The following is a 72,089-nucleotide window of genomic DNA, read 5'->3' as shown; positions in this document are numbered from 1 at the left end:
TTAGGGCTTAAATGGCTCGTTCTGCAAGGGTTAGCTTAGTAGTACTAACTATAAAACCATAAAACCTATAAACCTAAACTGGGAATGAGAGACAGAAAGACAGAGTCAGACAGAGATAGAGAAAGGGTTAGTGAAAGACTTTCATTAGCATTTATTATTGTATTTTTCTAGTTATATCATCAGATACCCTGTATTTGGCTCAAAGGAAATTTGTAAGAAGAAATAGTAAACATTGTTGCACTTTTCAGTTCAAAATTGTGATATACAGTGCTTATTATATGGCCACTCTTACTGGGTAGACTCACATTGTGCTTTTTATATGCCATCTTTTAGTTACTTTTATGTCAGTCTGACTCATGGTGAATTTGTTTCTTTTATAACCTTTTTGACCCCTCGATAATTATTGCTTTGCTTCTCACTGCTTTACTACTTTTCCAGATATTCTGGGTTACACTTCGAGCCATAAATATGTTTTTCCTGCTGTACTGTGTATTGCTCTTAAACGTATGAAACTACCTGACTAGCTAGTTTTTTTACTGTTTGTACTTTTTCCATTAACTCTTATTCTTCCCCACCCAGATCACATGAGTTGGCAAATATTAATAGACTTTAGCTGTAATTAAGATAAAAATACATTTCTCTGTCGGAATTTAAAAATTCATTCAATCAATACTGATAATCCTGTAATGTAATGTACTAAGGCGATGCCACGCACACATTTAGAAACATTGAAGCCATTGTAATAGAAGATAAGGACCGCTCCCTCTTGGGCTACAGTCTGCCAGTTTCCCTCCTATCAGATAAACCACCTAGATTAATTAACCAAAGATTTATTTTTTTCCACACTTCATATAATGCGCTATATGTGTCTCACATATTCCTGAATTTCATCACTGTTACTTATCAGGGAAGGATGCTCATGCAGCTAATACTTTTTCCTGGGAGATAATGAAACTCTGTGAATTTCTTCAGGGACCTTCAAGCTCACATCATGCGTCATCTTGGCCTCCTTTCTTCAGCAGTGTTTTGTGTTAAGCATTTGTTTCTTTTCTCCTTTGTATGTCTTCACCAGCTAATTAAAGAAGATTTGCTATGTGGTAGCAAATAAACAAAATAATTGCAAAACTTATTGTAATTATTTATGTAGTTATCATTTAGTAACAAGGTTGATCCATAGAACATTTTTAACCACCTCCTGGGCCAGAAGACAAGCAAAACCACAATATATATATATATATATATATATATATATATATATATATATATATGGATCTACTTTTCTTCATCGAATTTCCACTTATTCGAAAAAGAAATGTAGATGCCCACTTCAGTGAAATTGCATTTCAATGAAAGTGCACTTTCACTGAAGTGTCGTCGCCGGATCGGCTGACTACAACCATTTGCATTCTAATTGAATGTTCCTCTCCAGTGTCAGCAGTGAGGTGCAGGCTCCTTGATAACTGGCATAGAATGGGGACATCACACTGTTTCTCAGTTTCTTCATTTGATATATGAAGTAAAAACTAGAAGCCACAGAAAGCCAGGATAACCAGTAATCCACATACGTTTATTGATAAACCACAGGCTAAGCGCTTTCGTCTTGTAAAAAAGACATCTTCATTACCTGACTTTACAAAAGCAGTGTGAGTTCAAATACTGTTACAAATCAAAGTAAAAAAGACATACCCTCACTCACACATCTCACAGGATCAATCATATGACCCCCACAACTTAGAACCTTAAAGACACAGATTTGATATATGTTGATGGCTGTAGATCATATGTACAGAGAAAGATCTCCTCATCTTCTACTTGTATCGTCAGGGCATTTAATTTAGGTGCTGACAGTGCCTGGTCCTAGATCATACTTCACTTGGTATTTCCAGATGCAGGCCTCTCTGCACCAAGCCCAATTTCCCTTAGGAGCACAGAGGCCACACACTCAGCCTGGGGTCTGGGTGTCTCTGTCTCCTTCCAAATCCCCAATAAGACTCCCCATTGGCACAGCTGTAGGGTTAGGTCTTCAGCCGAGTGTCCAAGGCAAGTCCTCCAGCAGCTTCTCTGTGAAACCAGTGCTTCGTGTCACTGCTCCAAGTAGCTGAAACACACACTCTTTGAGATTTAATTTTCACATACACACACACACACACACACACACACACACACACACACACACACACACAGACACGCACGCACACGCACTCACTCACACACACACACACACACACACACACATACACACACGCACCTACACACATGCAAGCATGTACACACGCACATACACAAACACACACACACGCACATGCACGCATGCACGCATGCACACACACACACACACACACACACACACACACACACACACACACACACACACACACACACACACACACACGCACACACATCTGGGAAAGGCTGGCACAGATTTAGTAGCTATGCTATCTTCTGTCCAGATTATAAGGTAGTTTCAGTGCCACCAGTCAGTTATTATAAGGCACTTAAAAGGGTATCCAGTTATGCTGAGTGAAGTTAGTATTATCACAAATGGTAATGTTGACCAAACAGCAAGGCTTTCAGGAGTGGCCAGAGTTATCACCGAATAGATATAAACAAATACTCTCAAAACTTAAATATTTTTCTAAAAGGGCCATCCACAATGAGAAGTCTAAATATGTTTAATAATAAATAATAAAATAACATGAAAATACTAAATATCTATTTACAGTAAACACCAGAGTTACAGCCATAAGAAATATTAAAAGTAACACAGCTGGAAATATTTTCACAGTTACGGAAAAAAAATACTTAACTATCCTCACTATATTTTCCTAACTGATTTAGAGAATGACTATCCCTGGTCATTTACTAGTGAAAGGCAAGATGAAGTAGTTGAGTGGTCTTCCTCGTTTGTCAGATTCCAAGAACAGACTGCTAAGTCTGACTGAGAGACTTCTCAATATAATATCATTACACAATGACATCACATCTGGTCATCTGACTCTGTTTCCCACACTCACCAACACTAGAAGCTGCCAGGATTGTAGCACCTACATGTCAATAATACACATACAAGAGCATTGCTCAGATCTGGTGCAGCTGCTGGAAGTCATAAAACAATTACAAACATCTATTCCTTCTCCTACAGAGACTAGAAAACCATGTTTCTTACAGACATTGCTTCTCTGTCTTCATTCAAAACTGTGAGATATCATCTTTATGGCCTATGCCCAGTATTTTTCAAAGTCAGGTGGATTCATATTAACCTCTTCTCTTCCACTATCCTCTGTTGAAACATATACATTTAAACAGTTGCAATAATGCATGTGTAATAGTTTTCTTTACAGGATACCATACTGTTGATACATTTTAACACAAGCAACTTTACAAATACATTTTTAAACACAAGCATCTGTACAAATCAGTTTGATACACAAATGACATATAATTATTTGGTAAATTCCAGCTAGCTGTGCTGGCATATATTATACATCCACTGCCCCACTTCTCTTGGCATAGCTGGTAGTACCTCCTATTATCACAGACAGCAGAAATGGCTAACAGTGTTTTATAAGATAAACAAGTTAACATTTACAGTGAATTTGAATCTTGAAGGAGCAAACTGATAGATTACTAGCTACTGGGTAGAGTGTGTGAGATTTGACTGAAGTCTAGAACAGCATCATAATAGAGACATTTCTGGAACTGGTCTTAACCACATCAGAGGAGGTCATGGGTGTCTGATTTATGCAGAGTTTGCCAACATGGATTATACCACTGAGTTGTTTTGAGTGGAGGATGATAAAAACACAAAGACAAAGAGAACAGTGCAGGATTTCATGATATTGGATTACATATCTGTGAAGGTTGCCTGATATTCATGGATGTCCCTGATTTTCCCTCAACATTTCACTCTATGTCTCCTAAAATCTGTGACAACTGAGAAAATATAGTAGACTATAGTCAACAGATAATATCAATCATTACAATTAAAGACTTATTCACATTAGTTCACATTTTACTACTCTTTCTAAGTTAATAGTAGCATTATTTAAAAAGTGTCCCTGATTTAGGGCATTTATTCCTAATCATTTTGGTTCCACTCCTGATAAAGGACAGAACAGGTTGATAGCTATGGTGAATTATATTAAGTTGGGAAGAGGACTCAGGGTGAGTTGTTACCAGGAGCAAACCGTTGGCATAGGCAAACACTGGGTCAGAGATGGAGTATTCAAGGCTATTGATAGATGTTTGAGGAAGACGCAAAAATGCAAAAGGAATATATTGCTATTTGAACAACACTGAAATGTATGCTAACTAATGCTCAACAGATAGTGCCTATAAGAGGTAGAAAAGGCAAGGTGGAAGATAGAGTAGAGATAGTACACAGAGTCTAGCAGAAGAGCAATAAAGGTGGCAAGTGGAAGATGAGTTGACAAAGATGATCAGAAAAGGGAACACTTTTTTTAGATATAAGCAGAAAGAAGGAAGGAAGAAGCAAACCTGACCTGGCTGAGCAAAAGTGGGTGAAATCACAGAAGGCTGGGGAACAACAAAGGTACTGAATACACACCTTGAGTCAGTATTCACAAAGTAAAGCAGAAGGAGGATGCAGTTTTTGGTGGGAGGCAGGAGAGTGGGGGAGAAAGCAGTAGAATGATACCAAAATAGAAGTAAAAGAGGTAGAGATGGAACACAGTCCTTAGGGAGCATGAAACACAAGAATCTGATGGGCTACCTCCCAGAGTTCTCAGAAAACTGTCCAGTGTATTGTTAGATCCTTGGCAGAAATTATCAACAGATCCCTCACCAGTGCAGAAATGCCTGAGGAGTGAGGGACTACAGGTCTATTAACCTATCAGTAGTAGTAGGGAAGTCATAGAGAGAAACCCAAATGGAAAGCTGGTAACATTCCTTGAGGACAACAGTCTTGAAGCCAACAACCATCTCTCATTTGTGGCCAGAAGGAGTTGTCAATCAAAACTGACCTAGTTTAATGACTGAATTGTAGATGAACTTAACAGGCAAGTACATGCAGATATGGTTTATCTAGATTTTAGCAAAGTCTTTGGTTATGTCTCACACAGTTGGCTCGTAGGACAACTGGCAGGTTTTGGGGATAGGACCAATATTGAGCAACTGTGTGGTACATGCCTGGATGGTAGGACACTCAAGACTCTGGTGAAAGGGATAATGTTAGGAATAAAGAAAGTGACTGGTATGGTACCACAGGGGTCAACCCTTGGACCTGTAATTTTCAGTGTGTTTGGCCCACTCAGACATAGCTAAAAGAAGAGAACAACAACACATATGTATAGGTGCAGAAATAGAAGATGTGGAGTACAATACAACAAGAACATAGACAGTAATATAAAGTAAAAGAAAGAGCAAACATCAAGTACAAGCATAAGACAGCCTCTGATTATAACACCAGTAAAAGCACCGGAAGAAGCAATGTTGCAGCAGACAATAACTTTAACAGCTCAGTGACAAGAAGGAACTTACCACCTCAAACACAGACTCATCTGAAATTAAGGGAAGTCATAAGTATACGCAAACAACATACAAATATCATGCATATCATAGGTGCTGATTTCTGTAGGCATTAATAAAATACAAACCCTATACATAATTAATGTACAGGGGAAAGCCATATCCAGCCAGCAATTAGTAGTTTGCAGTTGTAATACTATTTAAGCATATGTAATTTTTGGTTGCAGTCTTTAAAGAAAGAAGCTAATGATGTCTCTGTGTGAATGTTTGTAGTCTAACCTGTATCTTTGTAGCAATCACACTTATTGTCAAGAAACAGATGATAGTCCTGAGCAGCCTCTTAGCATCACCCAGAATGATACCACAATACAAGCAGAAAATGATTGATTTCAACAATTGGCTAAGTTTCTGGTGACACTCTAAGGGGATCCGGTATCTGTCTGCCTGGGATGACATGACTGACAGACCTCAATGCTTTGCCAGAGATGGCCTGCATCTGTCACCTCTGGGCTTCCAGATACTGGCCAAGGCTCTTTCCACATTTATAGTGCCTTTTTAGGTGGTGTTCCAAATACCAAATTATCACTGCAATAGCTACAAATAAATGCAATCTGAGGGTCATGCTGCTCAACACTAAAAGTCTAAATCTCAAAATCCATTCACTCGAAGCACTCCTTAAAATGGGAACTACCACCCATTAGCCTGACATGTCTGATATGCAAAGCTATGGAACGCATCATCATGGACCTAATAAACAAAGATATAGGGAATCTTCAAACTCTGGATCCCACACAGTTTGGTTTTGTGAAGGGTAGATCATGCCTGCTCAACTTGGTTGACTTCTTTGAGTCAGTCACCAGAGCTGTGGATGAAGGCAAGGTGGTTCATGCAGCCTACTGGCTCACAGATAGAGCCCACAGTGTGAAAGTATCTGACTCCAAGTCAGACTGCCGACTAGTCACAAGTGTAGTCCACAGGGTTCGGTCCTGGGTCCTCTCCTGTTTGGTATCTACTTCTCTGAAGTCCAGGCCAACATGAAGGGACTCTGGCTGACAAAGTTTGCATACGATTGCAACTTGGGAGCTATTATTAATTGCCCAAGTGATGTTGACATCCTACAGAATGGCCTCACTGAGACCAACGACTGGTGTCAGAACCATGACCTTAAGCGCAATGCCAAAAAATGTGCCATCATCCCCTTTGTGAAAAACCCAGTTCGCATGAATTACCACATTGATGGTAGTCAACTGAACACAGAAGGCATTATAAGAGATCTGGGAACACAGGTTGACAGCAACCTCTCTTTTGATCACCACATTGCCACTGTGGTCAGAAAGTCCTTCTGTGTGGCACATCTCATTACTAAGGGTTTTGCATCCAGGAAGAATGAGGTCATTGTCTACCTCTACTCTTCCCTCATTAGGTCAATCATCAAGTACAATGCCCCATTTGGCATGTACCTCACTAGATACCTGCAACAACTGGAGAGGCCTCAAAAGTACCTCACAAAGAGGATCCTAGGCTTTAAACACTTGTCCTATATGGACAGACTCAAAAAACTCCAACTATTCTCTGTCTCATATCTCCTACTTAGAGGCGATTTCTGCTTGACTTACAAAGCCATGTCTGACCCAGCTCTGTTTGAAATGCTACATCTAAAGAAATCCTAATCCCTCCACACTACACACTCCAGAGACCTCAACCTCATTACCACAATTAACAGAACATGCTGGAGGGACAGGTTCATAACCCAGAGACTGCCCATGCTATGGAACAGATTTCCCATACGTGTCAAGCAGAGCACCTCGCTGACCCTCTTCAAGGGAAATCTTGATGAGTGGATGGGAAACAGAAATTTCACCCTGGGGATAACTCCAGTGGCTCTACTTGACAGATGCACTGGGAACTAAGGTCAGGTGGCTCTATGCCAGGGTAATCCTATGGCTAGGCTTGTACAGGCCCCGGGGTCATTAGCCTAGTACACACCTATGAACCTATGAACCTATCTCTTAAAGTGTTCATGAAGGGCAATGCTTTGTCTTTCATCCTAAGCTCCTAAGGTATAGCATTTCTTATAGCTGGTACTAATGCTCTTTCACAGATTGCAAGAGTGGAGGAGGGCCTATCTAGTAGGATTCCTTCAATCCTTCTAAGGAAATAAACCTGATCTCTGAATTGTAATCCTCCTAATAGTTGATGGCAGTAGCTTTCATTCAGCAGCTTATATGTTAAGGTATTAAGTGGTAGAAAAGCCCTAGCAGTAACTTTGAGCCATCCGTTAGAGTTTAGAGTAATGTAATGGTGTCCTAGACTACTGGGCACTTTGATAAACCTCAGAATCCTAGTGTCAGTTTTTTTGGAGTAGTGCTGTATTCTGAGTATTCTGAGCAGAAAAAAATGGGCGATAATGGGAAGACCATGTTCCAGTCTTGGTAGAAGAACATTAATGGCAACTGCATGCCTAGCATCAGCAGTTAGGAAACTGGAAATTTTGTAGGCGGCTTTGGACTACTGAAGCACTTTGGACACCTGAGCTTCCACAAGTGCATGAAAATAATAATTTTGGTCCAATGTGATGCCAAGATACTTCTGCAGCAATATGACTGGCAGAAGAAAGTCTGGGGAGCAGTAATGTGAAAGTTGTGACTGATGAACTTTTTTTTGTGCCAAAAAAGCATAACAGCAGTTTTGTTGGTATTAATTGCCAATTAGTTTTGTGTAGCCAGTTCCATTTATTTACCAAATCATGCTGTAATTCATTATTTAGTAGGGTAGAAATTGTATTTGTACCAAAGAGAACAATATAATTTGCATAAATCATGCAGGTTATATGAGAAAGGTGGCATGGTAGGGTCTGCTTTAGTTTAGCAAATGATCAGATGATCGAACGCTAATAGTTCAAATACTAAATGTCGAACCAGTAAAATAGCGAATGGCCGGAACAGCAAATTTTTTCCAAGGGAAAGAAATCGCTGGGCCGGCCATCCGGGTTGTGTCATTTCCTTCACTGTAGTGCGATCTTGGAGTTCGTATATTTAAGTAGGGGGTGTGGGGGGCTTTGCCCCCTACATGGGGTGTGGGGGGCAAAGCCCCCCACTTCATTTAGTGTTTAGTGTTTTTTTTTTTGGAACAGCGATTATTTTCTCTGGGAAAAAAATCTCTGTTCTGGTTGTTCGTTGTTTTGAGTTTTCACGCTTTAGGGGTCGATATAACAACGTTCGATCATCTGATCATTCGTTGTTATAATATAGACCTGCACGGTAGGTTGTTGATACCGAGGAAAGTAGTGATCCTATCACAGAGCCCTGTGGGACCCCTTGATGAGCAGTGCCTGTTTGGTAGCAATTATGAGTGTTAGATATATGGAAGGTTCTATTTCCCAGATAATTCTTAAATTACTGAACTACCTCCCTAAGCCAATGTCAGAAAGTTTATCTAGCAGCAAATCATGGTCCATTGTTTCAAAAGACATTTTCAGATCAAAAAAGATAGTTCCAGTAACTTTTCCCTCTCCTATTTTCTTAAAAATGTAGCTTCTGCTTGTGTTCTGGCAGTGATTCCTTGATTTAACAACAATGTTAAAAAATAAATAATTTGTGAGGGAACATTTTACAGTTTATTGCATATAACTCAAGTACAATAAAAATAGAAAATATGCAATAGTAAAAGTTTCAGAAGCAGTGAGTGCCAAAGGTACTGTATATAATATAATATAATATAATATAATATAATATAATATAATATAATATAATATAATATAATATAATATAACATGATATAGGATGGCCATGGTGGTGCAGCAGTTAGCGTTGCTGCTTTGTGTGTGGAGTCTGCACATCTTCTCTGTGGTCATGTGGTGACTTGTAATGGGAAAAGAAGAAGCATAAAATATAATATGCTATAATATATATATATATATATATATATATATTATATATATATATATATATATATATATATATATATATATTTATATATATATATATATATATGTGTGTGTGTGTGTGTGTGTGTGAGTGTGTGTGTGTGCCTGTGTGTGTGTGTGTGTGTGTGTGTGTGTGTGTGTGTGTGTGTGTGTGTGTGTGTGTGTGTGTGTGCTCGTACATAAGGCTATACAAATTATACACAGATAATAAGCATGCAGCTTAACTATCCTGCACAATGACTGTGTTGCACAAATTAAATTAATTCTTCAGAAGGGTAATAGATTTTAGATAGAAGTATGTAACAATTTCACTCTACAGAGCCCCGGTCAGTTCATACACTAAGTACGCTATGGAGCTATACAAGAAATAGATTTCAGACTTCTGGAGAAACTTCAGAGGAAAGCCACTAGAAATATGCAGTGGATGGAAGGGAAAGAATATGAACACAGACTAGAAAAGCTAGAACTCTTCTCATCAGTACCCATTCCAGGTGGAGAAATAAACATGAACTGCAGACTGTATGGTTAACTATTCCATACATCTCTATACTACTTCAAAGAGAGGGCTTTGGAGCCAACGAATGGACTACTACGATGGATGCTGGAGAGAAAATTCTCAATGATGAATGGCTGTCGAAGGTGTCTATCAAAAAAAAAATGAGCTTTATGACAGCACTAGAAGTGAACTTGGCAGGAGAATACCAGTAGTTGACATCTACTTGAATTCCACTAAAATCTTTGACTCGGTCCAAAGAGGCAGCTGTATGCTCAAAAGGGAGGGCACAAAGGGCTGTGGTAGGAGTGGCGACATCTAGAATAAGAAAAGTGACTAGTAGAATCTTGCAGGGATAAGTCTTGGCTCCAGTATTCTTCGGAGTGCTTGTCTCAGACATGTCTGAGGAAGAGAATAGGACTGACATATTCGATGGCAACACGTATGAATGTGCAGCAGTACAACATATGTGCTACAGTCTAAGAAAGTATTTGACAAATATAAAGTACTGCTTTCAGACCATAATTCTGGTTTAAAATATCAGCAGAGGGAATAGAAATGATGGAAAGAGAGATGGTAAAATACATGGTGCTGCTGATTACACCTTTTCTGGACCCCTCAAGAACAGAATGACAGGAAAGTGGCAACAATAAACAACATGCTGGGTATATCCTTATGGACTTAAGAGTCCAGAAACAAAGATGAGATCCTAATACTCTAGTGGGTCAAGGGCAGGTAGCTCCCTGAGAACTGTGCCTTGTCTGTGTAATTCTGCAGGTCATACAAAGAGGGATATCAGGTTGCCAGAATAAGTTCAGAGGAAAGCCACCAGAAAAGACTGTGGAGTCAAGGGGAAACTATATGATCAGATGAGTGTCATATATTTGATTAAATGCCAGCTTAATTAAATGATAAACTGATGCATTCAAGTGACTTAAAACCCATTCCCATTTAGTTGAATGACTATTTAGTTGAAAGACCATTTTGTTGAATGCAGGATAGCTACATGTAGTTCTATAATATATGCGTAGAATATGCAGAAGAAGTTTTATTTGATAACTAGTATTCATAGACACAATCACCGTTGATGTAGTTGCTTTTTTTTGGCTGACAGTGATTGTGTGTGTGTGTGTGTGTGTGTGTGTGTGTGTGTGTGTGTGTGTGTGTGTGTGTGTGTGTGTGTGTGTGTGTGTGCGCGCGTGTGTGTTTTTATTACTTTTCTCTACTTGTGCTGACGACTGTGGTATTAATATATCAGGAAAAGGGGTTATGGGGAGCTCTGCCTCATGTGGTATGAGCAGGGTGGCTCCCCCCAAAAAATATTCTTTAAGCATATCCCTTTTATGCTATTGTAAAAATATAATATTTCACTTATTTGGCATAAATTATGTTTTACTGAAGTGGCCTTTTGACAATTTTGACTAAATGAGTCATTTTTTAATGAAAAGGTCATTTAACCAATTTTCTAGAATCACTCAAATACTAGAGGAGCTATAGCCATTATCATCTGGAACAGACAGAAGAAACATTATGTCAGTGAACAAAATCATCTCAGGGAGATGAGAAGTGGTCATCCTGAACATTGGGGGGCGGGGTTGTATCCTCTCCACACATCTGCTAAACACACACACACACACACACACACACACACACACACACACACACACACACACACACACACACACATTTAGATACAGACAGATATAACCCAGACTTCAAGACTGAGCAGCCTCAGACTTGGCATATTTAAGTTCACATGTTCGCACATTCAGTCTCAGTATTCAGAGACTCACACATGAGCCCCTGAATTTAAAACTGTTATCATGGTTCTGGGCCCAGTGAAAGACCTTAAGTAATGGATGATGATAGTGAATCTTCAGAGACACGGAGGAATTTCAGAAAGGATGCGGAAGAAAGCTGAGAGGAAACAGAAGTAGAATGTTATGTTCTCTTAAGGACAGACTCAATGGGGCTATTTTCTCTTCTGCTGGCAAGCAAATGCAATCTATCATAATGTAATTTCCTTTGGAGTTAATTGTAGTTACAGTTTCATGCTGGTCGGCAGGTACCAGCAAATTTGCAGCAATCAAGGCAAGATGGCATCCTCTTAAACCATCAGAAGATGACAGAATGCAACAGCCGAGATAATTTTTTGAGTACCAGATTTGAAATATATGCCATTTTACAGAAGTTGATTTGTTATGTTTTACTTCAGCTGTCTGAAATGTTATTTTTTGAACCAGCAGCATAATGTTATGCATGCAGTTTTACTAACAATAGTATTAATATTGATATGTTAATAAAATAACATTTTGCAGTTTGCATGGAATGCATATTATGTTAATATGTAAAACTGTGATATGAAATATCAGTAATGTGCAGTAACACCTCCTTCATCTTTCTCTTCCTTTGTGTGTGTGTATGTGTGTGTGTGTGTGTTTGTGTGTGTGTGTGTGTGTGTGTGTGTGTGTATCTGTGTGTATGCACCTGCACATACACGTGTAAGTGTATGTGGTGTGTTTGTATGCATTTGATAAAATGCCTGTATGTGTGTATGCCTCATACATGTTGTTACTGCTACATAGCACTCACTGGCAAATATTGTGATTAGGATGGATATATGAACAATGCCCTTATGAAACACACGTAGCTTTGTTGTCATACAGCTGTAGGTGGCTGTATGTCCTCATTAGCCACAGGCATATAAGAAAAAAATTTCTTAGGTAGTTACTAAACATGTGATCCAGGAGGCCATTCAGGAGATTAGCTCAAATTCCAAAATGCCCAAAGCACTGTCTGGTTAAATGGCTTGCTTAAGGCCACAAAGCAGGCAAATGAAGGCCAGGGGAAACAAACCCTGTAGCACAAGAAGAATTTTGCTCATAGCCTTAATTCTCTGTGCTAACTGCTAGACACAAAGAAAAGAAAATCTCTGTTCTTGCCTCCTATCCTTCTTGCAGTTTGTCTGGTAGTACAGCCCTTATGTTGTACATTATGTACTACTGTGGGAGTGTGACCAGGTGCCTGGTATCTTGATCTACTCTTAGAGCCTAGTTTGTTCATGCTGCTCACTCTAGAATACAGCTATTCCTGCTAGGTAAATGGTACTTTTCAGAATATGTGTGCAGGCAGGCCCTTGTGCAGTCTGTGTGCACTACAATACTGTTATCTGCTATTATGTATATGGCGTCCTTCAGTATACGTATGTGTGGTCATATACTCCGCAATGCTGTGTCCCCTAAATTATTGCTATAACCTGCAAGATATATGGTGTATTTCACAATCCTCATGTGTGGGTACCCATCCACCACATGCTGTGTACTTAAAAGTGCTGCTGTCCTCTGTGAGGGCATCTGGTGCCCTTCAGTATGTATGGCTACCCACTCTCCACATGCTGTGCACCACATAGTGCTGCTATCACCTAACCAGGTACCTGGTTTCCTTCAGTAAGTCTAGACATCTAGTTTTCACAATCCAATGTCTGTCAACCTGGGATAACATGCTTAACAAGCCATGTTGCTTTGCAAGAGACAGCTTGCACCTATTACCCCTAGGCTTTCGAATACTGGCCAAGGCTCTTGCTGCCCCCATAGTGCCTTTTTAGGCAAGGCTAAAAAGTTAAACCAACCTCTGTGAACTGCACAATTAACAAAAACTGAGGGTTATGCTACTCAATGCCAGGAGTTTAAATCTCAAAATGCACGCGCTCGAAGCACTCCTCAGTATGGAGAACGTCGATATCTGTGCAGTAACTGAAACCTGGTTCAAGGCTCTAGAGAGCACCCCAGCATTACCGGGCTACAACTCATACCACACATTTCAGCCACAGAACACGGACCAAAACACAAAAGGAGGGGGTGTATCCATATTCATCAAGGATACCTACACCTCCAGGTTAATGTCGCAGCATGATACCTCTGAGATCTTCCATGTGCAACTAACATCAGGCAAATCTGCAATGCAAATTGTGGCCTGCTACAGATCACCCTCCATGACCCAAGACCACCACTCCACCTTTCTGGAGACACTGGAAAACATGAAGGTTCTACCAAACACCCTGATATTGGGCGATTTCAATTACCCTACCATTAACTGGGAAAACTACTTGAGTACAAACTCCCAGGTCCAGCGCCTCTTGGAATTCATCAACCCTGGATCAGCTGGCAAACTCCCCTACCAGAGCTGAAAACATATTGGACCTGGTCATCACCAACATGGGCAACAGGTGCTCCACACCGGAGGTCAACCCGTCACTGGTTAGATCAGACCATAAACTAATCACTCTGGATGTCCGCACCCCACCACCACCCCCAACTAAAGAAGCCACAGTAAAAAACTTTTCTAAAGTAAACTTCACCTTACTTAAGACAGAGGTGGTAAGTTTCACAGCCCCCACGCTAAAGGATAATGCTGCTCAAGATGCAGAAACCTTTACAAATGCACTCTATGAGCACCTACAAGGATGCATGGATCATGCCATCCCTAGCAAAACCAAGACTCACTCCTCCAAGAGAAGGAAACCAGTTTGGTGGACCCCTGCCATAAACAGGCTATACAATAGAAGGAGGAAACTAGCTCAGAAAAAAAGCAAATCCCAAGAAGGAAAGACATCCCTGATCAGTATCAGTAAGAAACTAAGGTCCCGCATAAAATCATCCAAGTCTAACTTTGAAAGAAAAATAGCCAAGGATTCAAAAGATAAACACAAAGCCTTCTTTAGCTATGTTAAGAATCTAAGTGGCAACTCACAGATATGCACTGAATTAGTGTAAAATAGTACAAAATATACTGAACCTACTGATATTGCCAACATCATGGCAGATAGATTCAGTGCAAACTTCAGCCCCCTCTCACCCCAAAAGGACCCACAACAATACCGGAAAAGTGTAGTGTCCTGGAAATCACAGATACACAGGTGGAAACAGCCCTTTCAAAGCCAAAAACACAGCATCGATGGGGCTAGATGGAGTCCCAGGCTGCGTCTTGCATGAACTACAGAACAAACTAACCTCACCTAAACACGCTGTTCAACCTCAGCCTCTCCACAGGCTACGTGCCCATAGAATGGTGCACAGCAATGGTTATTTCTCTCCACAAACGAGGGGCCACAACTGACCCTGGTAACTATCACCCCATAAGCCTGACTAGCCTGGTCTTCAAGGCTATGGAGCGCATCATCATGGAACTCATTAACAAAGACATTGGGAGCCTCCAAACACTTGACCCGATCCAGTTCATCTTTGTTAAGGGCAGATCAAGTCTAGTAAACATGGATGACTTCTTCGAGACAGTCACTAAGGATATAGACGAGGGAAAGGTGGTTCACACAGCCTACCTTGACCTTGCCAAGGTTTTTGACACCATTCCCCACTTGGGTATTACAGAAAAACACACCAGCTTGAACATAAACCCCTATGTCACGAAATGGGTTGCCAACTGGCTTACAGACAGAACTCACATGGTAAAAATAGCAGGCTCCAGGTCCGACTCTAAACCAGTCACAAGTGATGTCCCACAAAGCTCGGTCCTGAGACCTTTACTGTTCGGCCTATACTTCTCAGAAGTACAGGCAAACACAGGAGGACTATGGCTGACCAAGTTCACAGATGACTGCAAACTGAGAGCCATAATTGACTTTCTGGCTGACACGGACATCCTCCAAAAGGGCCTTACAGAGACGGACACCTGGTGTCAAAATCATGGCCTCAAGCTAAATGCCAAAAAATGCATAGTCATCCTGTTTGGGAAAAAGAAAACACCCATGAATTACCACATAGGTGGCAACCCCCTTAATACAGAAGAGGTAATAAGAGCTCTGGGGCCCCAGGTAGATAGTAATCTCTCCTTTGACAATCATATTGCGAAAGTAGTTAGGAAATCCTTCTATGTGGCCCATCTAATTACTAAAAGGTTTGCATCTAGAAATAAAAAGGTTATAGTGCCCCTCTACTCGTCAGTCATCAGACCCATCATAGAGTACAATGCCCCATTTGGGATGTACCTCACAAGACACTTCCAACAGCTGGAAAGACCACAAAAGTACCTCACCAAGAGGATTATTGGCATCAAACATATGTCCTATGCAGCCCAACTGAAAAAACTCCAGCTGTACTCAGTGGCATATCACTTACTCAGAGGTGATCTCTGCCTGACTTACAAAGCCATGTCCAACTCAGAATTGATGGACATGCTCCACGTAAAAAAATCCAAGTCACTGTGAGCCACGTGCTCTAGTGAGCTAAACCAAGCCACAACAATAAATAGAACATGCTGGAGGGATAGATTCCTGTCACAGAGTCTCCCCATGCTTTGGAAAAAAAATTCCAAACTACATTAGGCAGAGCCCCTCACTAACACTCTTCAAGAGAAACCTTGATGAGTTGATGGGTAACAGAAAATACACGCCTGGGATCACTTCATTGGCTGTGCTTGACAGAGGATTAGTTAATTAATCAATGGGGCGGCGAAAGTCGACACACTCTGGCTAGGCTTATAAATGCCCTTGGGCAGATAGCCTAGTACCTACCTATGAACCTATAAACCTATGAACATACTGGGGGGCATAGAATATTGCTATCTCCTGTCCTTGTGTCCAGTGCTCTGATATATGTGTCAGCACATAGTCTGGACATGCTGCTATATGTTTTGTTGGCATGCCTGGTACCCTGACTTGTAGTGCAGTGTACACTTCTGCTGACTCATGCAGGGTGCCCTGAAGCATCTGTAGAACATAGCCTGTCTAGGCTGTGAGATCCATCGGGTCATGTTTGGAAGCTCCCTCTGTGTAGCAGCTCAGTGATCTACAGACTAAAGCGATACACTGAACTGTCACTTATTGTACAATTCAGCTCTGTCTACACTGAGGCAGGAGATGCTTATGAACTGCACACCCATCACACATATTTTTAAGCCACTCCGTATATTGTCGTTGATATATAGCACAAAGGTCATCTCTGAATAGTAGTTGCATTTTGTAGTATGTTTGCTCTAAGCACTCAGTACGAGAATTCCTTCCCTGCAGTTAGTGAATTTGTAGACATGAGCATGAAAAAACTAATTTCTGTGTGCCTTTTTATCATTATCATTATTATTATTATTATTCTGTTATATTTCATTTTCAGAGACTTGAACAGATTACCTTCAGCGGTTTTAATGAACATAACATCTGACAAGTGTTTTTCAATGAGTTTACTTCATCAAATGAGTTGAACTTGATTCATTCCTATACATTTCTGATTTGCATCTCTGATCTGAATGTTTAAGTTTTGACCATAATTTACAAGGCAAAGCCTAGTAACATATGATTATCATGCACCAGGTTGTAGGCAACTGTGCTGTGGTAAAAGCTGCTATGTTCAAATACTGGCACATATCAATTGGGGAATAAATGAACTGCTTACTTCCTAGTTTCCACTATGAAAAGTTAAATAAGCTGGGAAATGCAACCATTCTTTTAGAAGGGAAATGGAGAAGAAATGTATTACCTTGTGACTAATCTAGATTGAATTAAGAAAATTGTAAGCAATTCATGAAAAGACAAAGGTAAAAGGTGTTGCAATGTGCTGGCCTTTTCTTTAAATATAACTCTGTGGAATACAACGATTTCCCAGATCTATCTCTTCTTTTTTTTCTATCTTTATATACTATTTTTTGTATTTTGTATGTGATGGTTAATATTTGGTGTCTTGCCTTATATCGTATTGTATGACATAGTGTAAGATTTGTCTAACTGCGGCACTTTTCTCCTAGTGCATCCACTGAAAAGTGGTCTGTCACAGCCCAGTGGGACTTCCTGGAAAACAAATGCTAATATATAAATATGATACATTTAAAGATAAGGTGTGAAACTGTATAAACAATTTGCTACTGTGGAAATGTATTGCAGTTTGAATGGAAAGCTTGCTCCACTATGTACACATTTGTAGTACTTAAAGCCTAATGTTCCCTGAAGATGCTACTGTACATAAAAGCACATTTCTTCATATGAGACTCCTCTAAAACTATATAATCACTGAAAAAAAAGAAAGCATACAACACAATTCAAAACTGAAGTCAACAAGAAATTATACCTGTGACTCATTTAAACAGAGAGACTGATAGCTAAAAAGTCTTTTTGAATTTTCCTGCTGGAGCATGCACAAAATCTTAACTGTCTATAAGAACTTTATAGATTTTATTCTGAACTTGAAAACTAGTGATAAATAGGGCACAGAATACTATTGGTTAAAATTATGGTGTAGACTAGTTGAAAAACATATAGTTTGCTGTAAATCTGTCCAGAACTTTCTTATGCAACATTATTACTGTTTGCATATTTAATTTTCAGGTGAAAAGTTGATTTCATTTATTACAAGGAAACATATTAGTAGTCAAGTGTTACATTTTTGTGTCTGGTGACTTCTGTGTTATTGATTTGTCAAAGATGTCTGGAGGGTAGTGTGAATTGTGGGCAGGATGCTGGCAGTAGAGTATTATCATTTGCCATCCCTTTCTATAAAATTGTGTGTGTGTGTGTGTGTGTGTGTGTGTGTGTGTGTGTGTGTGTGTGTGTGTGTGTGTGTGTGTGTGTGTGCATGCGTGTGTGTGTTTGTGTATTTGTGTGTGCGCTTGTGCAAATTAATTTCAGACAAGTTATGATTACTTTTGGTAAATCTGATATGGAAAGTACTGGGCTCAGTCTAAGGTGGTTAAAATACCAGGGAGCCAGGGATATTAAAGCCTGTGCAAGGTAAACCTTATTTGAGTGCAGCAGGTGTTACCTCATGATAAAAGTCTGAAAAAAAGAGCAGGATCCAAGGACTGTCATGTAGAAATGGCCAATAAACACCCTTTGCTAAAGGAGCAAACAGTTCACAGGATAGCAACTCACACAATCCTTTGAGAACCAGAGGCAATAATCTTGGATAGGGTTCTGGTTATAAGTGTGGCACCAACTAGAAAATCTTTTCCACTGGTTAACATAAGATTTCCTAGTGGCAGGATTTATTGCCTCCTTTAGTACTTACTGCACATCCTCATGAAAAAGGAGTTAGAAGTGAATAATCTACGCAGGCAGTTGAAGTTGTTTATGACTGAGATGTATCAAACTTCAATTGTCTTGTGTGAGTAGATCCAATCTATGAGGAAGCTTGTGGTAATTGCCCCTTTACAATTCCATAAGAAGGTATAATCAAAGTTGCCGTAGTCCAGATGGCAGTCACCATAATAATTTTTTGGAGAGGCCTTCTGAATCTTCAGAATGACCCAGGATGTCAGTGAAAATGGTGGAAATACATACAAGAACATTTCTGCCCAAGGGAATAAAACAAGCATCTGTTTTCCAGGCCTGCTTGCAAGGAATCCTGAAGCTGAATTTGTTGAGGTGTCTGTTATGAGACAAAGTAAACACTCCTACTCAAGGTGTTCCCCACAGCTGGATCATTTCAATGTTGGATGGTTTGTTCCAGTCCTGCTCAGCTTGCCTGCCACCATATTTTGTTCTGATGGAATGTAGGAAGCTTGGAGGGTTAAACTATGCTAAATTGCAACCTCCCAACCAACCAACCACAACAAGCTGGCATGGGGGTAAGAGTTAATGGCCCACTGTTTATGTGCCACATGACTGTGGTGTTATCTGTAAATATCTGCAGAGGACACGGGGAGTACCATTAGTGAAAAGATTCTGTAGTCTGCATCACAGCTAACATCTCTTTCACATTTATGTGCGTTGGCATGTCTTGTTCCAAGTACTCTGCACTTTTACCGCCACCAACACATCTCCCAAAACAAAATCTGATACATCTTTTGTCACAGATTGATTAGGGGATGTGAGAGAGAATGGAAGATCTGAATTGAGGGAAATCTGGTCTGTCCAGCCAATCATTTCTCTTCACAAAACCCAAAACTGGAATCTGAAAGTCCAGTGAGTGAGAATGCAGGGTCCAAGTGTCTTTTAGAAACCACTGAATTTTTCTCATGTGTAACTACTCGGAGAAATATAGGAACATTTTCAGCTACGGGTCCAATTTCTACTGAGTTAGGAATGCCTTAGTTCAGAAGACATCCTAGAAAAGCAATTATGTGATAAGGCATCAAAAACAATTTTTGATTGCTGATTTGAAAACCTAGTCCCATAATGAGATTAAATATCCATGTAAGGGACTCCTGATATCTGGAAAAAAAACTCTGCAAAGACAAGTAAATCATCTAAAAATGGAAAATGATGATACCCTGTGATCTGCAATGGGCCACCACAGGAGCTAGACACTTTGTAAATGCTCTTGGTGCAGTAGATAACCCAAACAGCAATATAAAGAACTGATAATGGAATCCAGATATAAAAAAATTTTGATACTTTCTGAATTCTGTGGCAAGGAGAATGTAATGATTAGCATCTTTCATGGCTAGTGGTATCAGAAAATTCAAATGAGGATTATGAAGTAACAATAGGTTGAGATAGGTCGAGCACTGGCCTGCATGAGGATTCCTTTGTTGGCACCAGAAAATATCTTGTACAAAACTCTTCGTCCCAATGAGCTGGAGGCAATATCTCTGAGGCCTGTAGGACAATAATTTGAGTGAACACAGGAGGAAAAAAGGAATAAAAGGTGAAAGGGAATTCACTGAAAAAGAGGTAAGCTTTCCCACTGTCATCTGTAGCCCTCATGTACTACTTCTAGAACCGATTTGTCTGAGACAATCTTTTGCCAAAGTGGAAAATGAAGAGCCAGTTTTTGGCACAGATTTAAAGGAGCAGTTGGGAGTAAGGAGGAAGAATGCTGTAATAGTCATTCATTATTGTTTGAATGTCCATTTTTCTAGAAGGTTCCTTTCTTTTTGTTATACATTTCCTACCACTTTTTCTTAAAACTTTGCTTACCAGAGGATTGTAGAGTTTGCATGATTTGTTTTTTGAAAAATGAAGCTGAAAATTTTTCAGATTTCAGATTTAACATCTTTAGAAAACTTCAGGCAAAAGGCCTCATCACTGTAGTAGTAGCAGCTGCCCTGGACACAGTGTCAGCACAATCATATAAACATTTTAAAGTACACTTAACTGTTTGTAAAACAGTAGTAACAGCAGAATTCAGATAACACCTACTTTCTGAATTGGGTAAAGAGGCAGAAAAGCCACTCATGTTAACAGAGCAAGCCAACATATATTTCAACATATAAGATTGGTATTTCAAGATTCTGAAGGCTAAGGTAGTAGAAAATTTATTTTATGAAATATGTCTACAGCTTTCCTTTCTTTATCTGTAGGCAAACAACTAGTATTGAAAATATGATTATTAGCAGCTGTGGTAGAAACAGAGATTGCTGAAGGGTCAAATTTGGGTTGTGAAAACAAATACCTATAAGACTGATGCACTTTATAAAGTCTGTCTGCCTTGTTACAGACTGTGGATTGACTGTCAGGTATATTTCAGCTCCATTAAAACCATTTTCCAAGGCTGACTAAAGAGCAGCTACAGGTATGGTTAGTGAAATATCCATCTGAACTGCCTATACAAGCCTAGCCATAACAATTCCCTAGCTATTTCTTGTCACAGTATTTATTTCCGTGGACCCCTGTCTAGCAGGGAGACTGATGTGATCCCCGGGGTGAATTTCCTATCTCCCATCCAATTGTCAAGATTCCTTTTGAAGAGGGCCAAAGAGGTGCTCTGCTTGACATGTATAGGCAGTCTATTCCAGAGTCTGGGGAGTCTCTGGGTCAGGAACCTATCCCTCCAGCATGTTTTGTTCATTGTGATGACAAGGTTTAGATCCCTGGAGCATTTGGCTCTGAGGGATTGGGATTTCTTTAAGTGTAGCATGTCCAACATCTCTGGGTTTGACATGGCCTTCTATGTTAAGCAGAGATCACCTCTGAGTAGACGATATTTTCTTGGCAAGTACTCTTTCTTCTAATCTCTCTTAACTTTTCTGAATTTCTTCCATCTGAAAATTCTGAGCTTTATAATAACAATACATTTCTTCCTTATCCTCAATAGTCAGCTTTGTCATCAACCCCCTCCTCCATCAGCCTAGTCTAACCCTCTTGTAGGAACATTTCTGTGTTCTAAGGACTCTACACTGCCTATTCTCTAGTCTCAGCACCAGTGCATACACCACTAAGGGGCACTTTTTTTTATCCTGAGATCTGTGCACCCAGCTTCTCCTGGTTTAATTTCTTAAGTCTTTTCGGTTTCTAATACCAATAGACCTTATTCCCAAGTCAGGGTATGATTAGAGTTCATAAAATTAGTATTGTTTCATTCTTTAATGCTAGCCAAAAGAGCACTTTACAGCACCTGCAGTGTGCCCAGAACTGATGACTCCTGCAATTCACACTGAGTTACATGTATTGATAGCATATCTACATATGATTGCAAATACTTTATTAGACATGTTGCTCCTACAACATTCCTCCACATTGCTCTCATTTCTGTCTTGCAGTCCTGATATTTCATTACTTGTCTATGTATGCAAAACACTAAACCATCAAGTGTAACAATTTCAGTGATCAATACTAATGGTCTCTTTTCCTGGACTACTTTATCTGGTTCTGGCATCTATTTTTTGAACTGTTGGTAATGGGTGATCCCACCTGATTTGACCATTCTCTACAGTGTTTTGTAGTTCATGTTTCTAATGCTTAAGTACTTCAATATTGTGTTTTGCACAATGCCTGGTGCAATGGTCTTGCCACATTATTGTGCCTGTCAGTATACAGGCCCTCTGCCATGAGCATATCTCACCAGGCAACAAGACGTCTGACGTGTTGCAGAGGGATTGGGATTTCTTTAGATGTAGCATTTCGAACAGACCTGGGTCAGACATGGCTTTGGAAGTCAAGCAAAGAACACCTCTAAGTAAGGGATGTGAGACAGAGAATAGCTGGAGACTTTTGAGACTGTCCATGTAGGCATGTGTTTAATGCGTAGGATCCTCTTCATGAGGTACCTCTATGGCCTCTCCAGCTGTTTCAGTTATCTACTGAGGTATATGCAAAATGGGGCATTATACTCAATGATTGGTGTAATGAGAGAAGAGTAGAGAGAGATGATGGCATCTTTCTTCCTGGCTGCAAAACCCTTGGTAATGAGATGTGCCACATAGAAAGACTTTTTGACCACAATGGCAATGTGGTGGTCAAAGGAGAGGTTGCTGCCAACCTGCATTCCCAGAGCTCTTATAATGACTTCAGTGTTCAGTAGGCTCCCATCAATGTGGTAATTTGTTGGAACTGAGTTTTTACTAAAGGGGATGACAACACATTTTTGGCATTAAGCTTAAGGCCATGGTTTCGACACCAATAATTGGTCTCAGTGAAGCCTTTCTGTAGGATGTTTGCATCACTTGGGGAGTTAATAATGGCTCCCAGCTTGCAGTCATCTGTGAAATTGGTCAGCCAGATTCCCTTTGTGTTGGCCTGGACTTCTGAGAAGTAGATGCCAAACAGGAGAGAACCCAGGACTGATCCCTGGTGGACTCCACTCATGACTGGTTGGCAGTCTGACTTGGCGTCTACTGTTTTCACACTGTGTGTTATAGCCGTGAGCCAATTTGCAACCCACCTAATGATATTGGGTTTTTTTGCCTAATTTGCTGAGTTTATCAACAATTCCCAAGTGAGGAATGGTATCAAAGGCAGATTGAGGTAGGCTGTATGCATGCCTTATCTTCATCCACAGCCCTGGTGACTGACTCAAAGAAATCATCCAGGTTAAGCAGGCATGATGTCCCTCTCACAAAGCAAATTGCATGGGGACTAGAGTTTGGAGAGTTCCTATATCTTTGTTAAACAGGTCCATGATGATGCACTCCATAGCTTTACAGGGTCTATATTAGAACACCGAACTTTCAAAATTTCGAGTGTTCTAATATCGAACCCTATTAATCGAAAATTTAAAACATTGAACAAACAGAACAGCAAATTTTTTCCTAGGGAACAAAATTCACTGTTCCAAAACACATACACACAACACAAGCACACCAAACAAACAGCAATCCACACACATATACACCTAAACTCCTACACCTAACCCTACACTAAACTATACATACACCACTAACTGTCCACTTACCTTAACCCAAACCCTAACCCTAAGGTCCGTCACTATCACACAGTTACCTCACCTGTGCCCTAACCCTAACTCACCTACCCCGGCCTAACTCTCACATCCACACAATCACACACTTACCTGACCCGCGCCCTAACCCTAACTCACCTACCCTGCCCTAACACTCACTTCCACACAATTGCACACTTACCTGACCCGGGCCCTAACCTTAACTCACCTAACCCACCCTAACCCTCATGTCCACACAATTGCACAGTTACCTGAACCTGACCCCTAACTTTCCACCACAGCACTGAAAATACTGAAGCAACAGAAACGGACAACCACATTTTTTCCCTAGGAACAAATTTGGTTTTCTGTTTCTTCGATATTTTCAGCATTCGCTGAAAACGGGTTGATATTAGAACACTTGAAATTTTAAAAGTTCGGTGTTCTAATATAGACCCGCTTTACATACCAGACTTGTCAGTCTAATGGGGTGATAATTCCCAGGGTCTGTAGTTGCTCCCCTTTATGGAGAAGGATGACTGTAGCAGTGCGTCATTTGATAGAGACGATGCCTGAGGTGAGGCTGTGACTGAACAGGGCACACAGATGTGGTTCCAGTTCATTTTGAACAGGGCACACAGATGTGGTTCTAGTTCATTTTGTAGTTAATGCAGAAAAGCCAGGGATATTATCAGGTCCCATGGAAGCTGTATTCTTGGCCTTAGATAATGCAGCTTTAACCTGTCCTGTACTGCAGTAATGTTGGGTGCCTGGCATTCTTCCATTATTGTGATTGGTCCTTTGGGGGGGGGAGGGTAAAGGTGGCACTGAATCTGTCAACCAGTATGTTGGTAATATATGTTGGCTCAGTATAGGAGGTACCAGTGTGCAGTAACTCAGAACAAATCTGGCTATTGCCGTGGAGGTTCTTGATATAACTATAGACAACTTTATGACTCTTTTTAGTGTCTGCCTCAATTCTGCCTTCATAGCTGGCTTTAGAGGATTTGATGGGGGATCTAAACTTTTTGTTGAGGCTAATAAGGGAGTTTCTCCAGTCTTGAGACTTCACTTTTTTCTGCAACAGTTTATTCCTTCTGTTGTAGAGTTTATTAATGGCAGGGGACCACCAGATTGGCATTCTTTTTTTGGAAGAGAGTGTCTTGGTTCTGTTGGGTATGGCTAGTTCCATGCATTTATGTACATGTTCATACAGTGCATTGGTGTATGATTTGGCAGTCATGCAGCTATTTTCCATTGGCATGGGTGCCATGAAGTTAGCCACCTCTGTTTTTAGGAGCCCAAAGTCAGCTTTAGAGAAGTTTTTCAAGGTGGTTACCTCTGTGGGGGGGTGTGGGTGAGATGTGGATTTACATGGTGATTAGTTTATGGTCAGATCTGACCAGGGAGGGATTGACTACTGGTGTAGAGTAGTGGTCACCTATGTTATTAATAACCAGGTCAAGGATGTTGCTTCCTCTAGTGGGGGTCAGAATGAGCTAGCCAAGGCATTGGAATTTATGAATTCCAGGAAGTGTTGGGCCAGTGTATTGGTGCTTGAGTAGTTTTCCCAGTTGATGGAGGGGTAGTTGAAGTCTCCTAGTATGAGAGTGTTGGGTTGGACATTGACAGATTCCAGGGTGCTTAGGAAGGTGGAGTGAGAGTCTAGGGCATGGTTTGAGACCTATAGCAGGCTATAACCTTGATTGCCATCTTACCCAATGCTAGTTGTACTTGAAGTAGCTCAGATGCGTTATGCTGGGCTATTAGTCTGGAGGTGTGCATATCCTTTATGAATATGGAGATACCACCGCCTTTGGAGCTACGGTCCATGTTTTGGTGCCGAAAGGTGTGGAATGAGTTATATCCTGGTAGAGCAGGGATGCTTTCTGCTGCTTTAAACCAGGTCTCAATTACAGCACAAATGTCTATGTTCTCCATATTGAGGAGTACTTTGAGTGAGTGCATCTTGAGATTTAGACTTCTAGAGTTGAGCAGCATGACCCTCAGATTGCATTTATTTATAGCTGTTACAGTGGTAATTTTGTCTTTGGAACACCTGCTAAAAAGGCACTATAAGAGTGGCAAGAGCCTTAGCCAGTACCTGGAAACTCTGGGGTGACAGATGCAGGCCATCTCTGGCAAAGCATCGGGGGTCTCCATTTAGAATCTCCTTGTGTTCTGACTGAAGAGTGCTTCTCAAACAAACTGATATGTATATTTTTTGGCACTTTAACTTTTCAGAGTTCTGCACTGTCTTAATTTTTGCTTGACTGAATTATATAATTTGCTGGCATTGTTTTCTGTTTTCTAATCTGTTCTGAAACTGGTTCTCCCTATTCCTGTAGTGTTCTTAAAGTTGGTAAAACTGGTCTAATAGCTTTTGTGTTATCTAATTGTTTCAAGGCTTGCTGATTTAAAAATACTCACTGTTTGTAAATTTCTACATTCCATTTAGAATCTCCTTGTGTTCTGACTGAAGAGTGCTTCTCAAACCAATAAGTATATTTTTTGGCTCTTTAACTTTTCAGAGTTTTGCACTGTCTTAATTTTTGCTTGAATGAATTATATATATTTGCTGGCATTGTTTTCTGTTTCTGGTCTGTTCTGAAATGGTTCTCCTGCTATTCATGTGGTGTTCTTAACGTTGGTAAAAATGGTCTAATTGTTTTTGTGTTATCTGATTGTTTCAAGGTTTGCTGATTTAAAAATAGTCCCTGTTTGTAAATTCCTGCATACCATTTAGAATCTCCTTGTGTTTTGACTGAAGAATACTTCTCAAACTGATAAGTATATTTTTTAGCACTTTAACATTTTTCAAAGTTCTGCACTGTCTTACTTTTTGTTTGACTCTATTATATATATGACTCTATTATATATATTTGCTGTTATTGTTTTCTCTTTTCTGATCTCTTCTGAAACTGGTCCCTCCCACCCACCCTATTCCTGTGGTGTTGTTATAGTTGATGGCTTTGCAGTTGCCCGCCCCCTAGTTTAAATTTGATCTGGGTGACTCCTGCCAATCTAGTGTTCATTCTACCTAATACAGAGAGAACATGTGAGAAGGCCAGCCCACTTAGGTTTTTAACCTTGAATTATCTTCTGCTCCTCCTTTCTCCCTTTGCACTTTACTAAAAAAAAAAAAATCTCCTTGTGTTCTGACTGAGTGTGCTTCTCAGCTAATAAGTATATTTTTGGCACTTTATAACTGTTCAGAGTTGAATAAACCAACAATTGAATTCAGCTCAGAATACATTTTGAATAAATTGCATTTATTTAAACTGTATTTGCTTTAATACTGCTACACACTCAAGTGTGCTAGTTTGCACTGCACTTTCAATTATTTTTAGTGCTGTTTTAGCTGCTTTCTGGGGAAAAAAATTCTAAGCATGTTTCTTGCTTTTCCTGTAACTAATCTAGTCCAGATACAGATTTTCTGTATCCAGGACTGTTGGTAAGCTTCTGAGCCCCCCAAGCTTTTATGTGTCAAAGGGAAGCCTGCTTATCAGTGGGAGTGGTGAACACTAGGTAGCCTATCACAAAAGGAGTAGTTTCTGGCCCAAACATTGTAGTTTATTGACCGTTTGGGCAGTTTTTCCATCTCTTTCAACTTTCTGGTTTAAAAGCTCATGTTTGCGCTTATTTCCCGCCTTTCCTGTAACTAGTCTAGTCCAGGTACAGATTTGTTGTATCCAGGACTGTTTGTAAGCTTCTGAGTCCCCCAAGCCTTTCTGTGTTGGAGGGAAGCCTTCTAGCTTATCAGTGAGAGAGGTAAGCACTATGTAGCCTATCTACCACAAGAGGAGTGGTTTCTGGCCAATAATTGTAGTTTATTGACCGTTTGGGCAGTTTTTCCATCTCTTTCAACTTTCTGGTTTAAAAGCCGGCATTTGCACTTGCTTTCCACCTTTCCTGTAGCTAGACTAGTCCATGTACAGATTTGCTGCATCCAGGACTGTTTGTAAGCTTCTGAGCCCCCAAAGCCTTTCTGTGTTGGAGGGAAGCCTTCTAGCTTATCAGTGGGAGTGGTAAGCACTAGGTAATCTATTTACCACAAGAGGAGTGGTTTCTGGCCCAGAAATTGTAGCTTATTGGCTGATCGGGCAGATTTTCCATCTCTTTCAACTTCTGATTTAAAAGCCCGCATTTGCGCTTGTTTCCTGCCTTCCTGTAACTAGTGTAGTCCAGATATGTATTTGCTGTATCCAGGACTGTTTGTAAGCTTCTGAGAGGTGCCACAGTCTGCTCTTCAATTTTTCCCTTAGATCTGCTAGTTCTCTCATCCCCTGTGCTCTACAAGGAAACAGATCCAGTACTTATTATTAATGCCCACCCCTCCGGGCATGTCTAAAGGTCAGTTACCTGTGCTTTCTCCTATTAATCTGGTGAACTTGGGCATCCTGAGGCAATGTAGCAACTGCCTCATGTACACTGACAACCCTCTCCTCTTGCCTCCCAACACTCAGACTTATGAGAGTTGCACTTATATATCTGAACTGCAAGCCACGGACTCTCCAGCTAAGACCAGAATAGCTGACCAAGAGGAGAAGGTCAACTCTTGCATCACACCACATGGAACACATAACCCTCCAGAACACACACCAGCACTGCCTTTACAAACCACACACCCACCTTTGCGGAGGCTCTCAATAAAAATCTACCCAAACAGCAGAGACCTCCAAGGCAGAAAAGCAGTTGACTACCACAACACAACACTAATTACGAGGCACATAACTCTCCTAAACAGTGTGCCACTCAACCAAAGCCTCTAAGGCAAAACAGCATGCCCAACACACTAGTCATAGGTGACTCGATAGTGAGGCACACTGATACTCCCACTCACTAGGTTGAATAAGGAGAAAGTAACAGTCAGCTGCCTCTCAGGTGCCAGGATCCATCACATAACACATACAGTCAGGTCCCTCAACAACAGGTACAAATATGACTCTGTCATTGTACATGTGGGTGTGAATGACCTGCAACATACTTCCCTGGACTACATGAAAAGAGACATGGAGGAGATCTCAGATTATGTAGCCCAGGTGGGTATGACCCTAGCCATGAGCAGCATCCTACCATCACCATGAATGATACCACAGTACAAGCAGAAAATGATTGATTTCAACAATTGGCTAAGTTCCTGATGTCATTCTAAGGGGATCCAGTATCTGTCTGCCTGTGATGACATGGTTGACAGACCTCAATGATTTGCCAGAGATGGCCTGTATCTGTCACACCTGGGCTTCCAGATACTGGCCAAGTCTCTTGCCATCCCTATAGTGCCTTTTTTAGGCTGAGTTTCAAAGACCAAATTACCACTGTAACAGCTACAAACAATTACAATATGAGGGTCATGCTGCTCAATGCTAGACATATAAATCTCAAAATGCACTCACTTGAAGCACTCCTTAAAATGGAGAACATTGACATTTGTTCTGTAACAGACACCCTGTTTAAGGCAACAGAAATCACCCCTGCACTATCTGGCTATAACTCATTCTACACCTTTCGGCCCCAGAACTTGGACTGAAGCACCAAAGGTGGTGGTGTTTCCATATTCAAAAAGGATGTGCACACCTCTAGACTGGTAGCCCAAGATAATGCATCTGAGATACTTTAGGTGCAGCTAACATTGGGAAAGACAGCGATTCAGGTTATAGCTTGCTATAGGTCCACAACCATGTGCCAAGACTCAAACTCCACATTCCTAAGCACCCTGGAGAATATTAGGGTGCAACCTAACACTCTCATACTGGGCGACTTCAACAACCCCTCCATTATCTGAGAAAACTATTCATGTACCAATAAACTTACCCAATGTTTCCTGGACTTCATTAATTCCAATGCCCTGGAACAGTTCATTCTTACCTCCACTAGAGGTAGCAAAATCCTTGACCTGGTCATTACTAACATGGGTGACCATTGCTCTACACCAATAGTCTACTCCTCCCTGGTCAGATCCGACCAAACACTAATCACCTTGGAAATCCACAGCCCTCCCACCCCACCCCCGCAAAGGTAACCACCATGAAAAGCTTCTCCAAAGCTAACTTTGGGCTCATAAAAACAGAGGTGGCTAACTTCACAGCAACCATGCAAATGGAGAATAGTTACATGACCACTGAATCATACACCAATACACTGTATGAACACGTACACAAATGCATGGACCTCGCCATACCCAATAGAACCAAGAGGCTCTCCCCTCCAAAAAAAGGAAGCCATTCTGGTGGTCCTCTGCCATAAACTCTACAACAGAAGGAGGAAACTGATGTGGAATAAGGTAAAGTCCCAGGACTGGAAAAACTCCCTTATCAGCCTCAACATAATGTTGAGATTCCTCATTAAATCCCTTAAAGCTAGCTAGGAAAACAGAATTGCAGCAGATAGTAAAGACAACCACAGGCCTTCTATAGTTATGTAAAGAATCACCACAGCAATACCCAGATTTGTTCTGAGCTACTGCACAATGATGCCTCCTATACCATGCCAACAGATATTGCCAATATATATTGGCCAACATATCCAGTGCCAACTTTACCCTTCTCCCCACCGAAGGACCAATTACAATACCAGTAAATTGCCAGGCACCCAGTATTACTGCTGCACAGGTTAAAACAGCACTGTCCAAGGCCAAGAATACAGCTTCTATGGGACCTGACAATATCCCTGGCTGTGTTCTACATGAACTACAGAGTGAACTGGCACTTCACCTGTGTACCCTGTTCAATCACAGCCTCACCACAGGTTTGTCCCTACTGAATGGCACACTGCTACAGTCATCCCTCTTCACAATGGAGGAGCAACTACAGACCCCTGGGAACTATCGTCCCATTAGTCTGATGAGTCTGATATGCAAAGCAATGGAATGCATCATCATGGACCTAATAAACAAGGATACAGGGAATCTCCAATCTCTGGATCCTACACAGTTTGATTTTGTGAAGGGTAGATCATGCCTGATCAACTTGGTTGACTTCTTTGAGTCAGTCAACAGAGCTATGGATAAAGGCAAGTTGGTTCATACAGCCTACCTTGATCTGACCAAGGTCTTTGAAACCATTCCCCACTCAGGAATCAGAGAAAAACTCACTAAGCTAGGCATCAACCCCTATATCACTAAGTGGGTTGCAGACTGGCTCACAGTGTGAAAGTAGCTGACTCCAAGTCAGACTGCCAACTAGTCATGAGTAGAGTCCCATAGGGTTCGGTCCTGGGTCCTCTTCTGTTTGGCATCTACTTCTCTGAAGTCCAGGCCAACATGAAGGGACTCTGGCTGACCAAGTTCACAGATGATTCTAAGTTGGGAGCTATTATTAACTCCCCAAGTGATGTTGACATCCTACAGAAAGACCTCACTGAGACCAATGACTGGTGTCAGAACCATGGCCTTAAGCTCAATGCCAAAAAATGTGTTGTCATCCCCTTGGGAAAAACCCGGTTCCCTTGAATTACCACATCGATGGTAGTCCACTGAACACAGAAGGTGTTATAAGAGATTTGGGACACAGGTTGACAGCAACCTCTCTTTTGACCACCACATTGCCACTGTGGTCAGAAAGTCCTTCTATGTGGCACATCTTATTACTAAGGGTTTTTGCATTCAGGAAGAAAGAGGTCGTTGTCTCCCTCTAGTGTTCCCTTATTAGGCCAATCATTGAGTACAATACCCTATTTGGCATGCACATCACTAGACACCTGCAACAACTGGAGAGGCTGCAAAAGTACCTCACAAAGAGGATCTTAGGCCTTAAACACTTGTCCTATATGGACAGACTCAAAAAACTCCAACTATTCTCTGTCTCATATCACCTACTTAGAGGCAATCTCTGCTTGACTTACAAAGCCATGTCTGACCCAGCTCTGTTAGAAATGCTACATCTAAAGAAATCCCAATCCCTCTGCACCACATGCTCCAGAGACCTCAACCTCATTACCACAATCAACAGAACATGTTGGAGAGACAGGTGCATAACCCAGAGATTGCCCATGCAATGGAATAGGTTTCCTATTCATGTCAAACAGAGTACCTCACTGGCCCTCTTCAAGAGAAATCTTGATGAGTGGATGGGAAATAGAAAATTCACCCTGGGGATCACACCATTGCCTATACTAAACAGAGGCACTGGGAACTAAGGTCAAGTGGCACGATGCCAGGGTAATCCAATGGGCCAGGCTTGTAAAGGCTCCAGGGCCATTAGCCTAGTACAGTCCTATGAACCTATGAACCTATGAATCATGTCACCCCAAGCAGACAGATACTGAATCCCCTTAGGATGACACCAGAAACGTAGCTAATTGTTGAAGGCAATCATTTTTTGTTTGTACTGCGGTATCATTCTGGGTGATGGTAGGTTACTGCTTAGGGCTAGAGGGCTAGGGTCATACCTGCCTGGGCCACATAATCCGAAAGCTCCACCATGTCTCTTTTCATGTAGTCCAGGGAGGTGTGTCTCAGGTTATTCATACCCACATGGACAATGACAGAGTCATACTTGTACTTGTTGTGGAGTGTCCTGAGTGCATGTCTTATGTGTTGGATTCTGGCATCTGATAGACAGGTGACTGTTACCTTCTCCTTATTCAGCCTAGTGAGTGGGACATCTGTGTGCCTCACTACTGAGTTACCTATGATTGGCGTATTGGGCAAGATGTTTAGCCTTAGGGGCTTAGGTTGAGGGGCACACTGTGGAGGTGAGCTATGTGTCCTGTGGTTTGGGTTGTGTTGTGGTGGTCAAGTGCATCTCTGTCTTGGAGGTCTCTGCTGTTTGTGTAAATTTCTATTGACAGCCTCAGCAAAGGTGGGTGTGTGGTTTGTGTTTTTATGTGAGAGCTGTGATGGTGGGTGTTCTGGAGGGCTATGTGTTCCATGTGGTGTAGTGCAGATGTTGACCTTCTCCTCTTGACCAGCTAGTCTGTTCTTGGCTGGAGAGTGCATAGCTTCCAATTTGGTAATATAAGTGCATCTCTCACAAGTCTGAGTGTTTGGAGGTAAGAGGAAAGGGTTGTCTCTGTACATTAGGCAGTTGCTACACTGCCTCAGAATGCCCAAGTGCACCAGATTAATAGGAGAAAGCACATTGAACTGCCCTTTAATCATGCAAGGAGGGGTGGTCATAACTACTAAGTGCTATTTCCGTGAAGAAATACTAGTGCTGATGGCACTTAGATGTACTACAATAATTGCTACAAAAAGCCTTTGAAGTGCAAAGCGATTAAGCTGTTTGAAGTGCTAGAGAGAAACAACTAGCAAGATTCAAGGGAAAAACTGAAGAGCAGACTTTCTGCCACCAGTAATAGTTTACCTCAGCTCGGTGCCAGTAGGCAGAGCTTAAACAAGTGTAAACCCATGCAAATGCAGGCTTTTAAACCAGAAAGTTGAAAGGGATGGAAAAACTGTCCAAATGGCCAATAAACTACTTTATGGGACAGAAACTACTCTTCTAGTGGTAGATAGGTTACCTAGTGCTTACCACTCCCACTGATAAGCTAGAAGGCTTCCCTCCAACCAACACAGAAATACTTGGGGGGGGCTCACAAGCTTTCAAACTGTCCTGGCTACAGCAACTCTGTATCTGGACTGGACTAGTTACAGAAAAGCAGCTAAAACAGCAATAAAAAGCAATTCAAATGCAGTACAAGCTAGCACGCTTGAGTTTGCAGCAGTATTAAAGCAAATGCAGTTTAAATAAATGCAATTAAATTAATGTTTTTAAGTTTTAGTTACTCAGATTGATTATGCAGAGAATCAACTAAGAATTATTCTTCCAATGGTAATTATAATGCATACATCTATCTCAGGTGAGGTGTACTGCTGGTTTGTGTACCCTTTCACACTGCACTATTTATGTAGTTTAGAAGAGTCCAAATAAATCACCCAAATGATCATACAAACAATATTTATTTCCTGCAAATTGTGCTAGTACACGAAAAGTTATATTCAGTGATGAAAATGAGAAGAAACACCCAGGAATGGATTCTTCTAAAACAGGAACAAAGTTGTTTCACTTATTTCTTCCTGTATTTTGACATGAATGTCATTTAATAACAATTTAGTAACAGTCTTTGAAGCTGTAGCCTTAAACTGAAAACTTCAATCACAAAATGTATCTTTAACATTTTTGCAGTTTCATATAAATTATCTTGTATTTGTAAGTAGTAAATATGCACATTCATTGTTTTTCAAACTCTGGCTTTTTAAGAGGCATTTATCACATTTTCTCATGTCAAAGTTCCTGTGCTTGTTGACAACCACTTTCAACACTAGTTATATTTATTGTTTTTATCTGATCTTTCCATTATATTTGTATTTTCTGGATGTAAAGTAGGAAGTGAGGTAATGTAACAATCTTGATGAGACTATTTACTGATGAGTCATTCTGGTGTATGGGCATATTGGTCTTTTGATGGGCTTGTATGCATCCCACCATTTTGATGTATTTGATAAGCATAAATGCAGCAATGTTATTACGCAAACTGTACTAGTGCCTGTCTGAATCCTGTGTTGCAGTTACTTGTCCAGCATTAATTTTGTCTGTGAACATTCCTTCATGGGTGATGTGGCATATAGAGTAAACTACTGAGAAAAAGAGACCTTCAAAATAGTATTAATCAAAAATTAGTGTGGCTCTGCTTTTATTATTGATTTTGATCTTTTTTGTTTCCATTGTAGTTACCAGGATTTAACAGTAGTTATGTAAATAACCCAGACAGTCACATAAGTAATGCATATTTATTTATAAATCTAATTGCACACTCTCCATCAAGATGTATTTTAGGTTGTCTGCTGTGATGAAAAACAGCAGGATAATTGTAATGGGAAGCATGTGGCTTCTAATCACAGAAAACATCCTCTGCTTAACAATTCTAACTGTTGTTAAAGAACTTCACTAACTAATACCATTAACCCATCACTGTATCATCTCTTATGGTTTCTCAGTATGAGAAAGCAGGGCAGCTTTATGTCAGTCACAGTTCTTTTCATGGCAAAATATGTATAAAAACACAGGCTACATGTGCTGTGAATCAGCTGGTCAGCAAGTTGTTCACAGAATTCTTTTAGAAGGACATTGCTTATGGCAAAGCAGAGCCTTTTGGTTAAGGGGCTAGACATGAGAACGCCCTTAATTCTTTCCAAGCCACATTTTGAACTATTCTAACTGTCTTTCATTTTAATTAATAGCCTAGACTGGAATATGAGTACTACTATTTCAATGGCATGTCTTCCTTGTGAAATAAATATCACCAGGGCAGATAAATACTACCCTTCATAATAAATTACCACTTAAGTGCAATGCTTTTAATGGTTTTAATCATTTTAACTAAACACATTGCTTAAAACTGATTTTGACAATCATTATGCAAAAATTGATAAGGGAGATTATACATATCCAAGTTTTTGCTGAAACAGCTGTTCCAGTTTACCCTGTTTTGAACTTACAACATTTCACCTGTCTCATTTCACACATATAAAGCCCACATTTAAACAAATAAATGTACATGCAACATAAAATGATGGATACAGCTATAATTCAGACCAAAACTGCATATGTAAATGTATTATATTCTGTGTGCAGAGAAAAGTCTAACACAGTCTCTGGGAGGAAACAATACCCCATAGGTTCATAGGTTCATAGGTAGGTACTAGGCTATTGGCCCTAGGGCCTATACAAGCCTAGCCAAAAAGGTACCCTGGCTTTCGCCACCCAAGAAAATTATTTTCCTGTGCCCCTGTCAAGCAGAACCACAGAAGTGATCCCGGGGTGAATTTCCTATTACCCATCCAATCATCAAGATTTTTCTTGAAGAGTGTTAATGAGGAGCTCTGTTTGACATAGATAGGTAGTCTGTTCCACAGTATGGGAAGTTTCTGGGACAGGAATCTATCCCTCCAGTATTTCTGTTTATTGTGTTGACAAGGTTTAGGTCCCTAGAGCATGTAGCTCGGAGGGATTGGGATTCCTCTAAGTGGAGCATGTCCAACAGCTCTGCATTTGACATAGCTTTGTATGTTAGGCAGAGATCGCCTCTGAGTAGACGATATGCACTGGAGTAAAGCTGGAGTTTTTTGAGATGGTCTCTGTAAGACATCTGTTTGAGGCCAGTAATCCTCTTTGTGAGGTATTTTTGCGGCCTTTCCAGTTGTTGTAGATGTCTTGTGAGGTACATACCAAAAGGGGCGTTGTACTCTATAATGGGTCTAATGAGTGATGAGTAGAGGGGAATAATAACCTCTTTTTTTCTGGATGAGAAACCTTTTGTGATGAGGTGTGCCATGTAGAAGGATTTCCTGACCACTGTGGCGATGTGATTATCAAAGGAGAGACTACTGTCCACCTGTGTCCCAAGGTCTCTTATCAAACTTTCGGTGTTAAGTAGACAACCGGCTATGTGGTAGTTCATGGGTACAGAGTTTTTACCAAAGGGGATGACAATGCACTTTTTGGCATTGAGTTTGAGTCCATGTCTTTGACACCAGGCATCTGTCTCAGTGAGGCCCTTTTGTAGGATGTCCATATCGTTAGGAGTTTCGATTATGGCTCCTAGTTTGCAGTCATTTGTGAATTTAGTTAGCCAAAGACCTTCTGTGTTAGCCTGTACTTCAGAGAAGTAGATACCAAACAGGAGAGGACCCAGGACAGAACCCTGTTTTACTCCACTTGTCACTGGTATGAAGTCTGATTTGGAGTCTGCTACTTTCACGGTGTGGGTTCTGTCAGTAAGCCAGTTGGCAACCCATCTTGTGACATAGGGATTTATACCTAGTTTAGTGTGTTTATCTATGATTCCAGAGTGGTGGATGGTGTCAAACACCTTGCCGAGATCTAGATAGGCTGTGTGAACCACCTTACCCTCATCTATGGCTTTGGTGACTACTTCAAAGAAGTCTATCAGGTTTAGGAGACATGATCTGCCTTTTACAAACCCAGACTGTGTGGGGTCCAGAGTTGGGAGATCTCCAATGTCTTTGTTTATGAGTTCCATGATGATAAGTTCCATGGCCTTGCAGACGAGGCTCGTCAGGCTGATGGGGCGGTAGTTCCCGGGGTCTGTTGTGGCCCCCCTTTGTGGAGTGGGATAACTGTTGTGGTGCGCCATTCAATGGGCATAAAGCCTGAGTTGAGGCTATGATTGAACATGGTACTTAGGTGGGGTGCCAGTTCATTCTGTAGTTCATGTAGAAGGCAGCTTGGGATGTTGTCATGTTATCTTGGACATTATTTTTCCAGCTTCTTGGTCACCAATGCCATGGAAGAAACAAAAGAGTAATTCTCAATGTAGCATTGCAGTATTGAGTGAATTCAAATTTCTTGGACTTTGAATGCCTCATTCATCATTTCCACAGTCTCACAAACACATTATTCAACAATCCAAATGTCAAACAACTGTGCATTTCCCAAGTCAGGAATACAGCAGATAACATACTTACCATGAAGCCTGGAAGATCAAAAGGCGTGTGAGTTCTATTCCCACAAGATATGTTTAGATTTATTTTCCAATGCTGATATTGTTGTGCAGCATGCGAAGGTGCTACGCTCAAGAGATGTCATCCCTGAACAATGATTTTAAAATTAAGTCTCATCTGTCTGAGTTGATGGTAGCTTACACATATATTAAATATCCAATTTTATTGTCAAAAAGATTAAGGATGGCTTTATTTAAAAATGTGGAATAGAAAAATCAAAAGAAAAAAAAAAATAAGAAAGAATAACTAACCCGATCTGCAAAACAATCTTTGGAGTAGTTATCACCTCATGATTCATATCCCATTGTTTAGTATAAAGCACATTGGCACAATTTTACATCAATTTCTGTTATAAACATAGCAATAAGATGATATCTAACCTCTCAATTTTATGCCAAGTTCTATTTTCATAACAGTCCTGATAAATCAAAGACAAAGTGAAAGAACCAAATTATAGACATTGCAACTTCCTCCCAACCAAGGGTAAAGACTCTTTAACTTTATTACAATGAAGAAAAAAATGGGCAATAGCTTTTTCAGTGTGTTTCATTTCTTACTGAGACATTTCCTCTTCAAAATCCATTTTTGTTTCCTTTTACCATTAACAGAAAGAATTCTTGGCTTTAGACAACAAAATAAATTGTATAACAGTGTCAGTGGTTTAACAGGTAGCACATCCCCTTTTCATGCAGAAGGCTGTGGGTTCCATTCCCACACCATGTAGATCAATTACTGATACTGCAGAGCAGCACAAGGGGGAGGGTGGTGTACTCCTGAGTGTGTCATCCTTCAGATGAGACAATAAACCAAGGCCCCATCTCCTTGAGTTGGTGAGAGCTCAGGTGGATGTAAAAGATGCCATGGCACCTATCAAAAAGAGTAGTTGTTCTTTATGCAAAGAAAACATTACTTGCATTTTTTACATATTTTCAAAATATTTACATATTTACCAAATTGCAGTTCTCTATTTCCTTCTTTTGCTTATTATACATGCATACTTTATGTCAAATTTTATCCTTATTAGACCTCCACTTCTTTTTCCATGACCATCTGATTTTACTGAATATCCCTGCCAAAATACTTTTTCATTAAACATAATTTAATTTATCCTTTCATCCCATATAATCACTAATACAGAAAACAAGTTTTATCTATGCTTTGGACATATTCATTACTTCTATTCTTATAATATTCATATTTAATCATGGACATATTTATCATATCCACTTTTTATATCTTCAAAGAAATTTTCTTCACATAACTTTTCCCATAATTTCACTACACTTTTACATTTCAATAACACATGTTCAATAGTTTCCTCTTTCCCAGAATATAATATATTCTTTCACTTTTCTTTTTATATGGCATGTTTCAGTCTCCTCAAAAAATCTTGACGTTTTACTTTTTTGTACGACTGCTAGTTTTTCTCATAATTTGACAAAATAATATCAGATCATTATATTCTTATACCATATTTTTCTCTCCTTTACTATTTCAGCATTTTTTATTTTCCACATTAATATTTTTTGATAACATTTAATTTCTTCATTTATACCATCTGTTTCTCTTTTACTCATTTTAAACATATCTCAGCATTATACATTTAAACATTTTTGCAACTAATCTTTCATCTTTGTCATCTATCATCTTTAATACTTTATATAAACTTAATGACACAATGTATACCACTAGGTCAATTAACCCTAAACCTCCTTCCTCTTTATTGAGATACAAAATTCCTGTTTTTAGTGGATTTAGTCTAGAGTCCCAAATAAATGAACAAATGTTTTGTCTTTTGGCTTTTCTCGGTTAGGGGTTGCCACAGCGGAACTCCGGTCTGCTAATGATTGGCAGTAGATTTTCACGAACGCCGAGGTGCCAGCTCGACGTTCAACCTCAACAAAGGCACACCCATTTACGCATGTCTTTCGAATGCCCACCCAACCGTGGGAAGGACATGCAGACTCCACACAGAAGGCACTCCCCACACTCTAGCCGAGAATCAAACGGGAGAACCTCTTGCTGTGAGGCAACAATGCTACCACTGCACCACCGTGGATGAAATAAATAAATGAACAAATATTTGCAAGAATTCTTTTTCACTTACTAATTTTCCTATTAGAACCAAATTTATAAAATGAGTCATTTTTCTAAATGATAATCTATGTTTTCCAGAAAAAAATATTTTAACTCTTCTACTATTTTTTCCCATTGAATCCTACATACATTTTTATTCCCAAATTTTATACCTAAGACAGAGATTTCATTCATTGTAAAATATATTGCCCCTATCTAAACCACATATCCTAATTCTTTACTTTTCTCTTTGTTTAAAGTCATCCCTGTTGCTTCTAAACATTCATTTAAATAAACTATTACTTGCTTAATCCACATCTTGTTGTTTTGCAATTGATATAATATCATCTGCATAAGTTAAATATGTAATTCTTAACCCCTCAGGAATTTTCTACCCTGCTTCCTACATTTTTATAATTTATTTCACATACAATCATATTTATAATTAAAAGAGAGAAAGTGTACAACTCACTGGACAGCTCTGCCTTACACCTCTCCTCATGCATAGTTCTTTACTTAACCAACCATTTACTAAAATTTTTACTTTATTATTTCTATAAGCCAACACACATAATTTCATGATTTTCTCACTTATATTGTACTCTTTCATTGTTGCTCATATTATTTCATGTCCTGTTGTATCAAATTCCTTATCAATATCCCCTATTATAAGTTTAGCTTCTTGCCTTCTGTTTGTATTATCAACCACAATCTCTTTTACTTTCAGTAACAATTCTGGGCATCCATTCCCTTTTGTACTGTATATACTGTCCTGCATAACACTTTTCACCTTCATTTTAAGTATGTTCTATATTATTTTCTTAAAAACCTTATAATCATTATTGTTCTTCCAAATAAATGCAAGTATTCCACTATATAATTCTTTGCAATAGATACCTTAATGTAACCATTCATTCCAAATCTTTAAGAAATATTCTTTTTGTCATTCCATTAAATTTGTATACACTTCATGTCCTATTCCAGTTCTATATTCACTTGTCCTAATGCTATTTCTTGCTCATGTAGAAAAATCTAATTTTCAAATTCTTTATTTTCTTGCTCTGAAAACTCCAAATTCTCATATTATTTTCATTTTTTTATTTTTCTTTAAACATGTCTTATACATATTCTACTGCTGTATTCATAATTTGTTCCTGTGTTCTGTTTCTCCTTTTGCATTTTTCATTTCTCTCATTACACTATCTTCCTTTCCTATTCTATTATATATGCCAATACCTCTTCTCTTTTCCTTTGCAAAATATTTTTCTATATAATTCTATTTCTTATCAAAATGTGCTGTTATTAATTTCTAAGTATTCCAATGCATTTTTATATCTCTTTTATACTTTTCTTTATCTACTTTTCTTATATCATACTGCCACTATAATTGGCATTTTTTTATATTTAATCTTAAAAAAAATCCACCATTCAGACCAACTTTAATAGAATATTCTCATACTATGATTTCTCTATAAATGCACTCATCCATCCATCCATCCACAGCACCTTTCCCATTTTGCACATGGGGTTGGGGCGTCACTTTAAAAGTGACAATTATCTATAGCCAAGTTTCAAACCACATTATTAATCTCTTTTCTGCTTCCTCCCATGATTTATCATTTATCCTTTTTATTTCTTTGCTTATTTTTATATATTCCTTATTTTCTTTTAACTCTATCCATATTGCTAGATGATCCAAAAAGCTTTTCAATTGTTTTTTCTCCTTTTGTATTTAACCTTCTGATATTATTAAGTAATCTATTTTGATATTGTAAATTTCCAGTTTTTAAGTCCATGATTTGTTATCCTTGAGTATTGATTTATCACATCTCATAGCTTCAAACATTTTTTTTTACCCCATTTCTTTTCTTTTTATGTTCAACTCTTAAATCACAATTAAAATCTGTGGTCAATATAATATTCATATTTATCACTTTATAATCTAAAAATCTGGTGAAATAAACTTTCTCTTTTTTGCAAGTAACATAAACATATAATGCTACAATACTATATACTTTTTTTTTCAAATAACTTTTTATTTATTTCATAAGAATAACAAGAAAGAAAATAGAAAAACAATATTATAACATGGATACATGAATGAGCGAATAAACTACAATATTATATACTTATTCTTTCCATTTTAAGCCCACAATAGCTAATCTTTACATTCTTACTAAAGTTATAGCTAATATTTATCCTGTATTTCACGAAAATGTTTCTATTTCAGAATACCTATCATTTCCTAAATTCAAAATTATCTTCTACTCCTCCCATATTTTTTCTATTTGTAGTCTTTCTTCACTTGTTAAGAATCTTGTATCTTCTAAAACAATGACATCTACATCACATTTATTAACCCATTCCAAAGCTCCCATTTTTCTCACTATATTCTTACTACTATTCGCATTCACAGGAACTACTCTAAAGTTACTTTCTCTTTTCCTTAACTTTCTAGAAACTACTCCTATAACTATACTTACATAGACTCCACCCTACCTTCGCTCCACCACTCACAACCTCTCTTCTATCCCCTAGTTAATCAATCACTTCCTATATACCAAAACTACTAACTCCCCACTCCCACACGTTAAACTCCTACTTATCCCACCCATTTCTCCCCACACTATAAGTAGCTAATCTATACTTTCTCCCAAACTTGTACCACCATCCCACACTAACATTCCTAACTGCAGAATCCTGCATATTACTAACACTTACAAACATAACAATGCTGATTTACCTTACCCCAAAACTAATTACCCCCACAGTCACACATACCTCCAAGAACCAAACACAGCATGCTAGCTTCCAGAATATCTCTCCCACTTGTTTCCATACAGCTTAGTCCCAAAACTCCTGGACTCCACACATAATAAACTCAATATCATACCTCTTATAGTGATCCCGTCCAAAAATATGAATATAATATACTCCTGTCTTCTCTCTCTAGTATCTAAATAGGGTGATATCCACCCTAACCCTGGCACCATTGAGAATCATCTTTACAAATCTACCCATAAAAAATTAAATTTTATGACCCTCAACATCAGAAGCATAGGTAATAAAATATCTCCCTGCATGCCTGTACAGATCAGTAGAAGCTGGACATACCAACCTTCACATAAACCTGGCTAAAGGATAACATACCAGACTTTGAGTTCCTATCTCCCAACTACAGCTTGCTCAGGTTAGATAGAACCCTAAATAAAGCTGGAGGCTTAGCATTACTGTACTCTGACAACTTTAATATCACACCATACATAAATGATACCCAACTTTTTCCACAGAAGAACTAATGATATCTTACCTAAACTTTAATAATTCAAAGAGAATCTGCATAATTGTTCTATATATTCACACAGGTAACAACATCCTTACTCTAGAAGACATACTCTACTAGACCACCCAAACCTTTCAACATAAAACAATAATTTTGGGAGACACCAACATAGACTGGCAAACTATCTCATCTCAGCTACCCACTAACAGCATCGACCAACATGGCTTTTCTTAACTAATCTCTAACCCCACTAGATACAACAAACAATGCACTCAACACTTCACCTTAGGCCAGATCCTGGTTTCACACCCTTCCTACTTTAACAAAACTGGCACACAATCAAACACCCTTAGTGACCACCTACCTACTTTTGCCATGCAAGTAAACACACACCTCCTAAAACTCACACTTTAAAATCATTCTGTAATGTCTCTAATGTCTATAATGATAGGTTTAATGACCTACTGCATACAATAAACTGGTCTCCTCTAAAGGTACTGCCACTACACGAGGTAGTACAATACTTCAATAACTGCTTCCTAAAACTACTAGATACCCTTGCTCCAATTTGAACAAAAAGAATCAAAAACAATTCCATACCCTGGCTAACTAAGGAATGCAAAAATCTAATGAAAAAGGGGATCCAACCTGGGGTCTATGGAAACAAAGTAATAAAGAACAAGATCTAGCTACTTTTAAGGAATTCTGAAACCATGCTAAAAATAGTTACTAAAGACAAGCAGCTATACTAGAGTCTGCTACAGCAGAAATGCAAAATTAATCCAAATAGAATTCTGGGCCACTATCACAACTCTACTCCACTATGGAAGAAAAAATGAATCCAAGGCTGCACCAAATGGCCCCCTCTCAAATTGCCAAAGAGTTTAACATCCAATAGCTGATCTTATCACTAAAATATCCAATACTCACCACTCATCCTCTACATCTAAGCCAAATACTACCCTTTCACCTGACCCAGATCCTTCTTACCCCCTCCATACCTGCATAGCATTGATCAACCTTCTGACAACCATCAGACTTTCATTCTTCAATCTATACCTTTAAACCTCATAAAAAGATTACTGTGTAAACTCAAACCCTGCTCTCCCTCTGTTGACAACCTCCCACCCACATACCTAATAATAGCTGCTGTCTCCATAGCATACCCAGTCAGCATCCTGATAAATCAATCAATATCAGAGTCCATAGTACCTAGTATCTGGAAAAAATCTTATATCATCCCCATTCACAAAGGAGATAACTCCACTGAACTTACCGACTATTGACCCATAGGCATACTTTCCCCATCTTTAAGATTATGGAAAAATGTATTCATCTTCAGCTCATGAATCCTTACAGCATAGCAACTTTCTTGCAAACACACAGTACAGTTTTTGCCCCAGACACAGCACAACTACAGCCCTTCTTTCCTTCATCGACACTGTAAACAGGGCTAGAGACCAAGATTGCTACATATCTGCACTATTTCTTGACCTCTCAAAGATATCTGATATCGTGTCTCACTCTTTACTCTTGAACAAGCTTTATAACCTAGGAATTACCCATCCTACATTAAACTGGTTTCACAGTTACCTATTCAATTTAAAACAATCTGTAAAATGGTCAAATGTTACCTACCCCTTTCTAGAAAATCCCACTGGAGTCCCACAGGGTTCTATCCTAGGACCTCTACTTTTTAACATTTTTACCAATGACCTATGTAAAGCATCTACTAGTGGAACACTCATCCAGTATGCTGATGATTCCACAATAATCTGCACCTCCCGCAAACTACCTCAGCTTCTCTCCAACACACAACAAAGTTTCTCTGCTGTCGAATCCTGGCTTACCAACTGCCAGCTATCCCATTGACCAAAAAAAGTAAACTGCTTCTTTTTTAACCTGTACTACAAATCTAAACAGCTTCAAAATTCTCTCTGCTGACAACACCTCCAGTGAAATTATCCACCATGCCAAGTTACTAGGTGTAGTCCTAGATGATCACCTTTGGTTTAATCTTCATATCCAACAAAATATAAAGAAAACCCACCAGAAACTCAGTACACTTTACAGAAACAAACACACACTAACTTCTTCTTCCAAAATCACTCTTGCCAAAACTTTCTTACTACCGTCTCTGCTTTATGGCACTCCAGTACTAACCAATTTACAGAACTCCTCTAAATCTAAAGTGGAACAGTGCTACAATAAAGTGGACAAGTTTGCCACCAACTCTAAAACTAGAACCCATCACTAAAAAACTAAACTGACTAGAATTCCCCAACTACCTACTCTATATCCAATTTATAACACTCCACAACATGGTCAACAATACTGAAGCTTGCCAGCACTAAACAACATAATTACCCAATACATACTAAGTAGAACACTTAGGTTTGCAGATAAAGACCTTTTCTCTGTATACAAAGACTTCATAGACAGCTGGACAAAGTCTCTATTCCCACTGTGTTGTAAAAGTATGGAAATCTCTTCCTTTGACTGTGAGAACTACTGCTAATCTACCTGCCTTTAAATCAGTACTGAAACAACACATGCTCAACTCCTGGCTGTGCCCCTGCTCTGATCCAAGCTAATCTCTTCACCAGATCTGAAAATTCTGCAACTTTCATCTACTCTCTAACCATCTCTACTTGCATATCTTTATCAATTTCTTGAATACTTACCAGTATATTCCAGCACAGCTAGCTGGAATTTTGTAAAGAATTATATACCATTTGTATAACAAAGTGATTTGTACAGATGCTTGTGTTGAAAAATGTATCTGTAAAGCTGCCTGTGTTAAAATGTATCAACGGTGTGCCCTGCTAGAAAAAAAAGAAATATACATAATTTTTGTAACTGAATTAAATATATATATATATATATATATATATATATATATATATATATATATATATATATATATATATATATATATATATATATATATATATATATATATATATATATATATATATATATATATATATATATGTTTTAGCAGAGGATACTGGAAGAGAGGAGGTTAATCTCAGTCCAGACAACTTAAAAATACATTTCTTTATTGCCTATTAAAAAAAAGGCTCTTTTAAATAATTAAGGTGCATCAGTTGAAACTTTAAAATGTATTTATTACTTTTATTTTATATTATTGCATTTAATATATATGTATTTTTTGGATTTGTTATGAATTGTTGAACATTTTAACGTGTGTTTGGATTTAAAGTATTTATAATTATTGTTAATGATGATGTTTTACTATGTTAGGAGACAATGTAAATATTCATATATTCTTAAATCCCATTGTGCTTTAATGGTTAGGTCTATATACTCAGTCAATTGTTTAATTATTTAATTATTTTATTGGTTGATTGGTTTTGTGGCTATAAAAATGGAACAGTGTTACTTGTGCAATGTTCTGATGAAGTTCACATACAGTGAACAAAAGCGCTTAATTATTAAAGTATTTTCTTTATCTTCAGGCAGTCCTTTTTACTGACAGTTTATTTTCAGTTTATTTGTTCCAACATTAAAATATATCTGAAATTAAATTACTTTGTGGGTTAAGCCATAAAGATGCTATATCACAGTTTTGAATGGAACCAGAGACTCAATGTCTGTGCTAGAGAATCGTTTGTAGCTCCTGTAGGAAGAGTGGAATGGTTTTATTGATTGTTGGCTTCCAGATGCTTTAATAAAACCTAACTAAGGGTCTAGTGTGTATTGTAGCACATATGTGCTAAACCCTGGCTGCTTCGAGTGATGGGGATAGTACGGGAAACAGAGTCAGATGACCAGATTTGTGTGATGTCATTCTGTAAGCCAGAAACAATATTTAGCTATTAGTAGGAAATTGCTCTCAGTATTCTGTATTCTGTCTTGGATCTGACAACAAGGACCACTCACCCACTTTATCTTGCTTTGTGCTAGTAAGTGACCAGGGATAGTAATTATCTAACTCAGTTAGGAAAGTATAGTGAGAATAGCTAAGTACTGCTTTTATGTAACTGTGTGAATCTTTCTAGCTGTGTTATTTTTAATATTTCTTTTGACTGAAACTCTGATGTTTACTATAAATAGATATTTAACATTTTCTTGTTCATTTACTATTTATTATTAAATATATTTAAACTTCTCATTTTGGCTGGTCCTTCTAGAAAAATATTTAAGTTTTGAGAGTATTTGCACATTTTTATTTGGTGATAACTCTGGCCACTCCTGAAAGCCTTGGTGTTTGGTGAACATTACCATTTGTGTTAATATTAATTTCACTCAGCATAATTGGATATCCTTTTAAGAGCCTTATATTAACTGACTGGTGGCAGTGAATGTACCTTATAGTCTGGACAAAGCTGGTAGAGAGGGTAATCTGTGCCAGCCTATGCCAGATGATGATGTGTGTGTCTGTGTGTGTGTGTGTGTGTGTGTGTGTGTGTGTGTGTGTGTGTGTATGTGTGTGAGTGAGTGTCTGTGTGTGTATGTGTGTGTTTGTGTAAATTAAATCTCAGAGAGTGTGTGTGTGTGTGTGTGTGTGTGTGTGTGTGTGTGTGTGTGTGTGTGTGTGTGTGTTTGTGTGTGTGTCAGCTACTTTGAGCAGGGACATGAAGCACTGGTTTCAAAGAGAGGGTACTGGAGGACTTGGTGTGGACACTCAGCTGAAGACTTAACTCTACAGGTGTGCCAGTGGGGACCTTACTGGGGATCTTGGAGGAGACAGATAGAGGAATCCAGACCCTGGGATGAATGTGTGCCTTGTGTGCTCTTAAGGGAAACTGTGCTTGATGCAGAGAGGTCTGCATCTGGAAATACTGAGTATATCCATTTGTATTCCAATTGAATGTCCTTCTGCATGTCAGTGGCAAGGATTCAGACACCCTGATTACTGGCCCAGAGTGGGGACATCACATGTATAAAGATTGTACTTTATATTATATGTATAAAGATTGTACTTATCTGTTGTAACTGGAGAACAAAACAAAAAAAAAAAAAACATGTTTTGGGCTGTCCTCAGTATTTTACTACACCTTAATTTCCTTCATCGTTTATCATACTTGGAATGTGCATGATTTTGTCCTTTTCTATCTTTAGCACAACATTATATTCCCATCCACCAGTCCATAAACTCTTTTTTTCATAATCCTTTGTAATGTCCATTACTTCTTTACATAAAGATTTCAAATTTTTAATGTATCTCTTTCTACTTCTGTTCAAAATTGAACATAAATCTTCATTTTGTTTCATTGTTAAATGATTTTATTGCATATAAGTTCCAGAGATTGCAGTTCTTTTTTTTCATATTATCTAAGGAAATTTTCCACTGCTAAAACAATCTCAAATACAATGTGAAAAAAAGTATCTCTTTGTTTATAAGAGTAAAATATAACAGGAAAAGTTATTACCTCTTGGGCTTTAATACCCAAATGAACTATTAAGGTATCCCACACTTCATAGTTATCCACTTCTTTTTCCTCATAATTTTGTATCCTCACCACATATGCATACTTCACATTTTCATCTGCTTTCTTTCTTTCTGTTGCTCCCCTGGTGAATTATTTCACTTGTTTTGCATAGGATAGCTTTTCTGTTTCACCATCATTTTTCAGAATACACTCTGGTTCCTCTATTTGTGTTTTATCCATAATGTATCCACAGGAAACATTTTCTGGATCCCTCCGCATCAACATCTCTTTCAATACATTATCCCACAACCCTCCTAACTGGACAGATGCAATAACATAAGACTCACATACTAGATTCTCTTTTATGGTTTCAGCAAACAAGTTTTCCTGAAATCCTCCAGTAGAATCTTACTGGTACTCACCACAGCAGTGGTGCTTGCCTCCTTTTCTTCTGCCATCTTCTCCCTTTCACATACCATCACCACTATGCTAGGAACAGGATGTGCATGCTGACTCATTGGCTCCAAAGATATGAATAGGTGGTTTATTAATATATACACTAGATATTATTTACATATTTACATATTGACATTACTTGCATCTATTTGCAAATCTACATTTATTTTATTTATTTTATTTTATTTTACATTTGTTTACTGGGAAAGTCCGACTGGACACTGGTCCATTTTCAGTGGAGGCCCAGGGAGAAAAGCTCCACAACACAATACAGTACATGAGAGAAAAAAATAGAGCATATATGTATAGCATTAATACACAATATGTTAGGGATTTACAATTCTTCCAGTAGACAATATTTCAGGTACATAATAAACTTAAAACAACATTTTATTTTACAGTTATAAGTTTTGTAAGGTAAATGTCATACATTACAAACTTCAGTTTAAGCATTCAACCACTCTTTTATCCACAACCAAAACATTATTTTCTCCATAATCTTTTGTTAAAGTCCATTTTCCATTGTATTTAATTCCATTTAGTCTCTTGTTCCATATAGTCCATGAAACATAAAATATTACCCTTTCCATTTTTTCACTTCTTCCAGTTTTTGTGCACCATAATAACCATATGTCCATATTCATTTGCTCAAATTTTAACAAACTTTTCACCCTATTATGTTTACATATTTCCTTCCACAAATTACTAACTCTTTCATATTTCAAAAAACACGCTCAGTAATCTCAAACTCTCCACATTTATTACATATTCTATCTTGCTTCTTCTTATATGGCATATTTGCCTTAACTGGCAATTTTCTAATAGTCTCCATAAAAAATCATTACATTCTTTAATCTTTTTATAGTTATTATATCTCATCATTATGGCTATTTTCTTATCTATTTCTAAATCTTCCATGGATCAATGCAATAAAATGTTTTCATAATACTTAAGTACCATTCTCTTCTATTTTTCTCACATATATTCTTTTTTTATTTTCCACAACACAGTTTTGTTTTGGTACTCTTTCATTTCTTTATTCACTATGCGTTTAGTTCTATTTTTTTAATGTCCATTCATTCCCACAGGTCTTTTTATTTATAATATAGTACAATTTCTATTAAGCTTTTATTTTCCTTCATAATTCCTTTTAATACCTTATATGAAATTAAAGATGCTGCATGTACTATTGAGTTTATTAAACCCAAGCATCCTTGCTCTACTTTTTTATATATAATCACTCTTTTGGCTGGATTCAGTCTAGAGCCCCATATAAAAGAAAATATAATCGTCATTAGTTTATTTTCTTACTTAATAAGACTCAAATAGATGTTAGCAATATAAGCATTTTGTCCTATTACCATGGTGTTCAACAAGCATGCTTTTTTCTGTATAAAAATCTATATGATTTCCAAAAATAGTCATATCCTTACTTCTTTGAGTACATTATCCATTTGCTGTTGTCTGTATGCATTCCTTCCAAATATTATTCCTAATATATCCATATATTTTTCATTGCACTCAATAACTACTATCATACCTTCAAAACCAAATCCTTTACTTTTCTCTTTATTTTTACCTAAACCAATTTTGTTTTATGTTTATACTTAATTTTTCAATTATGTCTTACATCCATACTTTATTTTTAACAATTAATATATCATCCACATAATTATACATTATTGGCAATTGTACTTCCTTCATTGTTTTGTATCCACTGCTACTTAACATTTTATTAATTTTCTTCATTATTGCATTCATAACCAATGAAAAAATTGCACTACTAGCTTAGTAGCCCGGCTTTATTACACATTTTATTTTTATTTCTACCCCAATCCAGCCATTTACATTTAGTTTCACATAGTTCCTTTCATGAACAGATTTTATTACTTGTAATATATTTTTGCTTACATTATATGCCTGCAAAATTCCCCATAATGATTTATATTGAATATTATCATATGCTTTACTTACATCCCCTATCATAACCTTCACTTCTACATTTTTATTTATGATATTATAAATCATTTCTCTTATTATCCATAATAACTCTTGACTTCCTTTTCATTTTTTCTCCAAATAAATTCTGGTACTATATTCTATTCATTATTTGTAAACTTTTTGTTATTATTCTCATAAAAAAATTATAATCTGTATGATTCAATGTTATAGGTCTCCAATTTTTTATCTCCTCTTTATTTCCTTTTTTAAATATAAATTTTATAACTTCTGCATATATCTCTTTCTCTTTAATTCCATTTTCTAACCATTCATTAATAACTTCTATAAAAACTGTTTGCCACTCCTTCATTTCTTTGTACATACCATATTCAATTCCATCCAGTCCTGTTGCAGTATACATGTTAATATCCTTTAGAATTTCATTCAATTGTTTCATAGTTATTTTTGTTCTAAATGCTCATCTTTGTTATTTAATGTTTCATCTTATAAATTTATTCTCTGTTTTCTTCTCTTTTAGCAAATAATTCCAATGCATGTTATTTAATTATTTTGTATATTCCTTCTTGCTGTTTTATTTGCTTATTTTTCTTATTTTTTAATTCTTTTATTATTTTTCCATCTTTTATTATTTTACTCAAATATGGTGCTACCTCTTCTTTCTTTCCTTGTAAACAATATTATTGTTTATATAACAACTTGTTAATTTTAATTTGATTCATTTTATATATTTCCCTTTCTTTTTTATAAAAGGAATTTTCTGTCTCTAAGTCTTTGAATGATTCTTGACTTAATATCTTTAATCTCTCTTTTTCTTTTCTTCTTTTCTTCCTTATACATTCTAAAACACTTTTTATGGTTTTCTTTAAAAATAAGCCACCAAACAGTCCAATTCTCATAAAATTCTTTCATGTTCACATGATTTTTCCATAATTCCATAAGTTCTTTTTTTCTTCTAAAACTAATTCCTTTTCATTAATTCTCTTTATTCCTTTTCCTATTCTTATATATTCTTCATTTCCTGTACTTTAACCCATATGGCTACATTATCTGAAAATACATGTATCTTTAAACCATCAGATCTTTAAAATTAATCAATTTCTGTCCTAATTTCATTCCTTTTGTAGGTCCAGTGGTTATTCTCCGATACACTTAACTTTCTACTTCTCATACCATTTTAACATCACAATTGTTCTTATTTTATCTTAAATTGCAATTAAAACCACCCACCACTATAATGTCCATATTTAGACAAACATATTCAAGAATGTTTTTAAACATAATTTTCTCTCTTTTTTTTGCTACATATGCATATAAAGCTATAATTCTACACACATATTTTCCATCTCATCTATTACCGTAATTTGTCCTAGTTCCACTATGGTTACATCTAATATTTTAATGCTTTCTTGACATAATATAGATATGCCCACACATGTTTCTTTCCCCATGTTCCAAACTACCACACCATTCCAAAGTTTTTAAGTTTCTGTTCTTTCTTCCTCTGTTAATAATCTGATATTGTCTAAAACAATATATATGTGCATCTACTGCAGCACACCATTGTAATATACCTATTCTCCTCCTAAGATTTTTCATCCTGTTCACATTTAAAGCTAATATTTTCAGCTTTTAAGAGCAGTTAGTATAATAAAATGTTTATCCCTTTCCTTTCTTTTTTCTCTAAGAATTATATTTTTGAATTTTCTTTTCCGTTCTTTAACTGTTTTCCTTATCAAATTCTTTTTATTTCTTACTGTGTGTCAGTCAGCTTCTCCCTCACTTCTCTCCTCTGTTTCTTTTACCTTGTTACTTTCTTTAACTTCATGTATAACCTCTTTATCAGTCGCATCTTTTTGTATATTTTCTTGTATAGTACAATCTTATATCTCTTTCTTCTGTATAACTTCATTTTCATTTTATTGCACATTCATTTCATATTCTAGCCTTGAATGCCCAGTATTGACACATTTTTGCAGTTTAAATCACATTTTTTACATTATGCCATGTTGTACCACAGAAATAAATTTTTTTTATCACATCCATTGATTAAATTACCATTTTTCCACAAAAATAACAAGTGTTTGGTTGGACCCTGCATTTCACAAAACCCCTCTTACCATGAACAATAATAATAGTAGGTACATGTTAGCACTATCATTTTCCATTTTCAGTATTACTCCACATTCCAATCCTACAGTAAATAGTTCTGTTCCATCATATCTTTCTGTAGTGTCCATTACTTCTTTACATATAGTTAACAGATATTCTTTCAGTTTTTTTGCTTCAAATTCAGTTCTAAACTGAATCATTATTCTTTTTTTTGTCTGTAAAAAGCTTGCACCACATATTCTGACCATGGATAAATATTTTTCTTTTGTTCATATGCACCCCAAAAATTTCCATGGCCTGCCCAGTCTCAAATATCAAGTCACAAAAAGTCTCTTTATTAATTAAAATAAATATTCTCACCTCTTTTGCTTTGATACTCAGAGGTGCTATGAAAGAGTCCTAAACCTCATACCTGTCCAAACTGTCTTTTTTTTAATGCTCACATGTACTGTATACTTCTTTTTTCTTTCTTTTATTTCTTCTTTATTCTTTGTTCCCTCTCTAACAATTTGTGATTAAATTTTTGTCTCTAGAACTTTTTCTGGCACAGTCACTTCTCCTTTTTCTTCTTCTGTTTTTTCCATGATGTTTCTCCATGAAATTGGTGCTCCGCTTTATGGCTCACTTTGGATTAATATTTCTTCCAAATAATCATCCAGCAACCACCCCAATTGGTGGGTTGTAATTATGCATTTGTCAGAGGTAACTGTCTCTCCAAACAATTTCCTCTGAAAGTTTTCCTCTGAATCCATCACTGCTTCAGCTACAATCTTCTTTTTCTTCACAATCTGATTTTTCTCCAATGTCAGTGCTTTTTCTACACCCACATCATCAGAAAAAAACTTCTGGTAGTGATTCTACCATTTTGACTACATTATCAGCAACTTTCTTCCCGTTTCAGCACAAGCTGAATCAGTCATTTTCCTCCCTGTTTCTCCAGGCCACCTCCATGCCTGGAATAGGAATGGGAAGTCTGTTGTGTCACACACAAATGCTTCCCCCTACTACCAAGAGTAAGGGAAGTTCCTTGATGCCCTGGCCAAACTTCCCCTAATAGTATAAATATCACCTCTCCCCTGAAAAGAGGTGACTAACCTGGTCAACAAAGGATAAATAAAATAAATAAATTCATGAACAATTTTGTGCTTCCTAGACTGGAAAACAAAACAAAAGGAAAGAAAAATAAAGGAGGATCACAAACCTCCCACCCCTCCACAAAATAATATTCATTCATGATGTATAATTATCACAAATATTTGACTATGCAGCCAGAATTGATATTTTATTTTCATAACTTTAATTTTTCATGACCCCATACAAAGAAAAAAAAGTTTAATATTTTTTCATCTTTATGAGACCTAGTACTAGACTGTCCCTCCTCAAATTCATGAGCTAATAAGTTTCCCAGTTTCAAATCCCCCTAACAGAGACAAAAGAAAGTGTAACTGAAGGAAAGTGTAATGTGCAATGGGATTTATTAAGATCAGGCCATCCTCTAACTTACTCCCAAATACAGTGCCCTGTTTGAATGAGGATATAATCTACAGCCTTAAAAGAAAAGAAAAGGAAAGAAAAGGCTTAAAATATTTGTGAGAGTATTCACTTGGTATATCAAAAACTTTACTTCCAGAAATTCCGCAATCTGGCAAAAATGGAATTCAGTAGATAAACATGTTTGACAAAAGACAGGGACACATTCCTTTCAATTGTCCAAATTTTTGCAGAATGTCCAGATTTTGCCTCATATTTTTGGTCTGTGTCTAATAAAATTGCCATTTTCTGTAATACATTAGCAAATTATTGATGACTGAAGTCAGAAAATAATAACAGACATTTAAGTTTCAGACTTCATACCCTTCAGAACATACATGCTAATACAAACCCTGTTATTATATCAACTTTCTAAGTTTATAAGAGCAGTATTTAAAAAGTGTCCCTATTTTTGGGTAATTTTCCTCCCATTATTTATGGCTTTGTCCAGATTTCTTGCTCTAAAAGGTTGAGTAGTATGCTGGGAGACATCTTCTAAACAGCAAGTGTACATTTCATTTTCTATCCATACCCCACTCAACCATGGCACTCAACATCCACATCCTCACGGTCATATTGAAATAGACAACTCTTTCCCCTTAAAATAAATAAGACTCGCACTGTATTTCTCACACACAAGCTTACATTTGTCAGTACTGTAACTCAAACTAAAACAATTCAATTTGCCCCTAACAAAAACATAGCAGCTAAGGAACAAATTAAATGTTCTTATCAGTCAACACAATATCACAAGACCATCAGCATAATTCAAACCAAAAGAAAGAAAACACCCAGATAGGCTTTTCAGCTGCATGCTTTAGCCTGATCTAATTAATAAGCAACCCTGCTTTGTACTACTACACATGCGAGTCTTGCTACCCAACCAACCATTTACCACTAGCACCACTTTTGAAGATTAACACTACTGAAAACTGGACCAAACAGTCCCAAAAAAGACATATTCCTTCAGAATATTCAGTAACATGTGAGAAGCCACTCTATCAAGCATGATCGAAATGTCACAAGTAATAACTGCATTTTCCACAACTATACATACATACACAATTATAGCAAAACCATTTGGCAAATAAGAAGAAGCAAACTACAAGAATCCCATCATTTACACAATTTGTACAGTTCTTTATTCAACATCTGCTGTAAAGTTCCCTTAAGCCTCATTTAAATTATCTTACTAAAAAGTGTCTAATTAATATTGCACACTGCAAAAAGCATATAACTAGATATGACTTATTACTCCTTTTTCATTCAAATCTGATGTCCTTAAACAATACCTCATCAACTATCCATATATTAAGAACCTGTAAATTAATACTTTTTTAAAGATCAATCATGTATCAATAAAAATGTAAGGGTACCCCATCCCATCCAAAAGCATTATTCCTAAAAAAACGGTTTACCTTTAAATAGGCAATTGCACTTTGTCGAAGGGCCACTTCTTCGATGCGTTTTGCATGAACCGAAACTGCGAACATTTTTAAATGTTGAAAAACATTTGATGTTCGACATTACCGGCCGCACAACACCTCCACACCCATGCTACCATGGGTCAAAAAGGGGTGAGGCATTGCCGTTCGCACATTCAGAATTTGACATCGGTAACGATCGCATTTCGGCCTTCATGCAAGTCGAGTCGCCCATATCAGGATCGGCATTATAAAGGTAAACCAAAAAAAAAACAGCTTCAAAATATCTGTTTCTCAGACAAAATAATATCCTTGAACATACTTGTGCTGTACTATTCCAGTAAGGACTCCATAAATTATGTCTCATGCCTGTCATTGTTCTTGCAAGTGTACAAGTTATTCAGAAAAGCTTCATTATTAAAAAGCTCTAAATAACATCTAAATAGGACTCCTTTACCACTGAAAAATGAATCAAAAGAATCCTACTTACACTTTATTAAATAATTTAATAAAGAAGACACTTAATCTTGCCATCTCTTCAACCTGTCCTTTTGCCAGTCTCCTCATTTTTATTTCACATAGTTTAAACAACTGATTCAATAACTGAGAAAATGAGTCATTGTATTCTTCTAGTCAATGACATAAATCACCTACAGGCCTCTTATAAACACATCCTTGCCTTCATCTCTTATCCTAACAAAGTCCTTGTATTCAAGAGCCACTCTCCCTTTAGAAACCAACAACCACTCATTTATGGCCAACATTCATAAACAGCTTGCATGCTGTTACTTAATACTTCATTGCTCACATTACAGTTACTCAAATTTTACAGTTGAAAGTTTGTTCATTTATTGTTCCTAAAGGAGCGTTTGAGCTCCAGTGCTCTAGCAGCTTTGGTGCTGTCTGAAATCATAGTCTCCCAGATAAAGAGAGAGACAGCTTTTCAACGATCATTGCTGACAGCTGTTTTTATGAGATGTAGCTAGCTCAGACTGAGAATAACAAACAGAGTCTATGGAACACCCACAACATGGTGGTGCATGGTAGTTTACCCCCTGTAAAAGTGTTTTTTTTTTTGTTTGTTTTATTCATTAGCTTAAACATTTCACAGTCTTGACTATTGCTTTAAGAGCTGATGTGTACTCATACCATGAGGCTAGAATTGTTTTTGCTATGCATATGTGGAATGAGTTGAGTAGTTTCAAGGACTTGTAATGCAGCCTCCTTATAACAAGTGCAAATCTATATGATCTGATCACAGTTATGTTACTTGTTTGCATAGCTGTTCCTATAATACCACACATAATAACTTAACTATAGCTTTACTTGTCTGTGGAAGTTCACCTCCAGAGACAAAGCAACACCAAAGAGCTAAACAATCAGAAAAAATGCATAAGAATATACTAGTCCTGCTGTACTTAAGATAATAACTTTAAAATAGACACATTTAGTCTCATTCTGAATGGGACTCCTGTTATTTAGATTGTAAACCTTCTGTAAGACCAAAATCCATACATACCACTAGAAAAAGTTCAAGCTTAATCTCAAAAAATAACAGTTCATAACAATTCTTATGCTTAACCATGATGAGTACAACTACCTTTATGAGCTTTAAGGAAAATAAACCTGGAGAAACAAACAAGCCTTTGCTTGGTAGCTTTCAGCCATAAAACCTCCTCACAATCTCCAGCCTGTAAAACATTGAGGTTTATGATCTTTTTGATATCTTTTCATAAAAAATAATCAATGTATGTTGCATATTAACATGTGAATCAGTGGCTGTTCATAACTGTAGATGAAAGTATTCTCATGCAAGGCCATAAAAAGAATGATAAAATTCCTTTAGAAATGCACAATGACCTTAGCCTAAGAAATACAAACAGAAAAAAAGCATTCTTCTCTCTCAAAAAATAATTCAAAAATGGCTCAATGACTAAATGCATTTAAGGACATATTTAAAGGACAAAACTCTTGAAGAGTACTATTTAAGGACTTTATCACCGGTGTACTACAGTAAATTCCATCGTGTACTATATCAGCAATGCTAACATACATAACGTTTGACATTTTTCTTGATAGAAGACTCCACCAAATGTTTTCCAGTTTCAATACTCATGAAAGCTTCCACAAAGGAATGCTCCCAGGCCCAGATCCAGTACTTAACTTGCCAATGGAGAGATGATAAAATCAGCAAGCAAAGAAGAGCGTTGTTGATGGAACTGAATTCATCCTCAAATCTTAGTGAGTACCTTCATGAGGTCGACCCTGTTTTTACAAATTCTCACCAAGACAACACTGATATACAGACTGTATTTTATATAGCATAAATCTTGGTCAGAAGTAAGTCAAAAAATAAAAAAGACAGCTGGGCACACAATACCTAGGATAAAAAAGTGCCCAATCTTGATAGGAGCACTGGTACCAGGAGTTAAGCCAGGCTCAGGTGAAGGATGGCCTCCTGTTGTAGAAAGAAGGAGTAGCCCACAAAAACCACAAAAACTGACAGGCCAAAAAAGAGCCATAAATTATGTATTGTTACTATTATGCAAGAAGCCCAGAATTTCCAGACAAAATATAATAAAAAAAATAATAGAAAAATTAGAGGAAAGAAAAATACTTGCATAATAATAACTCCCAAAAACTTCAAATGCAAATATGTGTTCATTAATACCACAGATTTATGAAAAACATAATATAGACTGAGAAACCTTCAGTTGTTTGGAAGAATAAGTGACCGAGGAAGTACGAAAATATAAAGAACTTAGTTTAAAGATTTTTGAAAGGTATAAAATATAAAAAATAAATGTGGACACAGGAAAGAAAGAGAGCTCTGATTTAGTACAATATTTATGTGAAGGAGAAAGCCAAATTAATTAATACAAAAAAAAGCAGCTCAAAATATATTCAAAGAGAAATACAGGCAAAGGCACCCAAATATGGAAAATTTCGCAATGCAAAAATTAAGATCAGAAAGGGAGAATGTAGAACAGCAGATTAGAAAAGTAGAAGTTAGAAAAATAGAAGCTGAAGTTATAGAATACCTGTAAACTGAAGGACTTAGTATAAAAAGTCTAACAAAGGTTATGCCACAGCATGATGGAACAATGAGTCCCCCAGGTAAGGAGAAACAGGAGAAGTGGAAAACATCTGAAGAAGAAATATGGATATTGGAATGAAAAAAAGATTTAATATTGTGCAATATTTATGCAACGAAGAAAGCAAAACTGATTAATACAAAAAAGCAGCATCAAAGACATTTGAAGAGAAATACAGGCAAAGGCATCCAGATATGGAAAATCTTGCAATGCAAAAAATAGCCAAACAAAAAGTAAGTAGAAAAGAGGATTAATAATGGAGAAGTTAAGTAAATAGAAACTGAAGTTGTGGATTACCTGCAAAGTGAAGGATTTAATGTAGAAAATCTGATAACTTCACATGACAGAATAATGAATCCCCAAATTAAGAAGAAACCAGTGAAGTGGGAAGCATCTGATAAGTTGCCATATGAAAATACTTTGGAGTATTCAGTAGGAAACCAGTACAAAAGTTCAGTTGGAGTCGCACATCAAAGGACAGAATGGGAAACTGGCAACTCTGATGCAGTCAATGTTGTGGAGTGATAGGCTAGTGAGTTCCCATATGAATGAGCAATGGATGGCAAAAGATGAAGCTGAAATGAATATGGCATAGGAAGATGTTCTGGAACTTTCTGTAGAATGCCCTATGGAAATGGAGAACAAAGAATGCACCCATAGTTTACAAGAAAATGCTCTAAGGAAAGAGCTGCTGATTTAACACAGATGGATAGGCACATTAAGATCAATGAAAGAAAGAGAGTATGGAAAGTCAGTAAGACCCAAAATGTTAGAAGTTTGATAAAATAATTGAGCACAGTAATGAAGACTGTTCATATAAATTCATGCAACATAACAGAACTAAAAAGGGCATATTACTGTGCAGCTAAATTAAAACCAGATAAAGCCTTACAACAAAAACACAGGGCAGTGAGGCAAAAGAATAGGAGAAATCAAATGCCATCATGGAAGTATTAAATAGAGAAAATAATAAAGCAATTAAGGCAAGAAGCATTGCTGTTAGAAGAGTACAGAAGAAGGAACAGATCAACAAAAATACACATAAAGACAGATGTGATAAAAGCAACGTACAGTATCAGAACAGACCAGGATCTATTGTACACTATTGCAAATAATAAATTAAAGATATCAGCACAGGCAGAAAATTTTAGAAGATGTGCATATACAAATTAAGGAAAAGTACAGAATAAGCAATTTATTGATGACCCATAAACAATTTATGGAGAATTGGGAAAAAATGCAAAATGATTAGTAACACCACCAAAAAAGAAGAAATAGGCACATTTTGGAGAAATATCTATGAAACTCCTGTGGAACGTAGCAAAGATTCTGAATGGATAGAAGACATACAAGAAAGAATAAGAAGGTCATATGCGCAGGATATGAAATGGCATGAAGTAACAGCCAGAGGAATAGAAACAAAATTAAGAAAAGCTCCTAACTCTAAAAGCCCATGCCCAGATGCAGAATCTAACATCTGACTAAAAGTATTAACATCTTTACATGAAGATTTAGCCATGAGTAAAAACCTATTTATATGCATACTCTGAACAGATGCTGACCTAGTAAACAACAAAAGTGATACTCCTCTACAGTGAACCTTCAAGATGTTCTATAATACTACAGACCAATAGCTTGCTTTCTGATAATGCATAACCTATACAGTGGAATTGATGCTGACAGAGTTTATAGTCATTTAGGAAAAAAAAACTCAATTATGGCAATAGAACAAAAATGTAACAAACGAAAGTCATACAGAACAAAGGATTATTTGTTGTTAAATAAAGTCATAATACAGAGTTGTAAAAAGGGGAAGAATTCAAGTATGGCACAGACAGACTACAAAAAAGCATTTGACAACATCCCACTTTCATGGATAAAAGAGTGCTTCTTCTTCTTTCAGCTTCTCCCGTTAGGGGTCACCACAGCAGATTGACTGTTTTCATTTCTTCCTGTCTTCTGCATCTTGCTCTGTCACACCAACCGTCTGCATGTCCTCTCTCACCACATCCATAAACCTTATCTTAGGCCTTACTCTTTTCCTGTTACCTGGCAGCTTCATCCTTAGCATCTTTTTCCCAATATACTCTGCATCCCTCCTCAGCACATGTCCAAACCAACGTAATCTTGCCTCTCTGGCTTTGCCTCCAAACCTTCCAACTTGGGCTGACCCTCTAATATACTTATTCCTAATCCTGTCCATCCTCGTCACACCCAGTGCAAATCTTATCATCTTCAGCTCTGCCATATCAAGCTCTGACACCTACCATTTTGCCAATGCCACTGTCTCCAACCCGTATAACATAGCTGGTCTCACTACCCTCATGTAGACCTTCCCTTTCACTTGTACTGGTACTCATCTGTCACAAATCACTCCGGACACTCTTCTCCACCCACTCTATCCTGCCTGTACTCTCTTTTTCACCTCTCTTCCACACTCACCATTACTCTGAACTGTTGATCCCAAGTACTTAAACTCATTCACCTTCACCACCTCTACTCCCTGCATCCTCATCATTCCTCTGTCCTCCCTCTCATTCACACACATATATTCTGTCTTAGTCCTGCTGACCTTCATTCCTCTTCTCTCTAGAGCATATCTCCACCTCTCCAAGGTCTCCTCCACCTGTTCCCTACTCTCACTACAGATCACAATGTCATCTGCAAACATCATAGTCCACGAGGACTCCTGTCTGATCTCGTCTGTCAACCTGTCCATCACCATTGCAAATAAGAAAGGGCTCAGAGCTGATCCTTGATGTAATCCCACCTCCACCTTAAATGCATCCGTCACTCCCACCGCAAACCTCACTGCTGTCACACTACCCTCGTACATATCCTGTACCACTCTTACATACTTCTCTGACACTCCCGACTTCCTCATACAATACCTCAACTCCTCTCTAGGCATCCTGTCATATGCTTCTCTGAATCCACAAAGACACAATGCAACTCCTTCTGACCTTCTCTGTACTTCTCCATCAACACTCTCAGAGCAAACATCGCATCTGTAGTGCTCTTTCCTGGCATGAAACCATACTGCTGATCACTAATAATTACCACCCTTCTTAACCTAGCTTCCACTACTCTTTCCCATAACTTCATGCTGTGACTGATCAGTTTAATCCCTCTGTAGTTACTACAGCTCTGCACATCACCCTTATTCTTAAAAATGGGTACCAAAACACTTTTTCTCCATTCCTCAGGCATCCTCTCACTTTCCAAGATTTCATTAAACAACCTAGTTAAAAACTCCACTGCCATTTCACCTAAACACCTCCATGCTTCTACAGGTATGTCATCTGGACCAACAGCTTTTCCGTTCTTCATCCTCTTTATAGCTATCCTTACTTCCTCCTTGCTAATCCACTGCACTTCATGATTCACTATCCGCACATCATCCAACCTTCTTTCCCTCTCATTCTCTTCATTCATCAACTCCTCAAAGTACTCATATTGTCTGTATGGATTGCAATCACACCTGCGGGGAGAGCATCCTGGAAGGTCTGCAACACTAAAAGGGCTGCCATCAGGATATTGATGTGAAGACTGGACTCTGTGGGAGAATACAAGCCTTGGAATGTTTTTCCCAAGAAATTTTCCCCCATTTCCTAGCTGGAAGGTATTTGTGACCACAGTGACCTGGAAGAAGTAGCACATAAGCTTGACCATGAAAAACTATCAGGGATTTTAGCCACCACTGGACAAACGTTTTGAAGATGTTTGTGAGAGAGACATGAAAACTCATGGGCCAGTACCTGAGTGACCATTGTGCTGTCAGAGTCCACTGGAGAACCCCCATGTGATATCTGGCAAGAAGAACTAAGGTCATGACATCCACCATTGAACCTGGAAGGCTCAAGATGAATTTTTCAGTCAGATTCTGACTAAAGCAAACAGCTAAAGCCTAACAAACAAACAGAGAACTGTACAACAGTAACAATGCAAAGTGCAAACAGCAATCAAAATCAATATAATCATCTATACAAGATGAAAAGCTCTATAGCAACCATGCTAAACTAAGCAAACTTTCTAACACTACAGCTAGGATAGTGTTCTAAAAGAAAAGGAAAAGAACGAAAGGAACACATTTAAGAGAAAATATCCATGTTAATAAGGGAAGGTACACAAGGGAAGGATCGTGCACCCCTAGCTCGTGAGATCTGGGTAACGTTCTCCTTTCTGGGGGCTGTGGGTAAGGGGAGAAGTCTGAACACTGGATCCAAAGATGGATTTGATAACCTATCCATTGAGGAGAGACAATGTCAGATTATAGCTTTTCTGAAGACAGCAGTTGGGTTTAGTGTGTTAATCTGGATGCATTAAGAGCTAACATCATTTAAGCACTTGAAGTCGGAACTGCATGAATATAACTAACTGGGACCAGGTCTCAATACCTGCTGGACACACCACAAGGCAGCAAGTCAGATAACTTCTTTTTTGGTTTGTTTCTTGCTTTTCCCTGCTGCCACTAACTTTAAGGTCCAAAGTAATTTAGGTCATAGACATGGGCAACAGGGAAACAGGGTGAATTACTTATATATGTGTATATATATATATATATATATATATATATATATATATATATATATATATATATATATATATATATATATATATATATATATATATATATATATATATATATATATATATATATATCAAATCTTCAAACAGTCGCCTATGCACGTATAACGTGAAGTGTGTGCATAGAAAAATTCCACAATAGAACAACAAAGTAAATTCGGCACTGCACCATAACACCATCAGCCAAAAAATAAGATTTAAATACAGCAGAAGGGGCAAATAACTTTAATAGCTCGCAGACAGCAAAAATACACACTCCAAACCGGTTTCACCTCATCGTGCATTATACCCAGTGCCTACATCACAACATTAAATATGCCCTCCTTAAAGAGACATGCACAAATTTTAAACAAGCACCAATATATAAATAAAAATAAAAATAAGAAGTACAAAAATACAGAAGAATACAAATATCATATCATTAATGCAATTAATACACATATACCCCTATGTATATCACTATCCTTAGTAACTTTTTTAATATCTTTTTTGTTTTATTCACCCATAAACCTTACTATTTAGAGAAACTCATTTAAACCAGGTTTATATAGAGTTCATAAATTCAAAATCCACATTTGTTCCTTTTTATCCAACAATAGATATTTTTCAGTCTCCCTCATATTAATGCTACATATTGTATCGATCCCTATAAATATAAAGTGTGTGTGACTTGATCCATTTTATGTTTATATAGAGCACTTCGTACCTGCTGACATTTAATGTCACTTATATGCAGTGCCACTCTACTTTTAAAGGATCTTGATGTTTGGCCCACATAAAAGGCCCCACATTGACATACTGCCATATATACTATCCATTCTGTCCTACAAGTTATTAAATGTATGTCATAAACCTTGGAGGTATTAATGGATGTGAAAGATTTAGTTTTAGGAATAATTTTACAATATGTACATCTACCACAAGGGATACACCCTCTTGTGCTACCCAATTTTGTTTTTTTTGCACTCCATTTTTTTTATACCATGAAAGTGATTCTCATATGTTTCTACCTCTTCTATACCCAAATTTACAATATTCCATAAGATAACTACCAAAAAACTGATCCTGTTTCAAAATATGCCAAAAGTTATTAATTATACCCTGAAATTTATAGGTATTAGTTCCAAATGTAGTAATAAACTTTAAATGAACTATCCTCCCAGTGTTCTCATCATGAAAATCAGATTCAGAATTTAAACTTCTTTTCATGCTGGATACCTTCAGTATCTCCTGATCTATAATATTTTTATTGTATCCTCTTTGTTTAAATCTATTTCCCATGTGTTTGACCTCTTCCTTAAATTCTACTTCATTACTACATATACGTCTAAGTCTTTGGAATTGATTTTTAGGTATATTAGATATAACATGTTTTGGATGGCAACTATCCGCCCTCAGTAATGATTTTTTGTGAATGATTTTCTAAATAGACTTGTACTTAAAGTACCATCCTTGTTCTTAACTACATGCACATCCAAAAAATCAATAGCCATTTTTTCTTTCTTATCAACAAAGACTATGTCAAACACATTGAAATTTAAAGGATCTACAAATGTGTTCCATTCACTTGAAGAACCAGACCATATAGCCCAGCAATCATCAAGATATCGATGCAACATTATCAATTTAGATTTAAAAGGAACATTATCTTCATAAATCAAACTACATTCCAAGTACCCCATGAAAGATCTGCGTATATTGGTGCAAATTTAGTACCCATTACAGTTCCATTTAACTGGAGGTGGGGTTACATCAAGGATCAGCTCTGATCCCTTTCTTATTTGCAATGGTGATGGACAGGTTGACAGACAAGATCAGACAGGAGTCCCCGTGGACTATAATGTTTTCAGATGACATTGTGATCTGTAGTGAGAGTATGGAACAGGTGGAGGAGACCCTGGAGAGATGGAGATATGCTCTAGAGAGAAGAGGAATGAAGGTCAGCAGGACTAAGACAGAATATATGTGTGTGAATGAAAGGGAGGATAGAGGAATGGTGAGGATGCAAGGAGTAGAGGTGGCAAAGGTGGATGAGTTTAAATACTTGGGGTCAATAGTTCAGAGTAACGGTGAGTATGGAAGAGAGGTGAAGAAGAGAGTACAGGCAGGATGGAGTGGGTGGAGAAGAGTGTCAGGATTGATTTGTGACAGACGAGTACCTGTACGAGTGAAAGGGAAGGTCTACAAGAGGGTAGTGAGACCAGCTATGTTATATGGGTTGGAGACAGTGGCATTGACAAAAAGGCAGGAGTTTGAGCTGGATGTGGCAGAATTAAAGATGTTAAGATTTGCACTGGGTGTGACGAGGGTGGACAGGATTAGGAATAAGTATATTAGAGGGTCAGCCCAGGTTGGAAGGTTTGGAGACAAAGCCAGAGAGGCATAATTACATTGGTTTGGACATGTACTGAGGAGGGATGCTGAGTATATTGGGAAAAAGATGCTAAGGATGAAGCTACCAGGTAACAGGAAAAGAGGAAGGCCTAAGATAAGGTTTATGGATGTGGTGAGAGAGGACATGCAGGTGGTTGGTGTGACAGAGCAAGATGCAGAGGACAGGAAGAAATGGAAACAGGTGATCTTCTGTGGTGACCCCTAATGGGAACAGCCGAAAGAAGATGATGATGATGATGACAGTTCCATGTAACTGCAAGTAACATTCATTTCCAAAAAAGAACACGTTATTCTCCAGCACGATTTTTATCAAATCTATCAAAAAAGAGCAATGTTCAACAGAATATTGTCCAAATTGTGACAACCAATATTTAATTGCTTCTTTTCCCCCATGATGTGGAATACTAGTGTACAGTGATTGTACATCAAGTGTACAAATATAACAATCACCAGATAACATTATATCACCCATCAGTTGCAAAAAACTCATTTGTATCTTTAATTCTGGATCTAAAAGGGCTAATAATGGTTTGAACTGTAATTCTAAATATGCTGAAATAGGCTCATTTAGAGACCCAATTCCTGATACTATTGGCCTACCTGGGGGAGAAAAATATTTTTATGTATTTTTGGTAAAATATAAAATAGTTGGGATTTTGGGTTATCCACCATTAATTCCTTTAGTAAAGTTTCATTAATAAAACCCCTAGACTTACAATCTTTTAGCGTCTTATCAATATTAAATTTCAGGTCAACAGTGGGATCTAAAGCAAGTTTTAAACAAAACCTGTTATCACCCAACTGTTTTTTAACCTCAATGGTATAACCATTAATATCCCACACTACTAATGCTCCACCCTTATCGGCCTTAAGTATGACTAAATCTTTGTTTTCCATTTGACCTTTTAAAGCAGCCCTTTCTTTAACTGTCAAATTACAACCGTGGTGTCTAAAAATATTATTTTGATATTTATGTAGTTCACATAGTACACTTTCTTCAATCAACCTCACCCTTGGGTGATAAGGGGGTACAAAGCTACTTTTTTTAAATCTAAATTCAGAAGTAACAGAAAAATCACTTTTTGTATAAAAAACGTAGTTTAAATTCAAATTCCTACAAAAACTTTTAACATCCATACACATGTCCAGCTGAGACAGAAAAAAAGAAGGTACATAGTTAAGTCCTTTATTTAAAACAGCTTTCTCATCATCATCATTAAGCTGGTATTTAGTAAGATTTACTATAAGTCCTTCATCATTTACTTCTCCTTCACCAGTCTCTCAAATCTTTCTTTCATCTCTCTCAGGTTCTCTCTTTCGATGTTTCTTTCTACCCCTTTTAAAGGGCCCCCCCTAGGTCTAGCCCTTTTATGTGTAGATGATTGTACCTCCGTCACTTCCAAATCAGTGTCAGTGCTCAATGCATTAGAAGACACTTCAGATGTGCTGGATTCAAAATTGTCCATACTACGAGTGGATTTTAGAATCGACTTGTTTCTCTTATGTTTGATTCATTTGGGTTTATCAGTGTCTCTAAATCTCGCTGCTCTTTGAAATTGTTTCCAGGTGTAGGTTTTATCATTTTTAGCATCACCCATATCTCTATTAAACTTCTTAAGCTTTTTAGTTTTTACATCATTTTCAGAAACGTTCATGTCTTCCATATATTTGTTAAACAAACCCTTAAATTCTTCCACTTCATTATATTTTTGTACCAATTCTAAACAATCATCTACTTGTTGTTTAACATCCATTAAGTTCTCTTCATAGTACGAAATTAACAGTTCAACAAAAAGCTTTGAAGCTGTAGTTTGTATTAAATGCCATCTTGCCAGGAAACTTTCATTTTCTTTTCCTACACCTGGTTCCACATAAACATGCAAACCTCGTGATGTGATACCAGCACCCAAATAGGCCTTTAAAAGTTGTATATGCCATATAATTGAGCGGTATTTTTTAGTACTAAAAGACAGTTCTTTAAAGTCATGTCACATCTGTGACAGAGTATTTGCTTCCGTGTTACTCACATTTGTAACATTCCACTGTCTGCCATCATGCCATGTGTTATCCTCTTTATCCAAACTCAACGTATCAATATATTTACGCAAATCGCCCCCTTCTGCCATCATGTAAACACAATCACCATAAATCCACTCTTAGTGAAGATAATAGTAAATCCTGCCCACCGATGTAAGCACCACGAACAACAGGACCAGGCACTCAAAGGTATACAATTTTCAAACAGTCACCTGTGCACATATAACGTGAAGTGCGTGAATGGAAAAATTCCACAATAGAACAACAAAGTAAATCCGGAACTGCACCATAACACCATCAGTCAAAAAATAAGCTTTAAATACAGCAGAAGGAGCAAATAACTTTAATAGCTCGCAGACAGCAAAAATACACACTCCAAACCGGTTTCACCTCTTAGTTGTCATCAGTGGATTATACCCAATGCCTACATCACAACATTAAATATGTCCCCTTAAAGAGACATGCCCAAATTTTAAACAGCTTTCCCTGGAAAACGTACCACTTTGTCACCAGGGAAAATGCAACAAAGAAATGAAATTAAACCTACCCAAGTGGGGGACTTTATCCTCTGCCCCCCCATAACTAAATATACCAACACTGAGGTTGCACTACACTGGGAAAAAGGACAAAGTTCACCTTGGTGGCCGAGTGGATCATTTCCCATGGAAAGCTGTTCTGTAGTCCATGGCTTCACTTAACTGGAGTTTCACTGAAGTAGAGTCAGCAATCTTGGATTCGAACAAGTGAAAATTCGATAAGTAAAGGTAGACACATATATATTTATATATATATATATATATATATATATATATATATATATATATATATATATATATATATCTATATAGAGACACACGCACACACGCACACACACACACATGCACACACACACACACACACACACACACACACACACACACACACACACACACACACACACACACACACACACGTATATATATATATATATATATATATATATATATATATATATACATACATACATATATATATGGATCTACCTGACTACATCGACAGTTCACAACAACGACAACAACTTCACCGACACCAAATAATCAACAGTTCACAACACCTCATACACTCGACACATCATAACAACAAACAAAACAAATCCCCTGTCCAAAACCCACACACACAACACAAGCACACCAAAATCCTTACAAACCAACACTAACCCTTACATACACAACTATCTACAACCCTAACCGAAACCCTAACCCTAAGGTCCGTCACTATCGCACACTCACCTAACCCGCGCCCTAACCCTAACTCACTTATCCCACCCCTATCCCTACAGACCGCCAACATCGCACACTTACCTTACTCGCACCTTAGCGGCCGTCACTACCGCATACTTACACATCCTTTCCCCATCTCAGTGTTCTCAGCGTCGGTGTTTTCCTCCGTCGGTCTTCTGACTTGTCGATCTTCTGACTCGCTGTCGCTGTTGTGAACTGTCGATGTAGTCAGGTAGATCCATATATATATATATATATATATATATATATATACATATATGCTGTATCTTTCAGCTTTGCCCAGTTAGGGGTCGCCACAGTGGAACTCTGGTCCGCTAATGATTGGCAGTAGATTTTTACTTACCGAGTTGCCAGCCCTGACACACAACCTTCAATGAAGGTACACCCATTCACGCATGTCTCCACACAGAAGACGCTTTAGCTGAGAATCGAACAGGACAATGTCTTCCTGTGAGGCGACAACGCTACCACAGCAACAACACCGCAGTTATATATATATATCTATATATATATATATATATATATATATATATATATATATATATATATATATATATATATATATATATATATATATGTATATATATATATATATATATGTATATATATATATATATATATATAGAGAGAGAGAGAGAGAGAGAGATACGTGCTATGTCAGTCTAACAGTGCCAAGATTAAAAATGTACTCTACTAAATCTCAGAGCTGTTGAAAAGCCCATGAAAAGGAAATCAGCACTGATCTAAAAAGGTATTCTGAGTATATTTGTGCATCATGGATGAATGATGAATGTTCCCTTTTGCAGAACCGCTGCCATCTATATCAGCTGATTAACCTAGTATTGCATACATTCTTTGATATCTGTAATCCCATGAAAGTCAGATAGCAGTCCACCATTTAGCTGTCTCCACTTTAAACATGTTTGTCAGAAATATTTTAATTCAATAACTGGATGATTGCTGCATTATAGCTTCTCATCAATGGCACGATACAGGGGTTCATGATTAATTTAGCAAAGCTTTTGGGATTTACCAAAATGAATATAATTGTTTGGAAACAAATCTTGATTATGCTGGTGGATTACAGTAATTCCACTCATCCGGGTCCATGATCAGCTACCGAAATTAAAAAAACACAAACAACTAAATACCGAATGGTAAACATCGAACACGAACATTAACGAACAACAACTTCTATGAAAATAAATTCATAGAATGGCCATGGTTTCCCAACAACCAGGAAGTAGTGCGACACATAAGGTAAGTGAAGGGAAACCATTTAAATTTGCCCTTTTCCCCATTGCAGTGCGATCTTGGAGTTGGTATATATAGTTAAGGGTGGTGTTGGCTGACTATGGCAAAGCAATGAATTTATTTTCATAGAAGTTGTTGTTCAGTAAAGTTTGTATTTCAAGTTTATCATTCAATATTTAGCCGTTCGCATTTTTTTTTTTATTTTGGTAGCCAAACATAGACCCCACTTATCCTAGCACAGGAAATCTTCCAGAAATCCTCATGCTAACTACCAGTTCAGCAACAAATGTCCTTATACTTCAGAAGCTATTGAAAAGTTATAAAATTAGGGCAGACATGGCAAAGAGAGGTTAAGCCTAAAATACAGATTGAAGTCTTATGTTGACACAAGGACATGGCTTCAAGAAGGGGGGACTTACTTTGATTACCAAGCTTCTTAGGAGCAACCATTATTTCTTGTGCAGTTAAGATCCCTATGTGATAGAAGTTATGAGGGACATGGTTGAGAACTGAACAAACCTCTTGACAAGACCTAGCTCCCTCTGAAGCACTTTGATGAGGATGATGTTTGAAAAGAAAACAAATTGTTACTTTTCAACAGAATTAACTGACATGGTTATTGTTTTTACATTTTTTATACATTTTATATATTTGTTGAGGTAAGTCCACTGGATTTAAATGTGTCCAAGTGTCCATTTTCAGGGTTGACCTGGGAACACTGTCTGGTTAAGAGACTTGCTCAGAGACATACAATAGGCAAATTGAGGTTTTAGTGAACTATTCTTTAGATCCACTTTAGAACAAGTTTTGCGTTCTTCTCTGTTCGTTGTGGTATATAAAATGTACTGCTGTTGCTGTATAAAAGTGCACCAATTTAGTTTTTGGGAACTGAGAGCTAAAGTAAGCAGATAGAAAATAACTAGATAGATTGACATTTTGGTTCCCTAATCTTTAGAAAAACTTTGAGAAAATGCAACTTTTTATACAGATTTATTTACCAAATTTTGTTGTGCTAGGTATGCTAGCTCAACAACAGTATTCATTTTTTGATATCAACAACCCAAATTTCCTTCAGGAATGTAGGGCTTGGCTGACGAAACATAACTGAAACACTTCGTTTGGACCACCTACTGGGTATGGAAAATTCAAATGCATAAGATCATGCATTATTCATACTCCTAATGAGCACTGTAATTTGACTGCTTAATCAGGTGAAAATTTGACAAAGGAAGTGCTGTGTTTCCTTGATTTAGACAGCACTGAATGTGACAGTTAAGAAAAATATCTGACAGAGAAACATGCTGCTTGTTGAAGTATTATCTGCACTGTTTTGATAGTTTTAAACTATTAAATTCTTTAAAGACGAAAATAATTCCTTTTGTAGGGCTTGGCTGACTGATAGTATTGGTCCTTATAGCACTCATGTCTCTTTATGCTGGTAATGTCAAATTATTCACTGTGTATCTCCACTGCAAATGTAAGTTATACATTCAGACATGACATTTTTGATTTCAGTAAAATTAAATTCATAAGCAAAGTACTGACTCAGTGGGACACTCTACTTTGTTTCAGAGATTAAGGTCAACTTTACAATAAATCAGATCTTGATCCCCAAAATAGAATCTGTTTCAAATCTCAAATGATTCATTTCCCTTTCTTACATCAAGCAACAGAAAACCAAGAAGAAATGTATTTCTTCTGCCCGAATGATTGTAGAGAAATTACATTACTATTTGGATAGGGCCAGGACACTTTTCAAAGATTCAAAGATTCACAATTATGTTGTTTTATTTGAAT

The sequence above is a fragment of the Protopterus annectens genome, chromosome 7.part0 (genome assembly GCF_019279795.1).
Source record: "Protopterus annectens isolate FY-2018-M chromosome 7.part0, PAN1.0, whole genome shotgun sequence".
NCBI lineage: Eukaryota > Metazoa > Chordata > Ceratodontiformes > Protopteridae > Protopterus > Protopterus annectens.
This window is presented reverse-complemented; position numbering follows the sequence as displayed.